Raw genomic sequence first — 72,089 nt, 5'->3', positions numbered from 1 at the left:
TTATTTCTAAAACATTTTATTTATACATTTTACATTCAGATTTTAATATTCTAATATTAACTATTGTTTAATGACATGTTATCATAGTCAATATTTAATTATTATATAGAGATGCATCATAAGTTAAATGTTTTTAAATATTAATATCATTTTTTGTTAAGTCAAAATATTCGAGTATTTTATCTATGTAAATGGTCCAAGGCTTTTGGAGAGTCCGAGCTCAGAGTTGTTATCTTTCAGATCAGTGGAAGAGGGGTCTTCGTTTAAGTCTCCTGTTTTGGATATTTATGTTCATACTAGTGAAAAGGTGTTGTCCATTAGGATGAAAAGGAAGCAGCAGAAATTTGGCACGCTATTGGATATTCAGGATAAAGTCCTGTCGAAAGCTGAGAAAAAAAAAAGATCGAGCATTGAGGAGATTCAACTTGCTGAAATCGGATTTAAATTCCTCTGAATTATATGGTAGATCTATATCAGATTCGGATTTAAAGAAAATGTGGGTGTTTTTGTTGTAAAGGAGTATCAGTGCCATTAAGTTAGAGCTTTGGAAGTAAGTTAGGGGATGTTCTCTAGATATAAGATATGCTTTGAGTTTTGGTGCGAGATAGTCGGGTTGCGCGAAGACTAAGGTTGTGTTCTATGTGATTTTAAGCTGGCTATAGGATCAATGATTCTCAAAGGATTGTTTTTGTTATATTGAATGATGGGTTGAAGATCGAGGAAGTTATGGTGTTTTGTAGTGACCAGCAGTTTTGGTGATCCTAGTTCCTGCTACTAGTTTCGGATTGTCCACTATATTATTGTGTTCGCCTGAATTTTGGCTTTGATATCCTTTCTTATACTAATTCTTTCGGCTATTTGTTTTGTATGTGTGTTTGTGTGTGTTTCCTCGTGGTTTGGGGTATGCAATGTTTGTTGCTATGTGGTTTCCTTGTATAATTTCTATTCCATCTCTTGGTGCACTCTTTTTCCTCCACTTAGGATTAGGGAGATTTTTTATTGAGGTCCTTGAGGTGGTGTACTTCGTATTTGTTAATACAAAGTATCCTCTTACAAAAAAAAATATATATTTTGGGCAATTTGGATGTTCGTTGCAGTGTTGTTGCGGCGTAATTTTTGCCTATTGTTGTGTTACATAATGGTTTTAGATCGTAAAAGTGGTGATGTGGTTCCCTTATCGCGTTGCACTGGCTTCCAAAACCGTTACGATGCGGCCGTTACGTCGCGTTGTGTCTGCAATTTAGTATTATGACGTGGTACATCTTCTGTGCATTTAACTGATATTCCTGGTCCCCTAGAACCCACCATACGCATGTATGAGACTTTATATTCCCTGATTGTGCGGTTTGGAATAAGGATGAAGTTCGTCGTTGTTTCTCTGCAGTCGATGCTCAATTGATTCTCCAATGCCCCATTTCTCCAATAACAGTAGACTCAATTATTTGGGGTGGCCATTTTTCTGGTACCTATTCTGTTCGGTCGGTGTATAACTGGCTTTTGCGGCACCGATATGAGTTGCTCCCTACTTTCTCGTTATGGCTGTTTCTTTCTCGTCTGCCTACACTACCTCAGATTCGAATTTTTTGATGGCGTGCTTCGAATGAAGCCCTGCCGGTGGGTCGCCGTTAGCTCTTGTTTCTAGCTGGGATTTCTGATGGCCTTTGCTGTCTCTATGGCAGGGCTAATGAAATTGTTCTTCATTCCTTACGTGATTGTTCCATGGTGCGCCCGATCCTGGATTCAGCTGGTTTTGTATTTACTGAAGCTTCTTTGCAATGCACATCTTGTGGCGACTGGTTTGAACAGCTTATGCACTCACTTTCTTTCCAACGGTTCACCACGTTGTTAGTCCTTCTGTGGCAGATTTGGCACAGGCGAAACTTGTTTTTTCATGAATCTCGATTATTGCCTGAGTGGCATATTATTTATGCTGGGGCTCTCTCCAATTGGCCTACACATCTGCATCTTCGTCCATCGCTGTCGTTACTTCAGCTTCTTATTCGCATCTTCATGGTTGTCGTTGGGCGAAGCCTCCTCATGGATCTATCAAGATTAATGTCGATGGTGCTTCTTCGAAACAGTTTGGAACTCCAGCTATAGGTATCGTGGCTCGGGATTGTAATGGTTGTGTCGTTGCAAGCCGAGCGTTTCCTTGTGCATGTATGCCAAATGCTAGTATGGTTGAAGCCTTGGCCATTTGTTATGCTGTCAGGTTTTTAGTGGAGTTTCCTCACGTCATAGTTGAAAGCAATGCTTTTAATGTTCTATAACAACTGGAGAATCATCACTCTGATCGCTCGGTGCTCTGGTTCTCTCTTTCGGAAGCTAGACGTTTGCTTGATGATCATCCCTCCATATCTTTCTCACGCTCGTCGAGAAGCTAACGGTGATGTACATGCTTTAGGTAGTTTTGTATCAATTACTGTCCAATCGTTATCATTTGAGCATGTTGTTTCCCCATGTGTTGCTGCCATTATAACTGCTGATATGTTCCGTCATGTTAAACATGTGAAGCATTGCAGTGGGAAAAGCTAGAAAACAGACAGAGTATTAGAGATATTTCCATTAAGCATATCGTATACATCACCTGAGCTAGCTTCTTATAGTTAGTTCTTAACAAACTAACACAATCTAGAATAATTCCCTAACAGCCTTGACACGTATACAAGGTTATATTTATTAGTTACAACCAATTCCCATGTATGTCATGCATGCGCTACTGAACCATAAGAACAACACCCTCAGCTGCTTCATATATCTCAACATTCTCCCCGCTTTTTCTTCCTCCCTTCTTTAACAAGACAACACACGCAGCTTTTCACGAAACTGCTCAAACGATGGTCTGGTCAGCGGCTTGGTAAGCCCATAAGCTACTTGAAACACAGCAGGAACATAACTGACTCGAAGAGTACCAACTGCAATCTTCTCTCGGATAAAATGCACATCCAATTCAACATGCTTGGACCGAGCATGACACACATGATTTACACTCAAAGCAACATCACTCGTGTTGTCACACCAAATCACAGGTACATCACACAAATGACAACCCAAGGTCACATAGTAGGGCAGCAAGCCAAGTAATTTCAGCAGCCGAAACAGCAACACTCTTGTATTCTGCTTCCATTGTTGACCAAGAAACTGTCTTCTGTTTCTTGGAATTCCAAGCAACCAAGCATCCTCCAAGAAAGACACAATACCCAGACAACGACCTACGATCACTGGCATCACCAGCCCAATCTACATCGGAAAAAGCTTTAAGACACAACCTAGTATCACTGTCTAAAAGCACTAGCCCATGATCCAATGATCCTGCTAAATAACGCAGGATGCGTTTAACTGCTACCAAATTTATTTCATGAGGAGACTGCATGTACTGGGTCGCTTTATTGACAGCAAATGCTATGTCCCGGTCGAGTGTGACAGACATACAAAAGAGCTCCCACAATGCTACGATATTCACTTGTATTTGCCAGTAAATGATTGTTTTGATTATCAGTTTTTGTAGTAGCAACCATCGGAGTGCACACAGGCGTTGCGTGAGTCATGTTGGTTTTCTTCAATAGATCACAAATATAAGCTCGCTGACTTAAAACAAGACTAGACGCAATTCTTTTAACTTCAATCCCTAGGAAAAAAGACAACTCACCAAGATCTTTAAGGGAAAAACGAGAGTTAAGCATACGAACGACTTGATTAATATTTCAGCTTACGTGCCCGTTATTAAAATGTCATCAACATACACTAAGGCATATGTATAGCAATCATTTTGAATCTTGACAAAGAGAGATACATCTGCCTTAGATTCAACAAACCCAAAATCCAACATGCTTGCTTTGAGTTTGTCATTCCAATTGCGTGGGACTTGGCGTAAACTATAAAGAGCCTTTTTCAGCTTACATACCAATGGTGTACCATCTGAAGCATACTACACAAACCCCGGTGGTTGCTGCATATACACGTCCTCATGCAAGTCACCGTTTAAGAAAGCATTATTAATGTCAACATGTCTTAAAACCCAGCCGTGAGCAGCAGCCATGGTCAAAAGAACATATATTGTTGAAAATTTCACAACCGGGCTGAATGTGTTATGAAAATCAAGACCATGTACTTGTGTAAATCCTTTTGCAACCAATCGAGCTTTGTAGCGAAGCACCGGCCCATCAGGATTTCGTTTGAGTTTAAAAAGCCACTTGCATCCCACCATATTTCTATCAGCAGGTAAGGGAACAAGTACCCATGTTTCATTGTCAAGTAATGATGAGTATTTAGCATATACTGCTTCAGTCCATGCAACAGATTGAAGAGCCTCGTCAATCGTAGTTGGTACAACATCATCAAAGAATGTAGTATAAACCTTTGGCTTATACACGCCACATTTACTACGAGTCAACATTGGATGACCAGTACGAACTGCAGGTTCGGTATTAATAGCAGGCATCAAACCCATGTTCGGCATTGATTGAGTATCCTCAGCAATCGTAGGATCTTCTTGAGCACTCGCAGGATCTTCTTGACTAATACTTGGAATATCAGTCATAGCAGCAGACTCATTGGATGATACGGAGTGTGTAGGAAAATGTTCAGTATTTGCAATAGGCAGTTGAGAAATATCTGGAACTGGAGCATCACCAGTATATAGCTTATTTGTATTAATTACTATATCAAGAGATCTAGTCAAAGGCACCCCGAGTGACGGCTGTGTAAAAGACTGATTAGTGGCAAATGGAAAATTTCACTCATCGAACTGCACATGACGAGATATAACAACACGCCTATCAGGTGTTAAACACATAAAAACCTTTGTGTTGAGAGCTCACACCCAAGAATGTGCATGGCTGTGATTGAAAGTCGAGGAACATTGAATGGTCTAAGATGAGGGAAACATCGACACCCAAATACTGTAAGCAATCCATAATCTGGCTCCTTGTGAAACATGCATTCAAAGGGTGAACGACCAACTAACACCCTAGAAGGAAGTCTATTGATCAAGTGTACAGCCATAACTATTGCATATGACCAGTAACTAGTTGGCATGGATGCTTGTGCAAGTAAAACTAGTGTCAACTCAATAATATGCCTATGCTTGCGTTCCACGACACCATTCAGTTCGGAGGTGTGTGGACATGTAATACGATGAGCGATTCCAGCTTCAGCAAGTATTCGAGACAAGCGACGATATTCACCTCCCCAATCACTCTGAACAGACAAAATCTACATTCCAAATTGTGTTTTTACAAGTTGTTGAAACAATTGAAACACATAAGCTGCTTGTGACTTATCCTTAAGAAGGTATAACCACGTGTGCCTAGTACAAGCATCCACAAAACTAACATAATACTTGTAGCCATTTGAAGCAATAGGTGATGGCCCCCATAAATCCGTGAACACAAGCTAGAAAGGCAAATCATACACAGTAGCTGAATCAGAAAATGGAAGTTTATGGCTCTTTCCCATATGACACGCAACACAAGTTTCATTGATACTTTGCTCAATATTTACATAAAGTAATTTGCATATCTTTCCAAGTGTGTCATGAGCAGGATGCCCAAGATGTCTATGCCACAACTCATATAGACTATGCGAAGTAGTAACACTATTAGCTAGAAAACAAAAAGAGTATTAGAGATATTTCCATTAAGCATATCGTATACATCACCTGAGCTAGCTTCTTATAGTGAGTTCTTAACAAACTAACAGATTCTAGAATAATTCTCTAACAGCCTTGACACGTATACAAGGCTATATTTATTAGTTACAACCAATTCCCATGTATGTCATGCATGCGCTACTGAACCATACGAACATCACCCTCAGCTGCTTCATATATCTCAACACGTCACCATATCTAAAATAAATGATGATGTCATGTCATATCATCCATTAAAAATTAACGATAATGTTGACGTGTTATAATAAGATAATATCATTTTATCATTGAAAAAATAAAAGAAATATTATGTCATCAGTTCAATTAATTTTAATGATGAGTGATTAAAATTAAATCAAAATATAATGTTAGATATGATTTTGAAATATAAAATAATTAAGTGATCAAGACAAAAATACGAGAATAATTGGATATCTTAAATACTTAATTACCCTATATATTAAAGGTGGATAGGAAGTGAGACTTGGAAAACTGGGATAGGTATATACCCGACCTTTTTCATCTACAGCAGCAAAAAACCCTCGCATGATTTATCAGGTTTAGTATATGTAGGTAGCTAGCTACCTTGCAATGCATCTCCTAATCGGGTAAAATTAAAACCATGTATGATTTTGCATCAAATAATTGGAGAGCTTCAGAAACTACATTTGCCATTGCCAAAGGTTTCTTCTTCTACCTACGGTTTCTCTTCCTATCATTACACTGGATGATGAGATTGCAAAAGCCAAGCCCATTGGTGCATAATTATCGAATCAAAGATGGATACAAAATTTTATATTAATAATATATTTAAAAAAAAAATTATATTAAAAAGTGAGATCATCTTTCAACACTGCTAGATTCATCTCTAACTGGAATCTCAGAATTGGTTGCCGTTGAACCATTGCGTTTGGAAATTGTACTACAAATTACTAAAAAAGGGTCTGTAAAAGTAAAAGTCCATAGGTGACCTAGGTAGGATAAAACTTGGGGTTAGAAGCTTGTTTGAAGTGTGGTACATATATTTATATATAATATATATGTATGCTAACAAAAGACAAGCAGTCTTTTTAAGACAGCCATATTGGGAGTCAAGAGTATTGATGAGTGCATGCTTATACTGCAATCGCTGTCCATTAATGTCCTCTTTCAGACCTGTCTCTATCTAATTGTCACCATATCCATGGCATGGCCATGCTGCCTACACATCCAACCAAGCTTCAGGTTGAGAGACGACAGATAATGACACCACTCACATCTACTCTGCTCTTTCTTTTCCATTACATTCTGAAAAAGTTTCGGACTTTCAGAGATTGGATGTTTCAAAATAACCGTGAAAGAAAGGAAACGAAGAAGCATGTAACCAATGCAATGGAGAGTTAAGGTCCGATTCCATAGAATTACAGGAGCTAAGCTCTACGGATCTTCCACTACCTTTTCTGAAATCCATGACAGAGAGGGTTAAAGCGTGTGTGTGTTCCACTAGGATATGCCTATCGGAATTTGGGACCCGACAGGAAAATTTGATACTGGTCTCATCGAAAAGATTTTCTAGCTCGCCAAACAAGAGCCAACAGAAGGAGTTGGGGGTTGCGAGATTTTACAACACTTAATCAAAGCTTTTGCATGTTTTATCATGTCGTACTTATAAAAGGAGCCTTAAGCGTTGAAAGGTAATGTGTTTTGACAGTAGTAATTGCCACGCGTTTCACACGATCCAGTCGACCAGAAGAGTAGATTTCGTGATGTCGATAAACTAATACTAATACAATATTATTGTGGATCCTTTTTGTTTTTCTTTTGTTGGTGTGAACGTGATGTGGTAAAACTTAAAAGGCTAGGTTTTGGGGGTAGACCTGTAGCGGCTGCCTGTTCAGTTTTGGATCTCAAAAAGGAATGTGTGATTTCAGGGAGAGAGACGCAGAGTTTGTTTTTATAGATCTTTATTAGGACTAGGGTTAGCCTTAGGGCTTTCACTTAGAATATAGGGTAAATTATACATTTAGTAACTTAACTATGCACTCAATTTCGTTTTAGTCAACCAATTATTTTTTTAAAATTATACATAATGTTATAATTTTTATTTCATTTTTTATATGTCATTAAAAATTAATAATGATATTGATGTGTCACTATAAGGTAATATCATATCTTCATTGAAAAATGTCACGTTATTAGTTCTACTATTTTTTTAACTGTGAGTGATCAAAATAAAATCATAACGTAACGTTAAATATGATTTTGAAAAAAAATAGTTAGATAATTAAAACGAAATTGTATGAATAATTGAAAGACTAAATACATAATTTACCCTGGAATTTATGATATTATGCTCTCTTTTTTATCTTAGATGTATACAAATGGAACATCTCATACATTGCCAAAATGATATTTGGAAGTTGGTGCAAATTTATATTTTGACTTTAATTATCTCGAGTATATTTCAAATATTGTAATTTAGGAAGTTTTTTTTCGATTGGTGAAGTTAATATTCCTTTTTCATAAATATATATAGCTTCAAGGTTATATTTGGTGAATGAAGTCTTTTATTAAGGGTAAATTAATATGGAGGTCAATTTTTTTTTTTTTTGGATAATTAAGTTATATTATCCAAGAAAGCAAAAGTCTGCTACAAAGACAATCCAATGAAAGGAACAAAATAAGGGGAAACCTATACAACAAAAATCAAACTATACCCCATTGATTACAAAGAAATAAATTAGTGTTATCTAATCTATTGATAGTTCTATTGCTAAGATAGAGTCCTATAGCTTGCTTAATAGAATGAACAATATCATCCTCTGTTCTGCTAATGCCTCTGAAAATCCGACGATTTCTTTCTTCCTAAATGGTGTAAATGAATGTACACCATGACAGTTTAAGGATGATAGTGATTAAAGATTTTCCCTTCCATTTCGCCGTCGCCCAGACCATAAGATTAGACCAAGAGAATGAAGATTTTCTGATGCTGACTGCAGAAGAATGGATTTCCAGATTGAAGAAGAAATTTTGCATTCAGCAAAAAGATGGTTTCTAGTTTCACTTTCTTCAGAGCAAAAGATGCACAAGTAGTTAGTGATTAAGCTAAATCTGAGCTGCCTTTCTTTGGTAGGGAGTCGATCCAGGATAGCCATCCACGAGATAAGGCTATGCTTTAGAATGTGAAGGGGAAACCAGGTGATTTTCTGCCAATGAACTCTGCTACCTTTCATACGAACCTGCTCCCATATATTTTTAGGTGTAGTATCTCCTGAAGTTAGAAGAGGATAAGCGACACTTTTATTTTGTCTTTATCTTATTTTAATCATTTAATTCAAAAAATTAATTTTGATTATTTATGTTATTGAATTATCGAATTTGATAACTGTTAGAGGAGGATTGCTTCAACACCCATCTTCAACGTATTCTTCTTCATCATCTGCTGCTGCTTCTTTCTTTCTTGGGAACATCAATTTCAATTGAACATTGATTCATTGAATAAGAAAACTTTGATAAGGTTTGGAAAGAAATCATTAATCATGGCAGAGGAAACGTCATAACATGTAACAGCCCTAAATTCTTAGAGTTTGTTCAAAACCGATCATCGAAAAACTGAAAATAATTAAATTTTATTATTTTTAATAATTTAATTTATTTGTTTGAATAATGAATTTGATATTTGAAATTGATATATAAATTTGATAATCAGTTAATAATTGTATTTTTATCGAAATGTTAAATTAAAATAAATTCTAATGTGAGGTTTTATTAAAGGACCTAAATGAATAGAATTTAAAGAAAGATCCTTGCATGTTGATTATACCATAAAGAGTGATGAGTCTTTTATTTTTTAACAATGACGACCGGTTTCATTAATAAAAACAATGAAATGAATTAGAATTACAACCCACTCAATCGTAAATAGAAAAATGAGAATAATAGTCACAAAAAAATTATTCATTAAATAAAAATATTATAACTAATGATACGGAAAACGAAATATTCCATTGAAAATGACGTCCAACAACAAAATAATCAAATAATCTTCATAAAACTTCTTGTCTTTGTTGAATAAAACGCTCTACGAAGTGATAAAAGAATAGTGAGTAAAGCAAACTATCTAGCAGCGCCACGTTGCTTTGTTACATAATTTTGATTATATCGATAAATAATTTATTTAAAATTGGAGATCTAACTATACGTGACCACCAATAAACTAATCTGAAAACAAATGTCATAAGGATCTTTATGTGAACACCAAAACAACCGTAAATGTTTGCAAAAAATGTGCCAAAGTCATAAGGATCGTGCCATTAGAGCATAAAAAACATACTACAAGAGTAAAGACAAACATATGACGTAGATTCTTATTTAAAATTAAGAAAAAAATTAAGATAAAAATACAGAATATGGAAAAATAATAAGAGAAATAATAATGAAAACAGGGTTTAGTTTAGGAGTCGGTGACCAAGATGCTGCTGGAAAAGGGGAGAAAAATAGATTAGAAAGTTTGAATTCTTCTCTTCTTCATCATAATTCGAATGGTTAGTGAGAGAGCAAAATCTTGGTGAAATTGTGTCAAAAACAAATACAAATTGAGCAAGCATCAGTAACACCAAAGATGATGAGAACTTAAGAAATTAGTGTGGCTATGGTCGTGGAAGTAAGGCAAGATTTTTGAAACCCTAAATGATTTTTAGATAGACATTGATCTTAAATAATGATGTTGATTGTGTATTTGGTCTAAAAGCACAATAAGGTCGTCTTCTCTAACCAAAACATTCTCTGGTTTCAGGTCCATGTAAACAATGCACATCATGTGCTAAGCCTAAAAGTATATTAACAGCTGAATTATCACAATAGTTTATTATTAAATCTTAAATATTCACTTGTTCTAATTAATCTCATATCGCTTTGTTTGGGGTTCAAGTTTATTGAAATGTTGTCGAGACACCATCATCTACGGCTCCAACAACGGTTTTTACTGGTACTGATGGGTTTGAGACTGGTCGGCTTTCCATGGACGACAGTGGAGCCACACCTCTAACTGCTGGTTCTTGCATCGTGTTTGATAAAACTAAAAGGAATGTGAACTTTATTGCCTATTAAGATTAAATAATGAAATATGTGTATTCACGTTTAGTCCAATTCACACACTATCACCAACAAGACCATTTCATACGTTAGTCTCAACGCATCACACAACTCATTTACAATTATATATATATATTGATGAATACAAATACATATATTAAATTATATATTTAGTCATTTAATTATTCTTACAATTATATTTTGATTATCTGATAATTTTTAAAATTATACTTAATGTTATATTTTAATTATCAAATATTAAAAAATAATAAAATATTCATTTTTTGAAAAAATATTTAATATTGTTAATCTTAAAATATTAAAAAAGTAATATAATTTATTAATCATTTATGTATTTGGTCGAAAAACAATGTTGGGAGGGAAATAAATAAAAAGGAGAGTACGTAAAAGGCGCGTAAGGAGGGTCAATTCTCATCTGCCGGTTGTAAAAAGCCGGTCGGTCTATTGATTTTGTTTCCCTGACACAATCTCTTCTTTGTCGTTAAAAATCTCATTATTTGTTTTACTTTAAACAAATAAATTATATCCTTTTCTTAGTTTTTCTGTTTGGCCCTCATCTCATTTGCTTTGTAATATCCTGTCAACTCTACCATTACTGTTCCAAACATTTTTTTCCTAATCTTATCGATTATTCGATTTTATATTAAGGGTGACTTTTTTATATTGTCAAAAGATTATAGATTTATAAAATTTTAAAAGATAAAAATGAATTATTAAATAAAAATATAAAAAAATATCTATAATATATATTAATTAAAAATTTTCAGAATAACTACTTCACCTACCGTCCTTTGATGTATCCTTGATTACAACAACAACCACGACTAGTTTAGATATCTTACAACAGGTCATTTGAAGAAGCCAAAGCCATTGGTTAAATTTCTTGTCCAAATTTCATAATAAAAAAACCTCCATTCAAAACAAGTTATATTTATTTCTTTTTTTAATTAAAAACTATAAAATAAAATTAGTTTATTATTAACTCATATACTAATATGCACTAAAACACAAATAATAAATAATATTCTTACTAAATAATAACATATGTTATATCTTCGGCGGCTTGAAAATGAATCATTATGTTTTTACATTCCCATTCAAACTACGGAGGTGTGGCATGAAAAGCTGACACATGTGAGATACCAGATAAAAATGAATTATCGTTGTACAGTTATTAAAATTAATGATCCTTATTAATAACCGCAGCTAATTCTTGGGTGAGATGCATATTTATGGTCGTCTTTAATCTTAATTAATGTCTACTTTATTTAAGTAATAAATCAATAATATTCCTATACTTCCATTTCCATCCCAAAATATCTTAACTTATTATGATCACATTTTGTGAAAATTTTAAAATCCATTTTGTTAATGCAAGGTTAAAAAGCGACAAAAAATAGGGCGTAATCGCAAAAGTGTAAAAAATATAACATTTAATATTGAACATAATCTAAAATATTACATTTGTATAACTTTTTCGATTGTAAACTGGGAGAAAGGAGCCATCAATGGCAAGGTGAATATGAATGAGAGATGAGCATCAAGCTATGTAAAGTTTTAAAAATGAATGAATATTGAATCTATTCTTACTTTCTTCAGTACACCGATTACATGGTTTTATAGCAGTTTACAATAGTTTAGTAGCAAGTCTAACAATTTAACTAACTCTAACAATATTGTTAACAACTTCAACTCCTTAATGAATCTTGTTAACTGTTTAACTATTTCAATAAAAACTCTAAACTCTTTACAATATAATTTTTCGATTGTAATTGAAAACGTATATAACATTTTAAGCTTGAAAACTATCATAAATTAGTATTAAAATTCAGGTTATACAGCAGAACTACCACATATTTTAACCTTTTTACTTTTTTCATTTCATATTTACCCAGCTATACATTTCAATTCAATTTAAGATACTGATTGAAGAAATTTTCGACGTCTTTGAAAGAAATCTTAATATAATATTAAATTTATTAAAAGATATATTAATTATTTAACATATAATATTTTAAAGAAAAAGATGGGTTGAAACCCTCACAAATAAGACCATAAGAATAATCTTAATAATATCCATGGTTGACGATTTATCTTGTTGTTTTAAACATATCTCTTAACCATGAAGCAAGTAAGGAGAAAGAATATTAATGTAAGGCGAAGAATATGTAAAGTGAAAATTGTGTTTTCGACTGTATACGTTTGGAAGAATAAGCATGAATAGAGATGGGCATGAGTTGGGTTGGGTCGGGTTTTTGGTCCACCCGACACAACCTGAGAACAATAAATTATTCACCTAAGATCCGACTTGACCAGACAAAAATAAGATTACACTTGACTCGATATATAACTTAAAAACACAATTCGACTCGACCCGAAATAATAAAAAATATTATTTTTATTCAATAAAAATAGTGACTTAATTTAAAAAATAATATATATAGGGGTATTATTGTAATTATTTCTAAATATATAAGGTAAAATTATATATTTTGTCGGGTCGGTATTTTTCACCCTAAACCTGAACCCGATCCGAACACCACATTTGAAAAAAAACGACCGACCTGACCGAAACCGATTTTTTTTATAAAAAAAAACTTAGCCTATCAAGTCGGGTCGAGTCGGAATACATCGAGTTCGAGTCTCATGCCCATCCCTAATCATAAATAATAGAATGAGATTATGTTTCCGAAAAATATACGATTTTGAATATAACAGAATAATTATTAATTAGTGTGGAACTAATAGCTTAATTTATCTATATTAAGGGCTAGTTGGGAATACTTTTAGCAATGGAAAAATGATTTTTCAACCCATAAGCGATGTTAAATGCTTAAAAATTGATTTAAAGTTATAGTTAGAAAAGTGATTTTTAACCTAATGTTATAAGTTCAAATTTCCATCTTTTGCAATGAAAAATACTTTTGAGTAAATTATATTTTTATTCTTTAAATACTATATTTTTAATTTACAACATCTTATCTAATATGAACATTTTATCTTTTAGAATTACCTTTTAATAGTAATATCAAATATACAACACTTTTAAAATTTTTTTAAAATATTAAATTGGGCTTAATACGACGAGGTGAGTATTTTATGGATAATCTAAGCATCACATACTATGATTAAACTTTTTAATTATTCGGCTTAGGTAGAGAAGTAGTAGCTAGAAATTAATTTTACACACAATTAAGTAATCTCATTCTCTATCTTTCGTTACAACGTATGTCACTCAGTCCTATAGCAACAAGTTTTAATAAATTTCTTAGTATATATATATCTTACAAATTTGACTGTTTGAACACAAAATTTCAAGAAAAATAAAACTCTTTTTGTTCTATTTATATTTAAATGTAAACTATATAATTTAACTCTATTTCAAAGCAAAATGCAAACTGTACCATTTAAAAGGAATAGATTTTAAAATTACATATAAGATTTGATGTAATGTTTAATATGATACAAATTTCTGTTTATATATATATTTCAATTATTTATAAAAATGAACTAAAATCAATGGTGGAGCCTTAGTTGATGAGGGTATGCACGTACCTACTCTAAAATCTGATTTTTTTTATGAGTTGCTTATTTTATTAATAATGTATGTTATAAAATTTTATTTGTGTTCAATCAATTCAAAAGTTTTGTATTATTTACATATGTATGTATATCCTAAAAAATATTCTTAGATTTGATACTGAATAAAATGATATAATTAGTTCATGTAACAATAGAAAGAAAGAATAAAGTAAAGGAGATAATTAGTTGAAACTCAAAGATGAGGGTTAGGGTTAGAGTTAGGGTTAGAAAATTAGGGAAAGTAGGAAAATTATATGACATAGTGTCCAGCTTTTTGTCCCATTTTTTTTATCATTTATTTCTGACTTAAAAAAGTACAAATACACAACAACTTATTAGCCAGCATCTAAACTCCAACAGGGACCTAAAAAACTCGAATTTGGCTTAATTAAGACCCTACTTAACCCCTACAAGGGACAACTCCATGTGACCCATAAATCCCCTTGCTTTTGGAACCCTAAACCCCAATTATTTGCAAGGATTTGTCAACGGAAACTCGTCTCAAAAATAGTGAAATGAAAACAACACAGGCCAAAGCTGGTGGAACAATTTCTGAGCACCATCAGTGTAATCATTCATAATGGTACAAGAACAAAGACACACGTGTCGGCAAAAATACCTCAAGAAATAAATCGCTTACATAAAGGAAAAGATTGCGTTCAAATATCTATACAGATATAAGAATTTAATTGAGTTTAATGCTAATTACACTTGACATTAATTTAGTTTAAAATAATTACATAAAACTTAATATAAATTAAACATATTTATGGCATTCATTTAAAAACAGTAATTACTCGCGAAAAAATTACTTGCCTAAACACTTGATTTAAACTTATATTTTAAAATAGATTTTGAAAAATATACTTTTTCATTAGAATAATATCAGAGGTGCTAACTCATGAATAGCTTGTGAATAGTTTGAATTTGATTTGATTAAAATTATTTTAATTTCAAATAGAGTTGACTTTATTTGAAATCGAATTCGATTCGAGACTTTAACGAGTCAAGTAGAGCAAGGCCCAATTTAATTTGATAAGTTCACAAGTAGTTCGTTAATTTTTTTAATAATTGGTTAGGATGTCGATTGTCTTATTTTTAGAATATATTATATATTGTTAAACTTATTTTTTTCAAGAATAAATATAATATGTTAGTTTTGTGTATTTATGGATTATTACTTTAGAATTTAAACTTTGAAATTGTTTCACACACTATTTTGATCATTTTTTGGTTAAATTTATTCATTTATGTTTATATTAAACTCCATATAGTATTGTTAGATTTTACTTATATATTTAAAAAATAAGGTAAAAATTATAATAATCTTAATGAGAAACGATATTTTTGTAACAGGCACGAGTCGAATAACGAATTCATTTAACAAGTATGAACCAAATAAAATTTTATTGAATTGATCGATTATCATATCAATTCGATTAAAGAACGAGTCAATTTTTTAATCAAATCGATTAATGCTCGACTTGTAATTCATTAGCTCGATAAACCCTTTCAAGTATTTCACATTCCTACATTCAAAATATAAAATATAATACCTACAAGCTCTAAAATATGGACAAATGATTTAGTGTTATTATATTGAATGTAAATAATAAAACAATCATGAACAATGAAAAATAAAAAATAAAAATCAACACAATTTTCTGAATTGTCAGTTTAAAATATAATTTACATAAAAATACTAATTCTCAAATTAAAAATTAAACCCTACTTTTTGGAATTTTGTGTGCGTACAAAAATCAAAGAAAAGTTAAAGGCATGAATAAAAAGGGTCACTTCCTCTAGATTTCTCGTTGTGTTTATTTTACTATAAATACAAGCATATCTGCTGGTGCCAAGATCCATCCACAACAATCCGAATTCCAGGTGCCAATCTCCAATTTTCTTTCTCGTCTTTGATTCCCTGTGTACTTCACTGTCGAGAAATCTCCTAGTTTTATCCAATGGAAGAAGCTTTTAAAAAACTAAATGGAATCAGTTATGTATCGGAGCCTAATCCTAAAGACTCCAACTATCCAAAGAAGTGCGCCGCCTCAACTGATACTGCCGTTTCCGCCAAGACAACTGATACCACCACCACAACGGCGACGAACAAGAGGTCTCTCAAAGAAAACGGTAGTTCCGGTGGAACTATGAGGTACCGTGGCGTTCGTCGCAGGCCGTGGGGGCGTTATGCTGCTGAGATAAGAGACCCACAGTCGAAAGAAAGGCGTTGGCTTGGAACTTTTGACACCGCCGAGGAGGCTGCATGCGCTTACGACTGTGCTGCTCGTGCTATGCGTGGGATCAAAGCTCGAACCAATTTTGTCTACCCTGCGATAGAGCCACACTCGGCGAGCGACCATTTCCTTCCACCTTTTAGCTTCTCCAAGCAGTCACAGTTATCCATAAGGGATCTTAACTGCATCCGTCATCAGTACGGCCAATCTTTTAATTGGTCACCGTTTGCTGCCTTACACGCCGGAGACTTCTCCGTCGGGTCTTCTACTCAAAGAAACGCTTCTTCTCTGAACACGGTTTCATTCCTCGACCTCTTGAATTCATCTTCGAATCCATCTTTCCACGCGCCTCCTCCTCAGTCTCTGGCTGACCATTTTCCATGCATCAAGGGAAGTACTTGTTCTTCTTCTTTACCTTTCAATTTCTCAGCTAATTCAAGCGTTTTGCCTAGCATGTCCGATTCCTTCTCAGGCTCAACCATGACTCTCCCTCTCAATGAATCCAATTCGAGTAACGCAACCGTCGATGATATGGAATTCTTCCCGCAAGAACCTTCTGATTCCGGCTTGTTGCAGGAAATAATTCAAGGGTTCTTACCAAAGAAATCAGACGACCGTACCAGTACGAACTGCACTCAACATTCCATAGCAGCACCGGTGGTGACCGATACATCATTCGGTCACTCCCTGAGCGGGTTGAAGGAGCATTCTGGTTTCTATGCTGATTACAATCAAGGGTTTCTTCAGCAGGTTGAGAGTTTCAACGGAGCCTCTCAGGCGATGCCCAACGCTAATGAAATACCAGTGAAACATCTACAGGTAGGTCAAGACTGCTTGTTAGATGATATCTTTCAGTACCCAGAGTTCATGGGTGGTTTAGCAGCTAGGGTTCAAAACGCTTGAGCGCACCATTATGCACTGTTTAGGGTTTCAAGTTTGTTAGGTACTTGGACGGGAGATTAAAATCGTCACGTTTCTTATTATATATGATGATATTATAATCGTCATATTTTATAGTTTTTATATAACATGTAATGGACGAAATCGCAATGGATTACTAATGTTTTCACGTAGAGCATGTAACTTCCTTTTCTTCTGCATTAGCATTGGAAATAATAAAAAAACAGAGAGCAACAGTGTTTCTTATTTAGTGGAAACAAGTTCTGAACGATGATGGTTTTGAATCGGGTGGGGATAGTTGACTTTGGAACTCTAAAGCCCTGCTTTTGAACAATATACCTCTTATTCTTTTAATAAAAACATAAATTTAATTAATTAACCCTTAATCAACAACTATAATATTAAACCAGTGTATTTATTGGATATAATATCACAAATCACTTTTATTAAAATTCTTGGTCATTGTAACATGAATCAAATGTCTCACCGATTCAGCTTCCAATTTAATGTGTTGAAACATTTATTCATGGAATAAATTAGCGTCTACGTTGGGCGAAGCAATCTCATGAATAATTTATTTATTCGTTGCAGCTGTTTTTAAATGTGCGCAACGGTATCATAGACGTGAGCCGTCGAAATTTCGTAGGTGGAAACCAGAAGCTTATTCCACCTCCATACTCTATATGGCCAGGCTTAGGCCATCTAATTCAACTCTTATTTATTTTCACTCTTAAATATCTCGTCTCATTAATTAATGTAATTAACATGCTTAAATATTGATAGATAGATTAAATTTATATGTAATTGACTGTTGTGGTTTTGACCTAGGCAGTAATAAATATACCAGCTTTTCTCTTTGTCATCACATTTCACTTAATTTAGGTGATGCATGAACATGTTTTTTTAACCGTAAAAACACACTTTCCCCTCTGTTTATTAGTTGGGATGAACGAGGGAAGGGACCATTGTTTAGCAATAGATGGAGGACAAACGGGCAAGCCAACGTCCAAAACGGGGCAGACCCAAGTTGAGGGAGTGGTTACAGTTGCGAGTCAATTAAATGATCTATTCTTTTATCTAAACCCGTATTATTTAATTTATTAATCTCCATATCCCGTTATAATCATAAAGCACTTAAGTTAAAGATCATTTTTACAGGGATTTTAAAATGTCAACACCGTCCTTATTGTAGTAAAAGGAAGAAAGTAAACTACAGTAACTAATTAATTACTGAGAAAATAATCTCAGTTACCGAAAATATCTTATGATATACGATTTTAATCAAATTTTTTTGAATTTACCAAAAATGACCAATAAATTCGCATCGCGAATCTGTAAATCGCAACGCGAATCTGTAAATCGCAACGTGAATTTGTAAATCACAACACAGAAGTCAAATTCGCAACGCGATAGTCAAATTCGCAAAGCGAATCTGTAAATCGCAACACGAATCTGTAAATCGCAACGCGATAGTCAAATTCGCAACGCGATAGTCAAATTCACAACGCGAAATTTCAAATTCGCAACTAGATTTTCGAATTCGCAATACGAATTTAATTTCGCAACAGGTTTTAGTTTCACAACACAAATGTTTTGGGTATATAACAACGCAACAACAACACTCATAACCTAAATCCCTAAATCGCAACTCATTACATCTCCATCTATCACTCTCTCCGACGACATCCGTTTCTATATCCAACGACATCCTTCCCCATCTCTAATTTTTTTACATAATTTTATTTCTATATAATTTTTCAATGATTTCTCTCCCAAACTATCAACTTAATAAAGGTATGTTTTTCTCTAAGTCAGTGATGATATCTAGTTTGTAGCTCGTTTGTTTAGTAAATTAATTTACAATTTGTAGAATGAAATCATCTAATGTTGATCATGTTTGGATAGATTTGTGTTTTGGAGGGTCAAGGGAGAATGTTCATGGTGTTTTACAATATGTGCCTTTACCCATGAATCTTCAACTAAAATTGTCATTAAAAAAGTTAACTTATGAAATTCTAATGTTACGTGTTGTAAAGAAATTGAATTTAGAGCCTCTAAGTGGATTTAGGCTATCTTACCAGAGAAAAGGTAAAGTTTATTTGTTAACCGACAATGAAAATGTTGAACGATTCATTGCTTACATTAGTGTTTTGCAAGAAGATGATGTTACATTGTATGTTGTTGAACCTAGAAGTAGTGAAGTTGGGTCAGTAGTGTGTAATAATCAACTAAGTTCTTCAACCCCTGTTTATGGTGCTCACAATGTACAACGTTGTTAACAACCTCAAAATTTAACACAATTTCATCACCAATAAAATTTTGTTTCACCACATTTCCAATACCAAACACAATCTCAAAACCCACAACCTTTTCCTAATCCAAATCCCAATCAACTTTCAGCACCAAATTCCGGTTTTCGTATTGACCAGTTAGACGATTATGAGCCAACAGAAAAAATTGTGAGTACTAGTCAGTATTCGAAATTTGATCTTGGTCAATACCCAGACTTTGATCTTGGTCAATACTCGGATTTTGATGATGTGATTGAAGAAGAAACATACCCTGCATGTAATGATTTTGATATTGGTCAATACCCGAATTTTGATGATGAAACAGCCGCTACCGAGGAAGATGTTGTTGATGATAATGAGGAGGAAGTTATGACTGTGAATGAACATGTTGAACATCCATTTTGTAATTCATATAACACTGAAGAAGAAAAAGAAAAAGAAGAAGTCCCCGAAGAAAAGAAAAAGAAGAAAATTCCACAGGAGTATAACTAGAATATGCCAGAATTACTTCAGATACCGGAAGAAGAGTTGGTAAAGATAGCAGTTGATTGTTACACAAAAGTTATTCATATCAAGAGAGATGATTGTTTTGATACAAAGGAAGACTTAAAGATAACTTTGTATACGAAATATGTAGAAGATGACTATCAACTAAAAGTTAACAAATCAAGCAAAGATCGTTTTGAAACAAAGTGTATGATTGACAAAAACTGTATGTGGCGTATGATTACAAAGAGGATTAAAGATTGCGAAATGTTTCAAGTTAGGACTTTTATTGATAAACATACATGTTCAAGAACCCAAGTTTTTCCTCACCATAAACAGGCAAACAAAAAGGTGTTGGGTGGTTTTCTGGCTGAGTTAATGTTTTTGAATGGAATGGTATATCGGGGACATAAAATTATGACTGACATAAATGCTCATTTCAAGATTAGTATCTCATATTCTCAAGCTTGGAGAGCCAAATGTTATGCCTTGGAATTGTTGAGGGGGTCGCCAGAAGCATCGTTTTCCCAACTGCCGGATTATTTTCACAATTTAAAGCTGAAAAATCCTGGGTCAGTAACTCATATCAAAACAGATAGAGATGGACGCTTTGAGTTGTTGTTTATCGCCATTGGTGCTGCGGTTAGTAAATAATTATAATTTTGTTGACTCATTTTTGTTATTTGCATGCATTTCACATTTAAATGATTATATTTCTTGTATATATGATTTTGTAGATTCGTTCGTTTATTACTTGCATGAGCCAGTTATTATAGTTGATGGAGCACATTTGAAAGGTCGATACCTTGGAGTAAACTTATTAGCAGTAGCCATGGATGCTAACAGTGAGATACTGCCAATAGCTTACGGGGTTGGCAAATCATAAACCTCTGATTCATGGACATGGTTTATGGGGCATCTTAGGGATTGCATAGGTCATATTAGCAATCTGACAATCATATCCGATAGGGCAAACTCAATTGATAACACTGTTAGAAGGTGTTTCTCATATGCTTTTCATGGACTTTGTGGTGTTCATTTGTACATAAATCTAAAATCAAGGTCTGCTGGTATAAAAATTCACAAATGGACATATTGGAAGGCTGTAAAAGCTTATCGGGAAGTGGATTTTAATAAGCATATAAATGGTTTAAGACGTGTTTTGCCTCAATGTGCTCAAACACTAGAAGATGTTGGGTTTGAAAGATGGTCAAGAGTATATCAACTTGGAGCAAGATATGGTTTCATGACTTCTAATAGTGCATAATCAATCAATGCTCTAAGTCGTCATTCCCGGAAATTACCTATTACTATGTTAATGGAGTTTTTTCGAGTCTCTATTCAACAGTGGTACTACAAGAAAAAAACCATGCATGTATTATTTCTTTAAATTCGTAACTTATCATATATTTTACTAAGTATTATTTCTTTAAATTTACAAGAACATTGGAACGTCGTGTTACACCATGGACTGAAAAAAGATAACGAAACGTGTTGTGAAGTCAACGTCATGGAGAGTTGAACCATGTTCAAACACTTTGTTTGAAGTATTGGATAATAACTTAAATGGGCTTGTCGATCTAAATGCAAAGACGTGTAGTTGTAAGAAATGGCAAACATCTGGTTATCCGTGTGACCATGCTATAAAAGTTGCTCTTCATCTAAACCAAGATGATTCAAACGCATACGCTATGGATTGCTACACTACAGAAGTATATCGACAGACTTATGCCGAGATTGTCTACCCATGTCCACATCCTTCTGAGTGGGACATACCAGATGACTTACAAACAGTTTTGCCACCAGTCATGGACAGCAGGCTACCTGGCCGACCAAAAAATCACGATCGTATACCGTCTAAGGGTGAAGGAAGAGGATATCGACATGTAGTCGGTGCAAGGAAAGTGGTCATACAAGGTTGACCTGTGGATCACCAGTGCCATCACAATCATCTTTTCCTCTACCAAAAAATGAATCCTCATCAAAATCCAAAGCTCATATGGTGCCAAGCAAAAGGAAATTAAAATCGCAATCAAAATCAAAATCCCAATCACAACAGGATTCACCTTTTGGGACTTATTAACTTAGGTGATTTTTAAATGCAAACGTCGTATTATGTGTATTTTATGTGTTAATGCATACATTTTCAGTTTGACATTCATTAGTAACTTGAGTTTGAACATTACTATGATCTGTTCAGTTGTTATCATATTGGGATTTTCTCTTGTGTTTGATTGCTTGGATAATTGTTCTCTTTCTTCTTCAAGTGTCCTTAGCTTGTATTTATAGCTTGGAATGTGTTTGATGTTGTATATAACTTGATGTTGTATGTTGCGATCAACATGAAAGTCAAATTCGCAACGCGAAATAACTATTGCGATAGCCAAATTCGCAACGCGAAATCACAAACCGAAAATCGCAACGCAAATTTGACTATCGCAACGCTTATTTCGTGTTGCGAATTTGACTTTCGCGTTGCGAATTTGTACCTTCAACATAATGCAGATTGAATTTAAAACAACAAATCAACTTTTACAAATCAATTAAACAAGCAAAAAAATAGTTCTTATTTACACATCAAATTAAACAAATCAACTTTTACAAATCAATTAAACAAGCAAAAAATAATTCTTATTTCCTCATCAATTAAACAAATCAACTTTCAATGTAAAATTCAATTAAAAAAGCAAAAAAAGTGTACCCCAGACTGTTGTTTATGCACAAATACATCAATTTCATGCAGCTCACGTCAGGAATAACCTGCAGAAACCAAACATTTGCTCAAACAACACTTTCTACACATCTAAAACCAACAAACAACAAATTATTGAATTCTAGGTACTTAACCAAACATTTTCAAACTAACAAAGAGTATATATGTTAACAATACTTGCTCAAACTTACCAATTGTTTATGCAAACTTTCAGCACGCGGATGCAGGTAGGCAACGTCTCGTATATATCCCTCGAGCCATAAAATGCCGAAACCATAAGCCTATTGCACCTCTATCTCTATCTGTGGGAGGTAAAAGGTGTTTACTTTCTATCGTCAAACGCTCCAAGAACATGCATACAAGAGGACCACAATCCCCTCTGGCTCTCTCCATTTGTTGTGGCGCGGTATCGTCTCTGATCATTGTAACTTTGAACTTTTATGGCTTCTTGTTTCCAGAATTAGTCCAATAATCAATCGTGTCAAAGTATTTCGCCAAATGAGCGCTCCATCCCTTACAAATAATATATCTCAAATCAGACAATGATATGTAATTCAACATGCTGTCATATACCATTATCTTCAGGGATGGGAGATGAAGCTCTACGAGAAGCCAATGACGAAGTTCCAAAATAGGGATAAACACATACAATCATAAATAATTGCGCACATCAAATAAAATTTATGAAAACCTTTAAAATATTTAAAAAATAAATACTAACCTTATTGACCTCCCACCACGCAGGATAAAGTTTAGCTTTTTCATTACCCAACGTATATGAAGCATCTCTCGGATCATTCAAGTGAGCTACGTGAAAGGACGTCGGCATAATAGTCCATCGAGTATTTCTTATTTTTCTCAATTTCCTTATTATTAGAAGACGTGATACCCATGCATCAATATGATGTTTTATAAAAAAAATACATATATTAGTGAATTTATTAATAATTTAAAAAAAATTAATCAAAATGCAATATAAGAAGAATATAAGACTTACCACCCCTTCGAGATAGCCATTATCTTCAACCCCTAATAAAATACACCACCAAGACCGATCAAGAAATAAATGCATAATATCGTCGAGTTGGCATAGATCAGAATAACACCCATTGCTCCGCTCATGTAGATAAAAATCAACTGCGGTCTTAGCCCAAAGGGTATTATCTGTAATTGTGTCTGGTAGTGTTTCCCTCTCCTGCTGAGGAATGGTACTGGCCGGTAACACATACGAAAGCCAACTCGCATCCATCATATCGGGCACGAGAGAGGGTTTATCAATATATCGACATATGACGCCATGTAAATCGGGCTCTTGAACAGCGGGCGAGACCTCTTTAACGATGATAGGGGCCTCTTGAATGTTGGGAGGGGCCTCTTCGATGATGAGAGAGGCCTATTGAATGATGATAGGTGGATCGGGCTTCTTTTTACGGAGTCTTGGCACTAGTGGGGTGAACGGAGACGTAATGGCACGTGCACGATGTCTGATGCGTGAACCCCGTCGTGCAAGAAAAACCCGACGTAAAGCATCTACCTTATCGGGCCGCTGAAAATAAATTAATACATAAATCAGTAAATAAATAAATAAATAATGCCGAAAAAAGGTTATTTGCATTTTTTTAGTATAGTATTAAACAAATTTACCTCATTGCGTAGAGTATGAACCTCATTCTGCAACGATGAAACAATCTCGCGTAGAGCGGCAACCTCATCACGTAAAGTAGATACCTCATCATGTAGCGCACCATTGTCATCGCGTAAAAATCCACCTCACCACGTAAAGACCGAACCTCATCACGCCATGCACCATTATCTTCACGTAAAGTACCGACCTCATTACATAAAGCACTGAACTCATCACGTAACTCCCCAAACTCATCCCGTGGAGGTGGAGAACAGGGAGATAAATGTCGTGGCCTCTTTGACGATCGCCTATCAAGAGGTGATGGTGGAGGTGGAGAAGAGGCTCGATCAGGTGATGGCTCCGGGTGTCGAGCTGTAGAATCGGCCCGATCAGGTGATGGCTCCGGGTGTCGAGCTGTAGAATCGGCCCGATCAGGTGATGGCTCTCGAAGTGGGGGGTGCTCATCATCCGTCCCATCAAAAACCCGCTTACTATCTTGCCACCAATTAGTGGCAAGCTCAGCCTATGTGGGTGTCAGCCTCTGTAATGGATAGTTGGCCTCCTAACAATATAAAAGCTCAAACAAAGTTAAACTTGTACTAGTAATAACTTGTTTATATATGGTATTATTTCTGTGTTAACTTACATCATTCATCGTCGTATATGGGAGTAACTCTTCCCAATCCAACATGTGGATCCTCTTCCAAGTAATATCCCTAGGAATATCATTTGATCTTTTTATCACATATGTCCGCATGCTGGGGAAAGCCTCAAATATCCAAATCTACAAATAATATAATACACAAACATTAGTAATTGTTAAATAATTAATTATAATTTTGGAAACATTATATAGAAATTCTTACCTTAAAGGCCCAAGTAAAGCCTGTCAAATTGTATTTAGAACCATCGCCCTGCAAACTTTTTCAGTCCTTAAAGGGAGACGACAACTTCTTCCAGGTAGCTTTCCATAGATATGAACCCCACGAAAACAGGTTTCATGCATTTAGGTCCTCTACCAATAATATTAAGTCCTCAGAGATAGGTTGTCTGCCCTCTTTACCTAAAAAGTCGGCATGCAAAAGTAATAAATGACATACTCGGACAACATCAAGGTCATCTATCTGAGTAAAACCATCTTTAATAAATAATCTCTTCAAGTCATCGACGTGTAAACTCGGCTTCGACTTTGCCAGCTCAGGAAAAACCCGAGATAACCATGATGGGTGGGAGATATGACTAGTGTACCGGGTTACTTCATCGTGTCTGAAGCGTAGACCAGTGATTAAGCAAAACTCCTCCCGCCCAAAACAAGTATACGTCGGTGCCGGAGGAAAATGAAACCATATCTCTTCATCACCACGTTGTATCCTCTCGGGTAGATCGTTAGTCATGGTCTGAAGAAATAAATGTGTCAACATAGCATCTCCACCCGTAAGTTGTACTTTCAACCATGACCCGAAGCAAATATCCTCAAACAATTTTCTTTGTAACCCCCTAGACCCGACCTATGCGTTTCGACTAAGTCTAGTGGATCACATTATGATTATTTAAGACATTTTCCGAAACCGTTATTCAATTTATGTAAAATCACATTATAAATGACATGATATTATACTATCAAAAACCCAACTCATAAATATAATACCAATAAGTAATAAATTAATTGAAAACATGTCTTAAAAATCAAAACCACAATAAACCGAATATAAATAGCAAAAGTGTAAACACTATAAAATCCAATACTTTAAAATAAGGTCCATGTCACCAAAATAAAGTCAACTTGCAAAATAAAACATTACAATCAGATATACTTCAAGAGATATGTTGATCCTCCAAGTGCTCGAACCGAGGTATCTAACCAACAGTATCTGAAAGGGGGAAAACATTTTCGAAAGGTGAGTTAGGCTCAGTGTGTCCCAACATTTCCATAAAATCACAATAGGTACAAATCATAGTCCAATAAATCTCACAAATTCGTAAAAGAGTTTAACTTTTGAAAATCATAGTTTAAACCCTTTTCTGGTACACCATCAGTAGTTCCCAAAATTATTTTCCATATAGCTTACTTTATGCACATAGCAAAAAGAAAGCCGACTTAAGGATATGCTATGAAGCTTGTATCCTTAAGCCCAAGTCAATAAGTCCATATAGCTTACCCTAAGCACACAGCAAAGGAAAGCCGACCTAATGAAACATCTTGGGGCCCTCAAGAGTCACATTAGGCCCATTTAGCTTGATCAGAGCTATTCCATCGAAATTCAATTCCAAAATTCAATTGCACCGTGACATAAATTCCATAAATCAAAAAACATGGTAATCATATACCATTTTAAAACAAAAATTAGATAGCAGCCATATTCCATAAATTGTCACATTAAATTGGTGCATCCATAAAACAATAACCAATGAATTCGGTGTACCACATATTAAAACCAATAAAACGTTTCAGTAATAAGTAGGGAACACACCTCGATAATAGGTTCAGATAGTAGATCTATTGATTGCTGGTTTCACCACGCTCTGCTATAGTTTTCGAACTAGTGAATACTGGCACACGTGGTTTAACTGATCTAGAAGAGTTGGGTCGAGCTGTCGAACGATCCGAAGAGTCTCTTATACCTTCAAATAATAATAATTTATCAGCCCCAAATCTTACTTAATTGTTCAAAGCTAAAATTCTTAAGTATATAAGCATTTTCAAGGTTTGACTTTCAATTTGGAGGGTTTTGAGTCTGAATTTGGCCAAAAGGACTGCGGAATCAGAATCAGGACGTCGAGAAAAATAAAGTATGACTTTTCAAAAATTCAAATTCTTGGTCAAAGTCAAAGTCAACCACTTTGACCGTCGATTTGGAGGCCTTCGGCTTCGAATTTGACAAAACAGACCACGAAAACGGATTCGGCACGTCGAAAACTATCAGGATATGTATACTCAGAAAAGATTAACGATCATTTAATAGCCGGTCAAAGCTGGTCAAAGTTATGGTCAAAGGAGGTCAACAAACTGTTGAACATTTTACACAAATAGCACCTTTTTTTAAAATAATTACCAAAATAGCACCCATTTCGAATTAATTACCAGAATAGCACCAAAACTGAATTATTTACCAGAATAACACCAAAACCAAATTATTTATCAAAATAACACCGGTCAACGGGTCGGGTCGAGTCAACGGGTCGGGTCATGATCGGTCAAACCAGTCAAACCCTTAAGAAAACCGATTAAACCGGTCACTCACTCGCCCTACGACGGCGCGTGTGGCGCGTGAGGTGTCCTCCGGGGCTCTAAAAATTACGGAAAAATTTCTAAAAATTATTTTGAGCGTTTTCGAGATACTTACAAAGCTTGGTTCAAATTTTTGAACGGCGAAGAGCTCGAATTCATCAAATCGGGAAGTTTGACCGATTCACCTCCCCACGTGCCGCCGCCGCCGGAGAAAAAGGAGAACACCGGTGGACTCGGAACGGCACAAGGAACACGATGGTGCGGGAGGTGTCGTAAACGGAGCAACGATCGGCGATGAATTTAGGATTTTCTAGGCGATTGAGCTAAAAAAAAGTCGATGCTTTGACTGGAAATTCCCGACGTTTGGCCGCGTTTCGCTTCAATTAAATTGAAGGGTTTGTTCCTCGCTCGATGATGAACACAACGGTGGTTTCAAAACGACGATCGAAATTCAGACGGCGTCTGGATCTGGGTCGGAAACGAACGTAGGGGAAAGGAAATTTGGGGTGGTGGTTTTCTGATTACGCATATAACATATATAACCAAAATTCACCTAATTTTATTAGGTAAATTCAGGGCTTAGTCCCTGAATTTTCTTTAACTCTAACACAAGCTCCAAATTTTAAAATCTTTCAATTTAATCCCCAATTTTCGCCAATTTTTACAATTAACCTCCAATTTCAATTAAATATTATTTTTGTAAAAAAATTCGGGTTGTTACATTCTTTGTAGAGGTGTAAGCGCCGACGCAATTTTAGTGGCTAGGCTTAATTTATTCCTTAAGGTCAATGCAAGCGAAAAAAATTTCTACAAAAACAATAAACATACCAAGTTAGATATACCAAAAACTACAAATTAAACACTATAAACAGACATGATATTAAATAGTGAAAACAAAGCCAAATATGTTTCAAACTAACACGGTATTTACATGTTGTGATTATTCCATTATAGTTCACAAAATGCATCAAATAACATTCCAGAAGTAAGCACTTATATAAACATTTAAAAGGACAACATATAGGTTTAGTGCAGGTTCAATAACAACATAAAGAGTAGTAGTTTATTCTTGAAACTTAAATTAGCAACACTGTGAAGTTAGTATTTGTCTTTGTTTTGTCTTTTTGTTGAAGTAATACAATTTATTCAAGTTTCAATTTGCAGAATAAGAGTAGTTTCTGAAACTTAAATTCGTAACGCAAAAATGAAAATCGCAACGAGAAAATCGCAACGCGAAACTAAAATCGCGTTGCGATTTTGGTGTTGCGATTTTTATTTTCGTGTTACGAATTTAAGTTTCAAAAACTATTCTTCTGCAAATTGAAACTTGAATGAATTGTATTTCTTCAACAAAAAGACAAAACAAAGACAAATACTAACTTCACAGGGTTAAAAACTAAACAGTTTAGCAGTATTGGCAGCAACTGAATGAATTTACTAAGCAATCTCAGTGAAATGGTTAATCTTTATATATATTGAAATTACCAGTAAATTTATCATCAATATAAGAAAAATATAATAATAATACAAAAATTTCAAAATAAAAATAAGAGATTAAAAAACTAACCTTCGGTGGTTGATTTTCCATTTCTGACCGTGAATGGTTGTGAGGGTTGCTCTGAGAGATGGAGATAGACGGATTTCACCGGAGATGGGGACGGATTTTGTCGGATATGGGGACGGATGTCGTCGTAGAGAGTGAGAGATGGAGATGGGACATCCCCCAAGAGCAGGGGATTTCGTGACATTTCTAATTGGTTGTCTTGCATTTCTAATAAGTTGTTTAATAGTTGGCATACTGAATTATATACATAATAGACTGGTTTAGATCGATCCTAACCAGATGATTCTGAATTACTTCTTTTTCTATTTAAAAGATTAATAAAATATTAGCCCCTTAGGCTTAAAGGAAAGGAGTAAGAGAAATTAAATCAATCTTAATTAAATTGTGGATTGGTGTTAAATCGTTGTTATTTGTTATTGAACTGCTACATGATCCACAATTCCATGAGTTTGTGAGTTGTGATTTAGGGTTTTAGATTATGATTTATGACAATACTGTTTACATTTGTGTTACGAAATTAATATTGTGTTTCGCGTTGCGAATTTGACTTTCGCGTTACGAATTTGACTTTTGCGTTGTGAATTTGACTTTTGTGTTGCGGATTTGACTATCGCGTTGCGAATTTGACTTCTGTGTTGCGATTTACAAATTCGCGTTGCGAAATTGTAAACTGGGTTGCGAAATTGGAGATTGCGTTGCGAATTTGTTGGTCATTTTGGCAAATCCAAAAAAAAATTGTTAAAATCGTATATTATAAGACATTTTCGATCACTGAAGTTATTTCCTCTTAATTACTTCACCATATAAGATAAAACAATGTAGAAGATTTTCCTATGCCATTATGAACACAGTTATCATCGCTGGATCCCAGCATTGCCCAGACAAAACACAACATCTAGGGTTAGGCATGGTTACTTATATACATTCAAACACCAAGCAGTTTATACTTTAGTTCAAGGTTAAGAGACGGATAAATAATTTTATATTAAGAGATTTAAAAAATTATAATAGACGAAAATATATTATTAATAAAATATCTAAATTAAAATATCTAAATTATACGAAAATTTAAAATTTTTAAAGATTACACTAGTTTCATTAATATCAAAGTAATGATGACGCTCTGCTTTGAAGTTGATAGCTGTTGTGTTTTTATCACTGCGACAAACACACATCTTTTCAATAGTCTACTACTTTATTTCGGGACTTGATGATCTTATGCTTTTTCATTTTATATATGCATATATATTTCAACCAAACCCAATATAATAATTATTTGTAGAGGCAAAATAACAAACAAAACAGCAGCCCCCAATACAAAATCCTAAGCATCAAGGTCCCAAAGAGTAACATTTACATTTTCTATCTTAGTTAAAACGAACAAACTTCTTTACACGCATCACAATATTCATAACAGATTGTTCAAGGCGTTGAAACTGCCTTCGGTTTTTCCCTCCAAATCTGAGTAATGTAACAATTCCACGCCAACACAACAGGGACTTCCTCTTCAATATGTAATTAAACCAATCTAATTCCAACAGCAATCCATAACATTCCTACTAATCAGGTAGTCTTTTAGAGTAATATCCCAAATAATTTTAGAAGATTCACATTCAAAAAAACAAGTGATCACGTGTTTCCAAACCTTTCAAGCAAAGATTATAGGAACTATATGTAGACACTTATTTTCGTCTGAATATTTTTATTTATATATATATATTATAGTTTGTAAATGATTTTTGAAATATATATATATATATATATATAATATAGTTTTGAAAACGATTTTATGAAAATGTATATATTATATAGTTTTTAAAAACATTTTGAAAATATATATAATATATAGTTTTTAAAATATTTTGAAAAAAATATATAATATATAATTTTTAAAACATTTTGAAAATATATATAATATATAGTTTTTAAAACATTTTGAAAAAAATATATTTAAAACATTTTGAAAATATATATATATATAATATAGTTTTAAAATATTTTGAAAATATATTATATTATATGGTTTTGAAAATAATTATTTTGAAAACACATATATGATATATACTTTTTTTTAAAAAATTATTTTTTATATTATTATATATTATATTAATATTATTATTTATATTATTATTTATTTATTTTTATTTATTTACTTATTTTTCTTTATAGTTTTTTGGTTTAGGGTCTAATGGTTCGGTCCAGGTAAAGGGATTGCCAATCGAGTTTGGGTATGATACAACCCAATCCTGAATTAGGGTTTTAATAGTTTGTCAAGGCGTCGCACAGGCAATAAGATCGAGCCAATCACGCGAAACGGTCGACTGATATCCCGGGACTGATCCATCCTGGGATGACCAGTCACACGAACAACATGATCCCGATATCATCGGAAACGACCACCGGTGGAGGGGTATAAATACCCCCACCAAACCACGACAAAGATCATCACACGAACGACAAAAGCAACAGAGAGCCAAGCATCATCGAAGGCAAAAACAAAGACAAATCGACCGAACACGAGAAAGCAAAAAAAAACCAACAAGCAAACATATAAACAAAGCCATTCGAAACCCAAAGGAATACAAAGCGGAAAATCATATAAAAATAGAGCATCAGTCGTTCGTCAGAACCAAGAGGTCGAGAACCGAGGAGTCGTCGGACAAGGTAAGGGAACCGAAGGGTTTGTGCCCAGATCTAGGATGTTTGGCCTATTGCATGGTGTTTTTGTGACAAGATTCGGGTTAAAGGGGTTGAGAAGAGCGTTTTGGATGGGTATCGATTTTTTCGGCCGCGGCGGCCGGTGACAGTATTATGGTCGGGGAAGATGACCAGCTTTCGACCGGTTAGGGGATTGTTTGAGAGGATTTTGAGAGAAAAGAAATATGAAGATTTGAGGAAATGATAGGAAATGGGGGGTTTTGGCCCATTTATATACGGGAGACTAAGTTGTAATTAGCCAATAGTTAAACCCTTTCCGTCGTCCCCCAACTTTTGACATTGTGTTCAATTTGTCCTCTGAATTTTTAATTTATTCAATTTGATCCCTATTTATAATTTAATTTTTTTGCAATCTAACCCCTCTAACTCTTTTTTTTCTCTTGCAGCTCATTTTTAGTACCAATTTAATCCATTTGTTTCAAATCAATCCTCTAAATTTTTATTTTATTATTTTTTAAATTTATTATTATTATTTACTTCATATTGTTTTTATTTTATGCTTTTAAAATTTAACCTTTTTTATTTTTATTTTTTTCCTTTTGATTTATTTAATATTTAATATTTTTATTTTATTTTATTTTTTTCTTTGATTTATTTTATTTTATTTTCTTTTCTTTGATTTATTTAGTATTTATTTATTTTTTCTAACATTTTTGATTTTTTAGAGGAATTCCAATTGATCAAAGGTAAGCAATTTGAATCGGGTTTTTAAATTTTAATTTTCGCAATTAAGACAACCAACAAATTAATTGGTACCGAAAGGATAATACAATGGTGCTAATCCTTCATTGACTGTAATCGACTCCCGAACCCGACACATTTCTGGTAAAACACAGATCAGGTAAGATGGTGTCTGATCCACCTAAATGCTTTTAAAATGATCGGTGACGACTATAACTTATTATTTCAAGTCGAAACTCAATTCTTAGCCCCAAACCGAAAGACAGAAGTGACACCATCCACAATAAGCCTATTTTTTGGTTGGTAATCTATCAAGGGCAATCATCCATGCAATGACTGAATTTTTAGGATTATGCCTTGAATGCCTATCAACTTATCCCAATAGACTTTGTCAAGTTTCAAGCGGATTTCACGTCAAATAAGGTTGATCGAAGATAAGAAATCCCCCAACAGATCCTAAATCACAGTTTTTTCTGGATAATTACTTAAACATATAATAAATAAAATTAAAATTTAGATATTGATAGTTTGTGAGAACTAAGTAAAAATAAAAGTCTCATATACGCAACAAATTAAAGTTAAGAACTGATTACTTGATTTGTATCATCATTACTGTAACATATAAAAGGATGTAGGTAGGATTGTAAACGAGTTGAGTTCGAGTTCGAATCTATTCATTTCAAGTGTTGACCGAATCAAAATCGAGTAGCTTGTGATCTGTCTCATCTCAATTATAACTCTAAATGTGAGATCAAATATGTTTAAACTATCAATATTATTCAATTCAAAAATTTAAAGAATATGGATAGTCTAGATATTGTATAAAAAATACAAATCATATTAAATAAACGTGCTGTTTTAATTTTTTAACATTTATTGATTTATTCGATTCAAATATTCAATTAATTTTGAATTTTGATTGGAATTAGTTTGGTTATTTAATTTTGTAAATGAGCTTGAATTAAAATTGGTTGGATTTATTGGGTTGTTTCATTTCAATGTGAACGAGTTGGGCTTTTTTTTAGATTTTATATAATTATAAGTTAATATTTATGTCTGGTTTTAAATATAAATAAATATAAAATTATATTAATTCGAATTATTTAGAGAGGTTGAACCGAGTTTAATTTTGAGCTTCAATCAAATTAAATATGAGAATATATTAAGTTTAAAGTTTTTAGCTTTGGGCTTTGGTTGCTAATGAGGTTGTTGATTGTGCTTTGGTTGCTAATGAGGTTGTTGATTGTATAAAAAGGAGGGGTTTGAAGTGTGCTATCTTTAAAGTTGATTTCCAAAAAGCATACGATTGTGTGGATTGGATTTTTCTGGATCTTTTAATGGGTAGAATGGGTTTCGGTCATCGTTGGAGAGGTTGGATTCGATCTTGCATTTCATCTGCATCAATTTAGTTTCCTGCTCAATGGATCCCCGACAGATAGATTCAGAGTCAAAAGGGGCCTTAGACAAGGTTGCCTGTCTCCTTTCCTGTTTAACATTGTTGCTGAAGGTTTGAGCTCAATTATCTCAAAAGCCGCTTCCCTTGGTTTCTTTGACGGAATTTCTATTGGTCAGGAAAATTTGACGATCACCCTCCTTCAATTTGCGGATGATTTAATCATCTTCTGTGGAGATGGCATCACTCAGGTTCAAAATACTAAGCGTCTCCTTCGATGCTTCAAACTCGCGTTTGGATTAAAGCTAAATTTAAAGAAATCAACTCTGCTTGGTGTTAATGTGGATGAGGCGGTGATTCTTTCTTGGTCAAGACTACTTAATTGCTTAATGAGTTCTCTTCCAACCTCCCCTTGGGACAACCGAGGAATTCAACGGCTTTGTGGAGACCGATCTTAGACAAAATCAAAAAGAAATTGGCCCTTTGGAAATCCAAATTATTGTCCTTTGGTGGCAGAGTTACATTAGCAAAGGCCGTTCTTTCAAGTATGCCTATTTACTTTAGATATTTAAAATGCCTGCCAGAATTTCCTCTGAACCAAATAAAACTGTTGCAAAGTTTATTTGGAAATCTCTGGATGGAAGGAAGATCCATTGGGTGCGTTGAGAACAACTCTGCCTTCCTCGTCAGTTTGGAGGGTTGGGTTTGTTTGATCCCAAAATTTAAAATAAAGCTCTTTTATATAAATGGCTTTGGCGATATGGATCGGAAAAGGATAGGCTTTGGAGATGAGTCATTAAAGCTAAATATGAAGGGGAAGTAAATAGTATTCTACCTTCAAATGTAAATGCTCGGAATAAGTCCTGGATTTGGCGAGATATTGAGAGGCCTCTTAATCCTTCTCATGTAGAAACAGATCCTTTTGTCACAAATATCCGACTTAGTGTGGGCGATGGTTGTTTGATAGATTTCTAGTCTGATAAATGGGTGAATTCGTCGAATTTAAAGGACATATTTCCGCGGATCTAAGCCTTGGCAGTAAAGAAGGTAGGCAAGATAGTGAAATTCGGTCATTGGGAAGGTGGGGTTTGGCAATGTGATGTTCATCTTAGAAGAGTAGTTTTCGACTGGGAAGTGGAAGTTTGAGAGAATTTCTTGAATAACCTTGATGGCTGTCGTTTGGGGTCATTTCCCTCGTATTGTTTATGGTCACTTTGAGACTAAGGACATTATTAACTTAGCCGCGGACAATCAAAATCAAAGTGCAAATTGGAAAACCATCTGGACAGGTTTGGTTCCAAGTAATATTGAACATTTTACATGGAAATTGTTCCTACAAAATGTGAATTGTTTCTCTTCCGGATAATTTGTGTTCTTTGTGTGAAAAAGGAGGAAGAGTCGATTGAACATTTACTTTTTTCTTGTGAGGTTTCTTGGAAGATTTGGAATCGATGGGGTGGTTTTTGGGGTGTACTTTGTGTTTACTAGAAAAACGGGTGGAAATTTCTTGAATCTTGGTTGGGTTGTTATCCAATGTTGAAAATTGAAATTCTATGGAAAATGGGGTTCTTTGTAATTGTGTGGACTATTTGGTCTTTCATGAATCAAATTGTGTTTAATAAGTCGAGGTGGGATGAAATTCTATGGAGATGAATTATTGTTTCATCTTTAGAGTAGATATAGAAATGATGTAGAGTAGAGATGAGGGCTGGAGATGCCTAAGATTATTGTTTTCAAGTGTAGTGGCTCTCATAGTCTTGCGCTTGTAAGCTTCAAGGATTTAGTTGAAGCTTGTAAGGTGGTTGTTTCCAGTGTAGTGGTTCTCTTAGTCTTGAACTTGTAAGTCTTTGTAGGTATCCGTTTTTGTTCGGATCTACAAAAATATTATATTATATTATTTATTTTTATTATTATTATTGTTTTTATTAATATTTTTTATTTTTATTTTTTATAGGTCTCAGTTCAACCCCACCATTCCACTCCCTCATTTCCATTCACGTCCTCTCACAAACACTACCCAACAACCTCCACTCAACCCACCACCTCATGCATATAAATCATGGAGCAATTTGGGGGCCAGGCAGATAGGAGCTCTTCTTCTCTCTTTGATTATAAAAACCGCTGTGCTTATAATATTTAGGGGACCACGAATCATTGAGGAAAATAGACCCATCTTTGCTTGCCGTTTCATGTTTTAGTTATGCTTTAACTGGAAAGCAAAACCAGAATTCCAAAATAGAAGCAGCATTACAATTGCTCAATATCCTTGTTCAAGCTCACACCGTTTTGCTCATCCACACACATCCCATGCTATATTTAACAATGGAACTGACTCCCATGAGCCTTTCTTATCAAGAACAGAAGCATTAAGAGTGCTTCACGCAGAAACTATCAGAATATAAACGTGTATTCTGTTGAACTCGAAAACATCCAGAACCCTACAACAATCAAACTAATATCCAAGGAGGAAAGAGCGGTAAGCCAGTTTGAGGAGAAGTTCAAGATCGATTTGATGGCTCCTCCTATGGCGTCATCTCCAGTAAAGGATTGCTATGTGGATATCATATTGGATCCGAATTACAAAGCTTGGGTAGTAGAATCGGAGGCAGAAACAAAGGCAGCGGGGCGACTCTACGACTCACACCACCACTCCTTTAAATTTCCATTTTAACTTCAAAATCAATTTGATTTTGGTTTTGAGTTTTTGAGTTTCTTTTCCATTAGGTGTATAGAGATGATCGTTGGTGGTGGGCCAGCAGCAGTAACTAAACAAAATCGAAAAACCTAGTCCCCGAATAAGGTAATTGGGCGAGAAAGAAATCCAGTGGAAAGAAGCAATGATGGTGTGCATACGCAAGGCAACCATGGACGATCTGTTGGCGATGCAAGCTTGCAACCCGCTTTGCCTCCCCGAAAATTACCAGATGAAGCACTATTTTTACCACATCCTCTCCCGGCCTCAGATCCTCTACGTCGTCGAAGACTACAACGGCCGGATCGTCGGTTACGTCCTCGCCAAGATGGACAAGGAGAGCAACGAGTGTCACGGCCAAATCACATCCCTCGCCGTCCTCCGCACCCACCGCAAGCTCGGCCTTGCCACTAAGCTCATGAACGCCGCTCAAGCTGCCATGGAACAGGTTCCCGGACAGAGTATGTTTCTTTACATATGAGGAAGAGGAAGAGGAAGAGTAACAGGGCATCGTTTAATCTGTATACCCAGACTTTGGGATATAAGATTCATGACGTGGAGGCCAAATACTACGCTGATGGGGAGGATGCATATGACAAACGGAGTTGCCGACGAAGCCACATCATCAACCGTAGGAGCTGAAATTGCTGTTGAGTTTATAGCCGCAAACGGTGCAGTCGCAGCTGCTGCCACAACTAAAACCTCAGTCACCTTCAACGCCACGAGTTCAGACACGACGGCCGTCTCCTCTGCCTTCGCAGCCGGTTACCGTCATGCAACGGGTGCCTCATCTAGTTCAGAAGCTCCCGATGCAAACATTTCAGTGAGACAAGCGGTAAGCCCTTCATTTGATAGTTTTCTGTAGTATTTTTTCTTCCAGCTAAAGGTTAATTTGACTTTACTATAGGGAATAAGAATGTTAGTGAAGGCAATGGTAAAAGAACTTGTAGGAAAATACATGCATTTGGTAACTATGTTGATCCTTTTGCATAACTATTGCTGAGGCTTTTGCTAAAAGCATGTGTAAAATCCAGTCATTATTTTTGGTTCTGATAGCTTCTTGGTAATCTACTCATGTGAGACCTGTCAATTTGTGTATCCACGTATGTTCTTAAAGGTGTTTTTTTTGATAGACTTTATATAAAATTTGTATATGTTTTTCTTACATGGATTTTGACCTTTTTGTGTGTTTCTGTCATTCTTGTGCTTGTTGCATCGTGCTTTAGTTATTCTTTTCATATTGTATAATGTATTACATCCAGTATTTCAAAGTTACACTCGTGCAACTAGATTTCAATTTCTGCCAATGTTCTCAATGATGAATAAATTTGCCACTGATGACCTATGGTAAGTTGGATGGCGCATGTTGTTCTTTGGTATACACTCCATAGCATTTTATCACAATACAACTAAAGGAAAATATGCCGACTTCATATGGTGAAAGTTGCAATATCGGGTTTTTAAATTTTAATTTTCGCGATTAAGACAACCGAAAAATTAATTGGTATCGAAAGGATAGTTCTATGGTGTTAATCTTTCTTTGACTGTAACTGACTCCCGAACTCGACACATTTCTGGTAAAACGCATATTAGTAAGATGGTGTTCGTTCCACCTAAATGTTTTTAAAATGATCGGTGGCGACTTTAATGATTTTTATTCAAGTCGAAGTTTAATTTCGGACTCACCTGAAAGACGGTCGCGACAGCTCTCTTAATCTGATTAGTAGAAGGGGAAATTATGCTGCATACAGGACAGTCTAGCAAAGAATTGAATTAATAGGCGTTTTGATTTAGTTCAGGTTTCGACCTTAAATACCCAGGGTGAGTTGTGCTAATTGGGTTTTTGCGTGATAGTTGCTGGTGGGATGCTGAATTATGTTTTGTTCATCCTATTGGTGTCCTTTTGTTCATTTTGGCCAGCTTTGGTAGGTGCTTTGGTTGGTATTTTAAAGTGATAACTTTTGTATGGTTATTTATGTATTTTACAATGATATGATATATTCTTTTTCCTTCGTTTAGAATTAGAGAGGTTTTTCTAATAAGGTTTATATTTTTATTGGGTCTGTATAAATATCTTTAATAAAATTGTACGGCCTTTTACTTTTAAAAAAATATTTAAAGAGGATAACATTTTTTTTAAATATGAATTAATTAAATCAATTTTTAAAAATGATTTAATTCGATCTGTTTAGGCGGAGTTGGTCTCGTATTTCCCGCTTGATGATGATATTTTACTTTTTAAGTGGTTGAAGCATTAAGACAAGTGATAAAATTTTAGGTGGGGGGTTAATGGACTAGATTATACATCCCGTGACAGCCCAATTGTGTCTCTTTCCTTATTTTTAGTCATTACCAATTGTGAATCATTTGTTCAAGTTCCAGGCCATTCAAGACCCTTGTTAGAGGAACAATATCTATACATTTTCCATCTTCACTTATTAAATTGGTTTCATGTTGATCAAGTATTATGCTATGTGTTGAACCCTTGCGGGAGAAAGTAAGCAAATGTCAAAGAAGGATCTGAAGTTGGAGATTCCGCCCGAGACTGAAACGATAACCGGAGACACCGTAGAGTCTCATGTGGCAACTCCTACATCAGGGCAAGGTCAAGGTGCGTTGGGACTTAGCCGACAGCCAAGTGTGATTGCCTATGCTCTCTGACTATGCATCCCGGTTCGTTCCGTTGCAGGGTTCATCGAGTTCCGACTCTCCAACAGACCAAAAGCATCGAGGCTCAATTCGCAACCCTTGATGATAATACATCTAAGCCCGATTCTGCCACTGATGAATAATGTAGCAATAGTGCCAAATGTATGGGGCGCATCAATAATTTCTGTGTATTATTGACTCTTGTTGATCCTACCAAGACTCTGCTAAAATAATTTCATTGCTTGGCATTAACTATTTCATTTGTTGTCTTCTTGGAGCTTTTACTCCATCTCTATTGTTGATTAAATATTTTCCAGTTAAAACTTATTTTTGCTATATGTGGGATATATTTATACTTGTATCGTTTTGACAGATTTATCACATTAATTATAAGGAACAGAGAAAAACACGAATACGAGTAGGAGCTGAAATATGGCATGGAGGCCATGATAACAAATCCTAACAGTGCCTGGATTGTAGATGGCACCAAAATTAATTGGAGATGTGAACTGAACAGCAAGAAAGGACAAATGGGCAGTCATTGCAGTGGAACAGGTGCTTTGATATTGGATAGGGTTTGCAGATGCTGATTTGTTTGACTTCCAGAAGATGTACGAATCGCCATCTTTAAGCCTCTTCCACCTTTGAATCCCCACAAGTTTTAGCCAAAGTGGATGAGAACTGTAATTTCACAGATTACAGGGTTGATAAAAATTAGAAAATGTACAAAAGTAATCAACCTTTTTTTAAAAAAAAAGGTAAATTACATAAATCATCACTCTTCTCATTCCTATTTTGATCCTTAAAGTTTAATATTTTCAAATTTAATCATTGAACATTCGGATTATTTTTGTTTTAGTCACTCTACCATTGTTATTGCACTGACCATTGTTATCGGGATGACTTATCATTTTTTGTTAACTTTTTGGATTGGCCATTGCACTGACCATTGTTATCGACGATCGTTTGATCCAATATTTTCAAATGGTCATATTTTACTCGATTGAGTCTGAACTCAATTTTGTTTCACTCGAATCCATAAATTTAAACTAAACCATAAACCTCAAACCCCAATCAAACCTTAAACCATAAATTACAATTAAACCCTAAACCTCATTACTCATCTTTAGCCATAATCATATTTTCACTCTCAATGGCCTAGTGATCGAATGGAGAATTCCAACAATGAAAAGGTAGAAGTCAGTGAGGAGAATAATATATCTCAAAATCACGGTGATATGACAGTCGAACGCTGAGATCGATAACGAAAAAGGTTGAAAGTTTGGGAGAAATTTTGAGGCTTTGCGAAGTTTCTATAAAAAACTAAACCGAAATACGTGTTGAAGGAAAAAGATGAGTCAAACGATATTATAGTTTGTCGAAAGTTATGTCAAATGTTGATGATTCAATAGATTGAAGTTGTTGGACAACAAATTTGTGGATCTTAGGGTGTATTCCAATTAAACAAACATCAAATTTGTGTTCATGAAGGATAGAGAGTTTGGTGAAAAATTATGAGACTAATTGGCCTTCAACTACGATGCTTGGTGGTGGTTAATTGGCAATCTATATGCTGGCCCAAATATGTGTTTAGTTTAGGCTGAGGAGAGAAATAGAGAGAAAAAGAGAGGAGAAAGAAGAGGAAGAAAAAGAAAATGAGGGAAATAAGGAGAAAAGAAAAAAAATAACGTTTTATAGGGATCCAAAACGATGTTTTTTGGGTGTAATTTGTAATGTCATAATGTCGTTAATTATTTAATAGTAGAATTATCAAAACAAACGTAAATCGAAAGTTGAGTTATTAAATTTTGGAAAAGATTGAACTTTAGTGATCAAAATTAAAATGAGAAGAAAGTTAAGTGATGAAAAAAGTAATTTACCATTAAAAAGAGTTATGTTTGTTTTTTAAGGGTAAAGTACATAAATGGTCCCCTGACTATATGATATTGTTTTGTTGAGTCATTTGACTATTAAAAGTTACAAAATGGTTCTCTGATTATAGGGAGTTGTTTTGTTGAGTCCCTTGACTATTAAAAGTTACAAAATGATCTCTCGACTATTCATTATGTTCCAAACTAGTTATTTTCCGTTAAAAAAATTAACGATAGTTTGAGTTGGACGTTAACCTGCTAACTGAGATATGATAGAATTTGATCTCATAATCTCAAACAACTATCATATCTCAGTCAACATATTAATGTCCAACTCAGACCGTCGTCAGTTTTTTAACGAAAAATGATAAGTTTTGAACATGTGAATAGTCATGTGAGCATTTTCTAACTTTTAATAGTCGAGTTACTCAACAAAGTAACACCTTATAATTAGGGGACCATTTCGTAAACTTTAATAGTCAAAGACCTAACAAAGTAGTATTAGTGAGATATAATTTTTGTACTTTAAATATATTTTTTTATTGGAGTGGGATAGAATTCCAATTTTGAACACTTAATCACTGGTAGGACAGTAGATTTATGTTCAGCATATATATTTTTTTTATATAACTAGGGTGAAATAGTATGGTAGGTCGATGAGTAAAGTAGAAGGGACAGGGGTACTCGTCAATAATTGCATGCAGACCGTTGAATTATGGGTTTTAGTATTTCGTTTTTACATCTCATTACTACTTCCAAGGGAATCATATATATCTCAGATTCTGCTATTTTCCTCTTCATTGTATGCCCCAACAATATTTGCACCAAACTTAATTATAAATGCTAGATTTACGGTACCATTACATAATATCAATAACATAATATTTCCATGTATATCATAATGGAACGAAATAATTGAATGACGATATGAAAAGCAAAGCATCTCATATCCCTGTGAACTGCCAAGCCATGCAGATTTTGTTTCTTATATCATTTTCATCATCTTCGCTGTTGATTCCCCTGCAAAGAATAACATGACAACCCACATTTCTATATATATATTCTACCTTTGGAGTAAATATTGGCTCAAAACAAAGATATAAGACAAACAAATTCTAATAACAGCACTGCATCCTGATTCCCGGTGATCCAAAGATTTGCAAAAGTTGCAGATTCACCGACAAAAACAGCAATATAGGCCCCACGATTAGTCATTTGCAAGTAGGGACTTTGGTTCCAGTTTTAGTAATGAGATTCATGTTCACCAAAGAGAAATTTCCAGTATCTCCTGGAAATCTTCATTCTTATTATATTAGGTTACAACAACAATGCACATTGAGATTCTTTGTTTCTCAGCTAAACTTACATGACATTTGCTCAAAGAACGAAAAAAAGGACAAGAAAAAGAGTGTGTTTTACCCTTACAATTACCATCCCTAGCGTGGACATGAACACAATTTCACCCTCAACTCTTTTCATTGCCATTTCTATTGATGGACATTAACTTACTGAACATTTTTTTCGGTCCCGTAGGTAGTGCGCAGAAGCCTTTAAACTTCGAAGGTCTTCCCGTTGTATCTGTGTTCATGTCATTTTCGTTCAAATTGTCATCTTCGGCCAGCTTCATCCTTAACGTTGACATTCTGGACTTCGGTGATTTAAGGCCTGAGATACTCCATTGGTCATCTGCTGGAATGCTAGTAGTAGTGCTTAAAGGTCCCGGAGGCTTTGATGGATCAATGTTATGAGCGGCTAAAAGTGCCTTAATGTTGCCAGAGAGCTCGGTCAGTTTGCCCCCAGTTGTCGCAGCTCGAGCCTGGTCGAAGAAGAGAACTTGTACCACTACTCTAAGCGGAAGTTTCTCGTTTTGTGCAGCGTGCATGCAGGCCTCGACAGAGAGCTTTTTGCAATCTAGAACGCGGCACAGTTTTTTCCTTTCGCCCTTGTTTAGGTCAGGGTGTGCCTGGATATTCGAAAACAAGAACTACAATTACTTGCATCTTCATGTAACAACGAATAACAACATTATTTAATGTCAATGTTCCTCAAAAGTATGAATGAAAGTCAATGGAAGGCTATTCATAATTCATATTTGAATTGCAGATCACAATTTAGTCAGCAAAATGTAAAATCATAGGTCCAACCGTATATCCCAACTGCTAATAAATCAAGAACATGAAACAGACAATTAAGTCAACAGAGTTGGTTCAGTTTAGTTATGATGCGCCAAAAAAAATTCAACGCAGGTGTGAAATTTGGTAAAACAATGACAGTATGAAACCTGTTTTTAATTACCTTGAGATAAATGTCGATAGCTCGGTAAACATCATCGTGGACGAGCCGTGAGAAACTCGGGATTGTCTCGGCTACTGCAATGAATTTCGACAGAGGTAAATTTTTGTCCCTGGCAATCTCTTGAAGATACCCATCTACAAGTTTGGCCACTTTCAATTTGGAACTGTGTGATGCTGAAGAAGACCTCCTACTTTCCTGAAGCTTAAAATCGATGTTCTCGGCTGAACGAGACCGCCTCCTTCTTCTTTCAGACACCAGCTTCGATCTCGGAGGACTAGTAGGTGGACTCTGTCTTTGTGACATGAATTGCTCCAGAATGGTGAGGACTATGTCTACATCATAGAGGGTAGTGCTTGAGTTTGACAAAGAAGGTATTAACAAATCACTGACTCTTGCCTCCTCTAACTGAAGTGCCACTCTTCGAGCCAATTCCATCTTCAAAGAAGACGATACATCAAGAATGATGGCTGCTTTCAAGAGCTTAAGTAGAAAACTGCATGAAGCTGAGCCTTTCTCCGATGGAAGTAAACTCACTATTGATTCCAACAGCAGCCTTGACTTTGAAGTAACCTCAGTAGCCGAGTCCGAATCCGAGTCAGATGCTGCTGCTTCTTTGTTAGCTTTTACTTTTCTTGATATGTAAGGCAGCCATCTAGATGCATAGATTTGCAATGCTTCACCAACGAGATTAGAGGGCATTTTCCCATCAGATTTGACTGCAATCATGGTTCTCCAGTAAAGATCAATATCCAATTCGGTAATGTCCTCACCCCACCAACCTTTCTTCATAGGCTTCTGCCGATCGCTGTCTTTTCCATTACACGATATATCGTCTCGAACCCTCCTCGACTGACTATGCGATACGCTCACCTTCGAAGGGTGTGTCGAAACTTTTGAAGCAATGGCCTCAATGCATCTGCTCGTAATCCGAAGGTCTTCCGACCATAAAGGGAACGCTTTGGTGCTTTGAAGAGTCACAATAGAGTCTCTCCAACCATGTAAGATGCAGGAATTGAAGAAAACTTCGAGCTTGCAAACTAAGTTCCCCTTTTCGACATCTTCAGTCATCTGCAAATATTCGGCCGCGCATCTCGCGGCGACGATGTTGTAAGCGCTGAGAGTTACGGTGATACCGTAACAGAACTTAGCACAAAGCTCAAACGCATCAATTCCACCAGGGAAATCAGGTAATTGAACAATTTGGTGCTGCAATGTTTCAGGGGATTCGGAACATATCCTCTGCAACCGCAAACATTTCGGCAACAGAGGAAACTGCAAAAGTAAAACAAAGAACATAATTGAAATGAAATAAATACTCCTGGTTCGAAAATTTCAGAAACCAGAGGAAACTTTACCTTGTGAAGCATATATCTACTTCCTTTCACTTGAATTATAAGGTCACTGGAGACTTCGGAAGAGACAGACCTGCAACAACAACAACAAAAAGACATTAACGGCAGCTTCCTAAAAAAAAACACCATGTGTCTTTAATGGCTGAAAAAACATACCTTACACCATCGGCAGTGTAGAAAGTGTCAGGCCGGGATCCGAGTTTCATAAACTTCATGACTGAACTTTCTGTTTGGTTTTTTCTTCGCTTTAAGCTTTTGTATTCACCAAATACACCCAGAAGACCACAAACTCCAGAAAGAAACAATCTTTTTATGTATAACACAAAATAGTAATGTGTGAAAGAAAAACCCAGAAGATCAAATGATACACAGCTGATTAGGATGAATCAAATCCATTGCAATCCCATCATCAGTTCTAAAACTCATACCGAGTCAATGAACAAAAAGAACAGCTCTTTCACCGCCTTACTCAAAAGTAGAAAGACTCTGACTAACACTCACACTGTCAAATAAATAAATGTTTTTTTAGACAACTACCTGAAATTTAACGCTTTTGATACTCTTCACAAACAACTACCAATCATGAAAAATATGTATGTATAAATATATAAACCCTTTTGTAAATCGAAAGAATATATATATATATATATGGTGTTTCAAGTTTCAACTTTCAACTTTGAAGGGTAATTTTTGATGTGTTCCGAGTAAGTTTAAGACTTTTAAGACATAAGACACAAGACGAAGCCATTAGCCATGGCAGCGTGCAATGAGAAAGACAGCACCCACGTGCTTAACCTGCTCCCACTTGTGGCCCTCACGCTCATCATTGCTAAATGTTACACCTTTTTTTCCATCTGTACGCCCCTTGATTATTTTAGTTAGTCTCAAACCAATTTGATAATTAACTAATTTAATTCCTTTTTTTAATTAAAAAAGTTCATGTAATTTATATCAGAGCCTCCTAGCAATAGCTTTACGAAATATTAAAAAGAAAATACAGAAAAAGAAGGTAAAGGAGAAGCCTAAAATAAAGAAGTCTATATCATGGTTGCCTCTAAGCTTTAAGCCTTTAACCATCCCTATCCACGGATCTTGCACTTTTCAGATCATCTTTATCTGTTATTTTTGCTGGATTGAAGAGACTTGAATTTCCTTGTTGTCTTGTGGTGGATTGTTTTGTGGTTATTTTATAGTTTTTTTAAGAAAATTATAAAATAAATAAAAATGTACCATGAAAAGAAAAACGGTGAAAGTATCTGTCAAGTTCCTCTATTATAGAAGTCGTATCAATTTAGTCACTCCACTATTAAATGAATTAATTTAGTCCTTTTTTATTTCTTATTTTCTCTTTCTATTTATGTGCAAATACTTTGTAATAAATATATCATCATGGTATGACTTACTAATACACCAAATATAATTTTTTAAGAAGAAAATCAAATGGAATTTGATTGAAGGAGTGAAGTAGAGAATGATGAGCATTCCTCGAGCTGAACCAAAATATTATACAAAAGCCCCATACTCAATAAAGCTTTAGCTAGACTTTTCATACCTCCAATGAGTGTCATCAAATCTTTACAAATAAGTAATTTTCCCCTCGCTTATATAATTATATATATGAATGTTTTAGTTTCCTTAAACAAAAAAAAAAAGTAGAACCAGCGAGGAAAATTCAGAAAGCTGTGTTAATGAAAAATGAGTGGCGTTGGATAAGTTGATGTAAAAGAAAAAGGTTGATGAACAACTGCTGTATTAATGGTCCTTGTCTATGCTACCCAACGGGGTGGCCGATCGACAACTCCTTTTACTGGGACCCTTCTACCCCCACTATTTCTTTCCCACTTGGACCCTCAAGGATTGAATTTTGGAGCCAAACCTATGCTGACGGCTACTTGTTATACTTCCGGATTCATTGAATTATTGTATTATAAAGACCCATATATGTTGATAGGAATAAATTCGTTTTCTTGACCGTTGACGATTTATCCTTTTTTTGAATTTGGACGTAAAATTGTGATTAATGGAGGGTTAACAGTTGACCAATGGCTTTCTGTTAAAGGATAATTACGAAGAAAATGTTTTGTCAAGAGCAGAGCTTGGAGAGGAGATGAAGTATTATAGAGACGGTGAAAAATTTGGTTTTCTCATTCGTTAACGATTTATTCTTTTTAATTTGGACGAAGAGTTGTAATTGATGGAGGACTGACAATTGACCAGTGATTTTCTGTTAGAGAATAATTAGGAAGAAAATGGCTTGTCAACAACAGAACTTGGAGAGAAGATGAAGTCCCTCTCTCAATAGAGGCCGAGAGATATTTATAAAGACCCTAACTGGTTTTGTCATGTATACAGTTATGGTGGCTATTCATAAGCTGATGAGCTAGACATATATGATAGTTAGATTTTAGATTTTTCCCAGTTAAGTCATGTGGATCTGTCAAAGGCCTTATACATTTACTGTGACTGATTCGAAAACTTATGACCGAAACAGATAGATTCTTTCAAACTCTAGTGAGAGTTATCTACTCGGGAAGTCTCTGGAGTGGCGGGAAGTTGATCATTTCCGAAGACATGATATAACAGTACTGTTGATCATCAACAGGTTTTTGTGGGATCCTCCTTACTGCATCACTGTTCCGTTTGTTATTTCAGGGACTTAGGGAACCTCAAGAGTCCCTCTATAAGCAATAATGGAAAAAAAATTCTGTTAAAAGGTAATTTTACAGAAAAAGTGCTTTTATTCTCTTATTTATTGTACTAATGATTTACAAAACTAAGGCCTATATATTCACATCCATCATCAGTTATCTAACAAACTAACAAATTAATAACTGCCTAACAAACTAAATAACTGAAATCTAACACTCCCCCTCAAGTTGGTGGTTAAAGATGTTAATTAACCCCAACTTGGAAATTAAGTATTCATGTTGTTGAACTCCCAAGGCCTTTGTAAGAATGTCTGCTTGTTGATCTGTTGTCTTCACATACTCTGTTTCAATTATTCCTTCTTGAATCTTTTCTCGTACAAAATGGCAATCAATTTCAATGTGCTTTGTTCTCTCATGGAAAACTGGATTTGCTGCTATTTGAAGAGCTGCCTTGTTATCACACATCAATCTAGCTGGTCCTATGTTCTTGAACCCAAGCTCACTTAACAAACCTGTTAACCAAACTATTTCTGCAGCAGTCATTGCCATGCTACGATATTCTGCCTCGGCAGATGACCTTGCTATTGTATTTTGTTTCTTGGACTTCCAAGACAACAATGAGTCTCCTAGTTTCACACAGAAACCTGTTACTGATCTCCTAGTAGTAGGGCAAGTCGCCCAATCTGAGTCACAAAAAGCCTGAAGTTGGCACTGACTTTCTGCACTCAACAACACTCCTTGACCTGGTCTGCCTTTGATATACCTGACCACCCTCAAAGCTGCTTCCAAGTGTAATTTCCTTGGTTGCTGCATGAACTGGCTCAGAAGTTGTACTGAATAAGCAATATCAGGTCTTGTGTTAGTGAGGTAGATTAACTTCCCAATCAACCTTTGATAACTCGTTTTGTCTTCTAACAACTCATCTTCAGAAACCAGTCTTTTATTCTGTTCCAAGGGAGTTGCAATAGGCCTTGCACCCCCTAATCCAGTTTCTTCAATTAACTCTAATGCATATTTTATTTGGCTTATAACTATTCCCTTTTCTGATCTCAATATTTCCAAACCAAGAAAATACCTCAGTTCACCCAGGTCTTTCATCTTAAAATTTCTATTCAGAATATCTTTGAGTTCTTGAATCAGTCTATTGTCATTTCCAGTTATCAAAAGATCATCCACATATATAAGCATCATGACAATTTTGTTTTCTTGTGACTTAGTAAACAATGAGTAATCAAATTTACTTTGAGAATAACCTGCCATTAGAAGGGCCTCTGTCAGCTTCATGTTCCATTGCCTCGAAGCCTGCTTTAGTCCATATAAGGATTTTTGCAGTCTACACACCCTAGTCTCCCCCTGACTGCAAAAACCATCAGGCAAGGACATATATACCTCCTCAACCAAATCACCTTGGAGGAAAGCATTGTAAACATCCATCTGAAAAAGAGGCCATTGATGAATAGATGCAAGAGCCAGGACTGTTCTTACAGTGACCAGCTTTGCCACAGGAGAGAAGGTCTCAACATAATCAACCCCTTCTCTTTGAGTGTATCCTTTAGCAACAAGACGAGCTTTAAACCGCTCCACATCTCCATTCGAATTATATTTGATGCGATACACCCATTTACTTCCAATAGGAGACTTATTAGAGGGCAGGGGAACCAATGACCAAGTATTATTCGATTCCAAAGCTAAAATCTCCTCATTCATAGCCTTAACCCATACAGGATTTTGAATGGCTTCATTATAGGTCTTAGGTTCAACCAAATGAGAGACAGAAGAAAGGTAAAGTTGAGTTTTAACAGGAAGATGAGAATAATAAAGAAAATTAGAAATTGGGTAAGTACCTGGAAGAGAAGAAGACTGGTAAGACTGAACATAATCATGTAACCAAGCAGGCTGTTTTTTGACCCTAGTAGATTGTCTAGGAGGGATGGAAATACTACTTAAGGAAGAGTCTTCCGAAACAGAAAGGTGAGGGGAAGGTTGAGGTAAAAAGGAATCATTTGTTGAAGCTTGAGGTGATACAAACTGATTTGAAGTCCCAGAAGGTATAGGAGAATTAGACTGAGTAGTATGAAAGGGCATGACCAAAAAATCTGAATCAAAAACATCTTGAATAGGAAAAAATAAGGAAGAAGAGGAAATGGGAAATTTAAAAGGAAAAACGTCCTCATGAAACTTGACATCTCTGTTAACAAAGAATGATTGTTTCTCAAGATTAAACAGAATGTAACCTTTTGAGTAGCAGAGTAACCCATGAATATGGAAGGTATAGCTTTTGGAGAAAATTTGTCCTTATAATTTGGTTGAGTGGCATAACACAAACAACCAAAAACTCTCATATGAGAGAGATTTGGAGGTTTACCATGAAGGATTTCAAAAGGACTTTTCCCATCTAAAGTAGAAGAAGGTAACCTGTTAATGATATAACAAGCGGTAGTAACACACTCTCCCCAAAATTTAACAGGAACTTGAGAATGAAATTTAAGAGCTCTAGCTACCTCTAACAAATGTTTGTGTTTTCTTTCAGCAATACCATTTTGCTGAGGAGTATGAACACACGAGCTTTGATGAACAATACCCAAGGAAGAAAAAAAGGAAGAACATTCATTAGCAAAGAACTCAGAACCATTATCACTTCTAACGAACTTAATTGTGACTGAAAAATGATTTTTGACATAGGCAAAGAACTGTTTTAAAGAGAGGATTGCATCACTCTTAAGCCTCAACAAAAAAATCCAAGACATTCTTGTGTGGTCATCAACAATGGTGAGAAAGGACCTATAACCACTATGAGTAGAAACCCTATAAGGTCCCCATAGGTCAATATGTATTAGATCAAAAGGTTTAGCTGCTCTAGAAATACTCTGAGGAAAGGGTAACCTAGATTGCTTAGCAAGAGGACAAATAGAACATTTATGAACACTGTCAGCATGAAATCTATAAGAATGCAAATATGGTATTTTATGCAAAGTAGAGAAAGATGAATGCCCTAAACGAGCATGCCAAAGCTTAGTATTATTGATGGTTGAGAGACTCATACAATTTGAAGAATTACAGTGTGAAACAGGAAAAATACCAGAACCAAAAGTGGAAGAATCAAAAAAATACAACCCGTGAGACTCTCTACCAATCCCCTTCATCTTTCCAGTGGAGAGATCCTGTAAAATGCAAAAGTTAGGGTAAAAAGAAACACTACACTGGAGCTCTTTGGTTAGTCTGGAAACAGAAAGGAGGTTATGAGCAAATTGTGGAACAAATAGGACATTGGTAAGTGAACAATTTTGGTTAAGGGAAAAAGAACCTGTATGTGTAATGGGAGCTGATTGGCCATTAGGTAAATGAACAAACCGAGAATCTGATGTACATGGGACAGGAGATATTAATTTTTTAAAATCGGATAACATATGGTCAGTGGCACCTGTATCTAATATCCAATTGAAAGAAAGACTATTATTTGCAGAATCAATACCTGCAGTATTAGCTGCTGGATCCACAGAAGGTTCCTTGTTCAAGAGGTAAAGTATCTGATCATACTGAGCTTGTGTGAACATAGGAACAGTAGAGGCAGCAACTTGTTGTAACTCAGGGCTCGATGTATTGTGAGAACCAAGCACAGATCGAGTGGAAGTCAAAGCTACTTGACTGCCTCTCTTCTTGGAGAACTTGAAATCAGCAGGGAATCCAATTAATCGGTAGCAGTTCTCACGTTTGTGCCCTCGAACCTTACAGTAATCACACACACCAGAGAATCTCGTTCTTTCAGTGTTGCCAGCAGAGTTAGAATACATAGCCGAGACTTCAGAGAGTGGAGAAAGAGCAGAAGAATGAATTCTCTGTGCCTCCTCCTGGACTAGCATCGAATACGCAAGGTTCACAGAAGGTAATGGCTGCAGAAGCAAGATTTGACTCCGTACGGCAGCGTAAGTCTCATTGAGGCCCATAAGAAACTGGAACAATTTCTGCTATTTGTAATGCGTAATCGTGCGTTGAGAAAGAACACAATCGCAAGGGGAGATTGGGGCCAAGGCTTCATACTCATCCCAAAGTAACTTCAATCGAGTGAAATAAGCTGAAATTGAAGAGTCACCTTGAGTTAGAAGCGCAATTTCACGGTGAAGGAAGAAAGATCTGGAACCATCAACCTTAGCAAATCTTTCCTTCAGATCTTGCCAAACCGAAGCGGCACTGGATGCGAAAACGATCCCAGCCGAAAGCTCCTTGCTGACTGTATTGAGGATCCAGGATAATACGAGAGCATTGCATCTCTCCCATTGTGGATGAAACGACTCATCAAAATCATCTCTTCTACAATCACCGGTGACAAAACCGAGCTTGTTTTTTGCAAGCAGGGCGATCTTCATGGACCGACTCCATATTCCATAGTTTTCGATACCGAGAAGCTGATGCGAAACAAGAAGGAAGCCAGGCGCATCGGAGGCATGCAAGAAAAGCGGGTGATTGAAATCAATGATGGAGGTTTCCATCGCTGCAACAGAGGAAGAAAGGGAGAAAAGAAAAACCTAAATCAATTTTGACTAAAAGGAAGAGAGTCACGGGAAGTAATCTGACTCTGATACCATGTTAAAAGGTAATTTTACAGAAAAAGTGCTTTTATTCTCTTATTTATTGTACTAATGATTTACAAAACTAAGGCCTATATATACACATCCATCATCAGTTATCTAACAAACTAACAAATTAATAACTGCCTAACATACTAAATAACTGAAATCTAACAAATTCATTCACAGGGCAGAATGTACAATGTGATCCCACCTTTTCTCTGTTCATTCTCATGCTGGGAATTCCCAAAGGACAAAATTTGTACGGTAAACAGCTACAAATGAAGCACAGAGGGATCAAAGATGGGTTTGAAACAGTGAAATGCTTGGTCCGGGTTGCATCCGACACACCAAATTAGAGTTCAAGTCATGAGTGAAATGCTTACAACTTGGTGATAAAAATAGTTAAAGCTATTTGTCTGGTTTTAGTTGGTGATAAAATCTTCAGAGTGAGTAAAAACTGTAACAAAAGCTTGTGTTATCGCTGTCTGTCATATCCCTATTTAGGGTTTGGATTTTTGTATGCACAGGAAACTCACAACATAACCACCATCTCTGCCGGATCGATATCTTGTTGTATAGCATCGGGACTTACGAATTGTAACCTTGGGATCAGTAATCTGCCCTTGCTTTGGAAAACAAGATGTCACTTTCAGCCTTTTCCCAATGTGGGGTTTATGTGTGAAAACCCGAAATTTACACAAGGGGAAATAGGTCCCAACTCCCACACAAGTTGCTCCAACACCATTAGTTTGGTGTTCCAATGCTCATCCTGCAACATCACATGTTTGTTACAAAATTATTCACTTGAAATGGTCTGTAAAACTTTAACAATTGTGCATACGGAAGGAAATTGGGAATTTTTCTTTCCATCACTCAAATTTCTTCTTTTTCTCGTTCAATTCAATCTCTATTTTTTAAATTTAATTTCACATTCCAATTCAATTCCATTATTATTGGACTTCTCTTCTTCTCTCAATTTCTTTATCCAATCCCGATTCAATCTCATGAGTTCTCTCCTAAATAATCTTCTCAATCTTCAATTTTCAATGGGTGACAATTGTATCGAATCATTTTAACTATGTCAATGATAATTGAATTTGTTGAAAAAAACTTTTTGGAGTTAAAATAATTAAATTTTTTTTGACGTGGTCAACGTGAAAGATTGAATGATCTATCTATTTTATATATTCTCTCATTTTCGAGGATCATTGCATGCACATTGACTTCAGCAGCAATGAGTTAATTATGAACAAATTTGGGTATTGAAGCTGTAGACACCTGTTTTTGTCCGGGTCTTTTTTATTTTGTTTTATTTATTATTATCATTATTTTATTATTATTATTATTGTTGTTGTTGTTGTTGTTATTTTTATTAATTAGATTTAATTACAATTTTTGTAGGCTCCACAAGCAAGTCTAGTATAAAACAGAACCGGATTACAACTCGGTACACAAGCCCATTCGAGGCCCAAAACAACAAAGACCCAAAAGCTCCAGCAGCCAACCCAACAGCACCCGACCCAATTGTTTACCCAAATTGGCCCGGAGACTAACCCGACAGAACTAAGGTTTCCTCTTTAACGTCCCAGCGTCGCACCAACAAAGACCCTTCGATCTGGACTCATCCAACGGTCCAGATCGATGGCAAATAGGGATTTACAACCCTAAATCAATCTAGCCGCCGCACCTCTTCAACGTTCCAGTAGTCGTTCAAGCCAAATATCGTCGAGCCTCAAGCCACCGCCGACAATCCTGCACCAACAGTGACAATCAACAGTGACAGTCAACAATGATTGATAGAGAAATAAGAGAAAAAATTAAGAAATCCCGAGAAAAATCGGGTCTACGAAACTAGAGCAATCAAGCCCTATTTCCTCGGGCGGCAAAACTCATCAATCACAGATCAAACATAAAATAAAGGAGGAAAGGGGGTTTCCAAAAAAAAGGAGAGAGCTTTGGGTAGGGGGCCAGGAACCAGAAAAAAAAGAGAAAACACATAGGCATTCGAGTTAAAGGAGAGAAAAAGGAGAGACACATACCCGTTCGAAGCCATAGAAGCTGAGGGGTCATCGGATTTCAAAATTCTTCGAAGGTAACTACCTAGATCTAGGGGTTTAGAGTTGCTTTTAGGCCAATAGGAGTAGGGATTTGAACTGAGGGGGTTGAGAGGATTCTGTGGAAGGTTTCGGGGTCGCTCCGACCACCGATGTGCGCTGCCACTGACGGCTAAGGATTTCCCCTCTCCGATGAGAGGAATTAAGAGAGGAATTGAGAGAGCTTAAGGCTCTCTTCCCCCTGTTTTTGTGAGGCGATGAGAAATGAGAAAGAGTGAAGAAATTAAGCCTTATTTTAGGCTTTTATCTCCCTAAGAAACGAAGTCGTTTCACTAGGGACCTTCTGCGTGTTTTCATCTCGTGGGCTAACTACACTTTTAGTCCCTAGGATCTTGTAATCTAATTATTACACCATTAAATGAAGTTATACTTTCTTTGATTTCAAGCATTTACATTTCAGATTTTATATTTAAGTCCCTAGTTTGTTTATTTTACCATGTTTGTTTATGTTTTACATTGGTCACCAGATTTGTATTTGTTTCATTTTAGACATTGATTTCGTATGTTATGTATTTTGGCTGAGATTCGAATTTGTCTCGGACATTTGTAAATATTATATTTTAGTAACTGATATTAGGTGTTGTGTACTTTCTTTGATATTCAAATTTGGCTATGATAGTTATAAATCTATTATTTTAGTCATTGTTTTACTTTTGGTTTAATTATGATTCGGCCTTCATGTTTTTGGTTATTGCAGTTTAGTCCTAGATGTTGTTTATGATTTATTTTCATTTCTAGTGCTTGTAAATGTTTAATATTTTGATTTTGTCTCTATTTTTTCTTTATTTACCGATTAATCCCTTCATATTTCTATTTATTTCATTTTAGTCCTTTGAAATTCATGTTTGTACTATTTTGGTCCTTTGAGTTTATGTGTTGTTATTTTGGTCCTTGTAATTTAAAGTACCTTTTTTTTGTCATTATAGTATGGTTTGTAATATTATCTTTCTTTTATTTTAATCCCCTGTATGTATATTTTTTATGTTATGTATTTATTTGTACCATATGTAATTAAATATGCTTAATTTTATTTGTTGTAAATATTTATTTCACATATTTATATTTTTATTTATTTCCATTGTATTTCTTTATTTAAATATTGTCCAAATGTTTTCAAGAACAAGTATTTGTAGAACAGGCATAGAAAGTACCACTTGATCGAAGTGATACAATCCGATACGACGTTCGAACGAAATAGGACTTGAAATAAATATAGTTTATTTTACCAATTAAATATTGTTTATCCAAATGATTCAATGTGTTTTATGTGGTATTTTATTTTACGTAAATATCGTTTTTCAATTTATATATAATTCGTGTTTTATCGAAGAGAGAATATTCTTTACGGATAAGAAATAATCGAGTTAGCTTTCCCGACGGAGGATTGCTAATTTTAAGATTTATTTTCAAGTTAAAGATTTTTTTTCTTCTAATTAATCAATTCGAAGCAAATTAATTAAATTTCAATAAATGGATCATAATTTAAATTTATATTCGATTCATGATTTCCATTATTATGACAACGTGTAAGCGACACATTACTAATTTTGAGCGCTGTGGGGGGTGTTAATTCTTCCTCACGCGTAATCAATTCCCGAATCCGTTTTAATCAAATCTTTGATAAACGCATACCATTTTTGTCTTAAAAAACAATTTAAAAAAAACAATTTTCCTTAAAATTGTTTCTAAAAGACATTTTTAGGTTATTCAACCTACCTAACCTAAAGGTTGATGGTGACTCCTTTCAATTTAATTCCAATTAATCCAAAATCACTCAATTTTTCTAAATAAATATTATAATCATTTTTTAAAATAATATTTTTATTGTTTAAAAAAATGATTATGACAGAAGCATTGATGACAAAATCCAATTGGGGCCTCATACTTTTCCTAATCACGGTTTGCGTCCTAAATATTAGACTTAAACATCATATAATTTCTATATTTGTTTTATTTTCCCACCAAATTATTCTATTTTTTTCCATTGCTGAGTTGGTCCCACCTCATCATTAATCAATTCCCTGGGAAATCTCTGTCATGGGATCATTAACCATATGCCAAAACAAAATCATAGTTACATAATCTAATGTTTTAGTCAATAATAAAAGCGTTTTAAAGCTTGAAAATCACAGTTGCAGTCGTTGATCAATGATGGGTTCTGGGCTACTCTTTTCTTGCGTCTCAAGTAATCCACCATGAACTTCCTGTGTTCGTCAGAGATTGGCGTGCAACGCATGGCAAAAGGCAGGATCGAGTGTTCATACGACAAATAGATTTCCAGCTTTACCTGAAAGATTAGTAGTAATCCACTCATCAATGGGACCCCATCTTGACTAATGTTTGGGTATATATATAATAACACCCAACTATTACCTTTTTCACTATTTGGTCAAGATTTTCCTTTTCCTGTTTGGGTAGCAAGAAAGACGATTTCATTTTCATACAGCTAACAATTGTCGATTGGAAAAGCCTTGAACCTGACAACTGCCGAGACAGCAAAACAAGTCGCTGTTGCCTGCTCTATCAATAATTTGAACATCCAATTACTATCCCATCATCTTCAACAACAAAAAAAAAGTCTAAAGTTTTACCCCAGACTTCAAAAGTTGACAGCATCAAAGAAAAGAAGAAAATAAATATTTTTTTTATAAAAAGCAAGGAGGCTGCCAGCTAAATCCAAGAAGCATTCTTTTTAGAGAAAATAATCTCAATGATAAAAAATATCTTATAATATACGATTTTAATTAATTTTTTTTGGATTTACTAAAATGACCAACTAAATCGTAATGCGATCGATAATTCGCAATGCGATCTTCGGTATCGCAAATCAGTTTCCAGATTCATAACGCGATTCTGACTATCGCAGTGCGATTTCCCAAATTCGCATTGCGATTTTCCTAATTCGCAATGCGAATACGTAAATCGCAATGCGAATACGTAAATCGCAACGTGAATTTGGAAAATCGCAATACGATTACGTAAATCGCAATGCGAATACGTAAATCGCAATGCGATTTACATAGCGCCATTCATATTAACGCGTATTTTTTTTCAAATTCCAAACACGAATATATTAATATATCTGAACACTGAACAATCCACAGTATATCCCGTAATCGCAACTCATAACCTAAAACCCTAAATCACAACTCAGTCTCATCTCCATCTCTCACTCTCTAAGGTGACATCCGTCCCCATCTCCGACGAAATCAGTCCCCACGACGATAACAGTCTCCATCTCTGGCGAAATCATTCACGGACAGAAATAGAAAATCAAACAAATTAACCACCGATGGTTAGTTTTTTTAATTATTTTTATTTTGAAATTTTTGCATTATTATTAGGTTTTTCATATTGAAATTGATGATAAGTTTACTGGTGTTTTTAATAATAGATTAACCATTTCACTTAGATTGCTTATTATATTCATTCGATTGCTGCCAATACTGCTAAACTGTTTAGTCTTTAACCCTGTGAAGTTAGTATTTGTCTTTGTTTTGTCTTTTTGTTGAAGTAATGCAATCCATTCAAGTTTCTTTCAATTTTAGTACTTGAAACCGAGAATGACTATCGCAATGAGTGAATCGCAACGCGAAAATGACTATCGCAATGCGAATTTGACTATCGCAACGAGAGAATCGCAATGCGATTTTCATTTCGCGTTGCGATTCTTGCGTTGCGATAGTCAAATTCGCGTTGCGATAGTCATTTTCGTGTTGCGATTTTCATTTTCGTCTTGCGATTTAAAGTTTCAGAAACTATTCTTCTTCTGCAAATTGAAACTTGAATGAATTGCATTACTTCAACCAAAAATCAAATACTAAATTCACAGTGTTGCAAATTTAAGTTTGAAGAATAAACTACTACTCTTTATGTTTATTGTTCATATCTTCACAGTGTAATTTTTGGTATATCTAAATTGGTATGTTTATTGTTTTTGCAGAACTTTTATTCGGCTCAATTGACCTTAAGAAATAAAGTAAGCCTGGCCAAAAAAATTGCGTCGAAGCTTTCACCTGCACAAAGAAAAATATTTGAGGATACTTGCTTCGGGCCATGGCTGAAAGTACAACATCCGGGTGGAGATGCTATGTTGACCCATCTGTTTCTTCAAACCATGACTAGCGATCTACCAGAGACTATACAACGTCGTGATGAAGAGATATGGTTTGATTTTCCACCGGCGTATACGTGTTTTGGGCAAGAGGAGTTTTGCTTAATCACCGGTCTACGCTTCGGACACGATGATGTAGATCGGTACACTAGACATATTACCCGCCTATCATGGTTTTCCCGGGTTTTTCCTGAGCAGTCAACGGAGAAGTCGAATTTACACGTGGAAGACTTGACGAGATTATGGAATAAGAAAGATGGTTTTACTCGGATGGATGACGTCGATGTTGTCCGAGTATGCCTTCTAATACTTTTGCAAGCCGTCTTTTTAGGCAAAGAGGCCCGACAACCTATTCCTAATGATCTAATTAAATTGGTAGAGGACCTAAATGCATGGAACCTATTTCCGTGGGATTCGTATCTATGGAGAGCTACATGGAATAAGTTGTCGTCTGCCTTTAATGATCGGAAAAGTTTGCGTGGCGATGGTTCCAAATACACTTTGTCAGGCTTTATTTGGGCCTTTAAGGTAATAATTTTTATATAATGTTTCCAAAATTATAATTAATTCTTTAACAATTACTAATGTTTGTTATTATATTGTTTGTAGATTTGGATATTTGAGGCCTTTCCCGCCATGCAGATATATGCATTAAAAACTTCTAATGATATTCCTATGGCTATTTCTTGGAAGAGGAAACGGTCCTTGCAGCAATGGGAAGATTTACTACCGTATACTACAATAAATAATGTAAGTTAACACAAATACTACCATATGTTTATAAACAAGTTATTACTAGTACACGTTTAACTTTGTTTGAGCTTTTATATTGTTAGGAGGCCAACACTCCATTACAGAGGCTGACACCCACGTAAGCTGAGCTTGCCACTGATTGGTGGCAAGCTAGTAAGCTTTTTTTTGATGGCACGGATGATGAGCAACCACCACTTCGAGAGCCATCACCTCACCCAGAGCCATCACCTGATCGACCCGAATATACACCTCCACAACGAGAGTCATCACCTATTCTGTCACATCATCGAGCCTCTTCTCCACCATCACCTCATGATAGGCGACCGACAAAGATGCCACGACGTTTATCTCCCTGTTCTCCACCTCTACGAGATGAGTTAGGGGAGTTACGTAATGAGGTCAATGCCATGCGTGAGGAGGTCGGTACTTTACGCGATGACAATGGTGCATGGCGTGTTGAGGTGTCTACTTTACGTGGTGAGGTAACAGACGTGAGATTGTAGCATCGTTGCAGAACGAGGTTCATACTCTACGCAACGAGGTAAGTTTAATATTTTTCATATTTAACTTGATGATAAATTTACTCGTAATTTCACTTAGATTGCTTAGTAAATTCATTCGGTTGCTGCCAATACTGTTTAACTGTTTATTCTTTAACCCTGTGAAGTTAGTATTTGTTTTTGGTCATCTTTTGGTTGAAGTAATGCAATCCATTCAAGTTTCAATTTGCAGAAGAATAATAGTTTACTATCGCAATGCGAAAATGACTATCGCAACGCGAAAATGACTATCGCAACGAGAGAATCGCAATGCAAAAATGACTATCGCAATGCCAAAATGACTATCGCAATGCGAAAATGACTATCGCAATGTGAATTTGACTATCGCAACGAAAGAATTGCAATGCGAAATGAAAATCGCATTACGATTCTCTCGTTGCGATAGTCAAATTTGCATTGCGATAGTCATTTTCGCGTTGCGATTTTGTTGTTGCGATTTTTATTTCGCATTACGATTCTCTCGTTGCGATAGTCATTTTCGCGTTGCGATAGTCATTTGCAGATTCTATTCTTCTTCTGCAAATTGAAACTTGAATGAATTGCATTACTTCAACCAAAAGACAAATACTAACTTCACAGTGTTGAAAATTTAAGTTTCAAGAAAAAACTACTACTCTTTATGTTGTCATTGAACCTGCACTAAACCTATATGTTGTCCTTTTAAATGTTTATATAAGTGCTTACTTCTGGAATGTTATCTGATGCATTTTCTGAACAATTATATAATAATGACTTGGGTGAATACCGTGCAAGTTTGAAATATATTTGTCTTTATTCTCACTGTTTAATATCATGTCTGTTTATTTACTGATTTATGTATTAATTTATTTTTAGCGGTCCGCTAAGGTGGATGCTCTACGTCGGGTTTTTCTTGCAAGACAGAGTTCGCGCATCAGACGGCGTTCACGTGCCATTACGTCTCCGTTCACCCCAATAGTGCGAAGAATCCGTAAGAAAAAGCCCGACTCACCTGTCATCATTCAAGAGGTCTCCCCTATCATTCAAGAGGCCCCTATCATCCCTCAAGAGTCCCCTCCCACCGTTCAAGAGGTCACTGTCATCGTTGAAGAGGTCCCTCCCAACATTCTAGAGCCCGATTCACACGGCGTAATATATCGAATTATTGAGAAACCCCCTCACGTGTCGGACATGATGGATGATTGTTGGCTTTCGTATAAGTTACCAGCCAGTACCATTCTGGCAAATGAAGTGGAGAGGAAACAACTACCGGAAATAATTCTGGATAATACCCTTTGGGCTAAGATCGCAACTGATTTTTATCTACATGAGCGGAGCCAAGGGTGTTACGCTGACATATACAAATTCAACGATGATATGCATTTGTTGATTGAACGGTCTTAGTGGGGTGTATTATTAGGGGTTGAAGACAACGGCTATTTCGATGAGGGGGTAAGTCTTATATTTCTTATATTTCAGTTTGATTAATTTTTTTTAAAATTTATGTAATTCACTAATATATGTCTTTTTTTGTAAAACAGCATATTGATGCATGGGTGACACGTCTTCTAATTGTAAGGAAATTGAAGAAAAATATTAAAAAAACGCGATATACAATTATGCCGACGTCTTTTCACATAGTTCACTTGAAGAATCAACGACAGGAATCATATGTGTTGACTAATGGACAAGCTAAACTTTATCCTGCATGGTGGGAGGTCGATAAGGTTAGTATATTTGTTTAAATAAATAAGTGCGCAATTTGAATTATTACATTTCGATGTAGGTGTTTATCCCTGTTTTGGACCGTACTCATTGGCTTCTCGTCGAGCTTCAGCTCCCATCCCTAAAGACAATAGTATATAACAACATGATAAATTACATATCATTGTCTGATTTGAGAGATATGATTAAGGGATGGAGCTCTCATTTGGCTAAATTCTTGGATGCAATTGATTATTGGACTAAGTCTGGAAACAAGAAGCCAAAGAAGTTCAATGTTACAGTTATCAGAGACGAGACCGTGCCACAACAAACGAAGGAAGCCAAAGGGGATTGTGGTCCTCTCGTATGCATGTGCTTGGAGCATTTTACGACAAGAAGTACATATTTTCTACCTCTCACTGATAGAGATAGAGGTGCAGTAGGCTTGTGGTTTCGGTATTTTATGGCTAGAGCGATATATGCGAGACGCTGCCTACCTACATCCGCGTTATGAAAGTGTCCATAAACAATTTGTTGATTTCAATCTGTATTATGTTGAATGCAAAACAGACTATCGCAACGTGGAAATGACTATCGCAACGAGAGAATCGCAATGCGAAATGAAAATCGCAACGAGTGAATCGCAATGCGAAAATGAAAATCGCAACGCGAAACTAATTTCTCGTTGCGATTTTCATTTTCGCATTGCGATTCACTCGTTGCGATTTTCATTTCGCATTGCAATTTTCATTTCGTATTGCGATTCTCTCGTTGCGATAGTCATTTCCGCGTTGTGATGGTCAATTCCGCATTGCGATAGTCATTTCCGTATTGCGATAGTCATTTTCGCGTTGCGATAGTCAAATGAATGTCTAATAAGTGATAACAACTGAACATATCATAGCAATGTTCAAACTCAAGTTACTAATACATGCCTAACTGAAAATGTTAAAAGTTCACACATAATATACACATAATACAACGTTTCCATTTAAAAATCACCTAAGTTAACAGTCCCAAAAGGTGAAGCCGGTTGTGATTGGGATTTTGATGAGTCAACCTTGTATGACCACTTTCCTTGAGTCATCTGGTATGTCCCACTCATAAGGATGTGGAATAGGATAGACAATCTCGCCATAAGTCTGTCGATATATTTCTAGTGTAGCAATCCATAGCGTATGCGCTTGAATCATCTTGGTTTTAGATGAAGAGAAACTTTATAAACATGGCCACACGGATAACCAGATGTTGCCATTTCATACAACTACACGTATTTGCATTTAGATTAACAAGCCCATTTAAGTTATTATCCAGTACTTCAAACAAAGTGTTTGAACATGGTTCAACTCTCCATGACATTGACTTCACAACACGTTTCGTTATCTTTTTTTCTGTCCATGGTGTAACACGATGTTCCATGTTCCTGTAAATTTAAATAATAATACTTAGTAAAATATATGATAAGTTACGAATTTAAAGAAATAATACCTGCATGGTTGCTTTTCTGTAGTACCACTGTTGAATAGAGGCTCGAAAAAACTCCATTAATAGTAGTAATGGGGGTAATTCCGGGAATGACGACTTAGAGCGTTGATTGATTCTGCACTATTAGACGTCATGAAACCATATCTTGCTCCAAGTTGATGTACTCTGACCATCTTTCAAACCCGACTCTTCTAGTGTTTGAGCACACTGAGGCAAAACACGTATTAAACAGTTTATATGCTTATTAAAATCCACTTCCCGATAAGCTTTTACAGCCTTCCAATATGTCCATTTGTTATTTTTATACCAACATACCTTGATTTTAGATTTCTATACAAATGAACACCACAAAGTCCATGAAAAGCATCTGGGAAACACCTTCTAACAGCGTTGTCAATTGAGTTTGCCCTATCGTATATGATTGTCAGATTGCTAATAGGACCTATGCAATCCCTAAGATGCCCCATAAACCATGTCCATGAATCAGAGGTTTCAGATTTGCCAACCTCATAAGCTATTGGCAGTATCCCATTGTTAGCATCCATGGCTACTGCTAATAAGTTTACTCCAAGGTATCGACCTTTTAAATGTGCTCCGTCAACTATAATAACTGGGCGCATGCAATTAATAAACGAACGAATCTACAAAATCATATACACAAGAAATATAATCATTTAAATGTGAAATGCATGTAACTAACAAAAATGAGTCAATAAAATTATATTGATTTACTAACCGCAGCACCAATGGCGATAAACAGCAACTCAAAGCGTCCATCTCTATCTGTTTTGATATGAGTTACCGACCCAGGATTTTTCAGCTTTAAATTGTGACAATAAGCCGGCAGTTGGGCAAACGATGCTTCTGGCGACCCCTTCAACAATTCCAAGGCATAACATTTGGCTCTCCAAGCATGAGAATATGAGATACTAATCTTGAACCGAGCATTCATGTCAGTCATAATTTCATGTCCCAGATATACCCTACCATTCAAAAACATTAACTCAGCCAGAAAACCACCCAACACCTTTTTGTTTGCTTGTCTATGGTGAGAAAACACTTGGGTTCTTGAACATGTATGTTTATCAATAAAAGTCCTAACTTGAAACATTTCGCAATCTTTTATCCTCTTTGCAATCATACGCCACATACAGTTTTTTGTCAATCATACACCTTGTTTCGAAACGATCTTTGCTTGATTTGTTAACTTTTAGTTGATAGCCATCTTCCACACATTTCGTATACAAAGTTATCTTCAAGTCTTCCTTTGTATCAAAACAATCATCTTTCTTGATACGAATAATTTTTGGGTAACAATCAACTACTATCTTTACCAACTCTTCTTCCGGTATCTGAAGTAATTCTGACATATTCCAGTTATACTCCCGTGGCATTTTCTTCGGGGACTTTTCTTTGGGGATTTATTCTTCTTCTTCTTCTTCTTCAGTGTTATATGAATTACAGAATGGATGTTCAACATGTTCATTTACAGTCGTAACTTCCTCCTCATTATCATCAACAACAACTTCCTCGGCAACGGCTGTTTCATCATCAAAATTTGGGTATTGACCAATATCAAAATCATTACACGCAGGGTCTGTTTCTTCTTCTGAAAAATCATCAAAACCTGAGTATTGACCAAGATCAAAGTCCGGGTATTGACCAAGATCAAATTTCGAATACTGACTAGTACTCACAATTTTTTTCTGTTGGCTCATCATCGTCTAACTGGTCAATACGAAAACCAGAATTTTGTGCTGAAAGTTGATTGGGATTTGGATTAGGGAAAGGTTGTGGGTTTTGAGATTGTGTTTGGTATTGAAAATGTGGTGAAACAATATTTGCTTGGTGATGAAATTGTGGTTGAACCATTAAATTTTGAGCACCATAAATTGGGGTTGAAAAACTTAGTTGATTACTACCCGCTACTGACCCAACTTCACTACTTCTAGGTTCAACAACATACAATGTAACATCATCACTTGAAACACTAATGTAAGCAATGAATCGTTCAACATCTTCATTGTCGGTTAACAAATACCATTTCTATGATAAGATAGCCTAAATCCACTTAGGGGCTCTAAATTCAATTTATTTGCAACACGTAACATTATACTTTCATAAGTTAACTTTTTTAATGACAATTTTAGTTGAAGATTCATGGGTAAAGGCATATATTGTAAAATACCATGAATATTCTCCCATGACCCTCCAAAACACAAATCTATCCAAACATGATCAACATTAGATGATTTCATTATTGTAAATTAATTTACTAAACAAACGAGCTGCGAAACTAAAACCTGTTGCCGGATGGGGAAGGATGTCGTTGGATATAGGAACGGATGTCGCCGGAGAGAGTGATAGATGGAGATGGAATGAGTTACGATTTAGGGATTTAGGTTATGAGTTACTGCTGCTGCGTAGTTATATACCCAAAACATTTATGTTGCGAAATTAAAACCTGTTGCGAATTCAGAAATCGAGTTGCGAATTTGAAATTCAGTATTGCGATAGTCAGAATCTCGTTGCGATTTACAGATTCGCATTGCGATTTACGTATTCGCATTGCGATAGTCAGAATCGCATTGCAATTTACGTATTCGCATTGCGATTTACGTAATCGCATTACGATTTTCCAAATTCGCATTGCGATTTACGTATTCGCATTGCGAATTAGGAAAATCGCAACGCGAATTTGGGAAATCGCAATGCGATAGTCAGAATCGCGTTGCGAATCTGGAAACTGATTTGCAATACCGGAGATCGCGTTGCGAATTATCAATCGCATTGCGATTTAGTTGGTCATTTTGGCAAATCCAAAAAAAGTTGGTTAAAATCGTATATTATAAGGCATTTTTAGTCACTGAGGTTATTTTCTCTTCTTTTTAATATATACAAACACAATGTCCCATGTGTTTCATGCCGTTTGTTGAAAACGTGAAGTATAAGGAATATTATCAGTTTATTTTCATTGTTTAATCTTTCAATTACATTGCAACCAGCTTATATAGAAGTTGTGCCTTCAAGTTTACTTAATCTCTATAATTAGAGTTGGGTATACGGGTTACCCGCCCGTTAAACCCGCAGGTTTTGATGGTGCAGGCTTAAACGGAACGGTTTAAAAAGTCCGCATTCATAAACGGTTTTGAATTATAAGGCCCACAGCCCATTTAAAAAATGCATGGCATGAAAGTTACCTTGAATAGATGGATCCGAAGACCCAGTCTCGAATGTTCTCAAAACACCCCTTTTGTAAAATAGGCAGAACCGTATAAACAAGCCAACTATCACCACCAATGCCACGGCTCCCTCAGCACCTCCTAATATTGCTGCAAGATTCCTTGACATTTGGTATTGGAACTACTTCAGATATGGTTGAAATTATTGTACATTGAACCTAATATAAAGAAGATGAGACGACCGGATAAATCTTTATCCAGAATCAACTTAACAAATGCATTCAAAATTCAAACAAAAAAAGCAATGTGCATAAAATGAAATGGCAAGCATACCATCCATTAAAATAGAATCTATATATGAGGTTAAAGCAAGCAAGCAACTTGGTAACTAGCAGGCGGATGACAAATTGACAATCTTAAAAGTGAAAGATGTTTTGCAATCATAAAGGAAGGTAGCACCGTCAAAATAATAAATAATATTTAAATTTTATTTTAAATTGTCGGAAATGATTATAAAATAATATTTTTTAATTTTTTAATCATTAATATATATATACATATAACGATATAATTAATTAAACTCAAATTAAAAAAACAATATTTACTTATATCACCAAATTGAAAAACAAATGAAACAATAATCATATTATATTTTTATAAAACACAATTATTCAATGCTATAATATGAAGACACAGAAGTGTATGCAAGCATAAATTCAAACATAAAAATTCAACAAAGTCAAACATTATAAAAATCTAACAAGAAAGTTGTCAAGTGGTCCTAATAATTGTATTTTATAGATACTTGAGAAAAATACTAAAATATAATATGAAAATATAAAATAAATTAATTACATTATAAGAGTAAATTTTATAAGACTAAAATACTATATAAATCTTTTAATTTTTATTTTTTAAAATGAAGAATAATTTGATACATTGTAAATGAAAAAAAATATCAAACAGCGATAGAATTATGACAAACGCCCTAATAAATTTAAGAACTACAATGATTATAAGTAACATCATATTTATAGGTAATTTATTTTTTTATAAAATTTTTTAAGTTTATTTTCTCTAAAATTTTATAAATTTTAAATTAAGCGGGCTATTGCGGGCTTCGCGGGCTACCCGCACTTATACCTATTAAACCCGTGGGTTTAACGGCCCGGGCTAAAAAACTCGTAATTTAAATGAGCTTTAGTTTTTGATGCCCGAAGCCCGCACGGGCCTCAGGTTAAACGGGTAGCCCACGGGCCTTAGCCTATATACCCAGCTCTATCTATAACAACTTCATAACAGAATCTAGCATCCCTCAACAACCATAACAGCTCACTCACTCTTACAATAGGAACACATGCACACTATCCTGTATATTCTAGAACGATGTGTATTCTGGAATACATATTCCAATATTCTCCTCGCTTCATCATCTTTTGCTTTTAATAAGATATCACACACATATTCTCTCGAAATAGTTCAAATGCTCCTTTTGTTAGTGGCTTTTTAAGGCCATCTGTTACTTGGTGAGATGCAGGCACATAATTGACTTGAAGTTGATTTGCTGCAACCTTTTCACGCACAAAATGTACATCCATATCAATATGTTTGGATTGTGAATGATAGACAGGATTGGTGCTTAAGGCCATAGTACTAGTGTTATCACACCACACAACGAGCATGTTTCGATGTTTAATACCAAGCTCACATAACAATGAACTCATCCACGTTACTTTTGCAGTAGCATCAGCTACACTTCGGTACTCAGCTTCCATGGTAGATCTCGAAACGATTTTATGCTTCTTAGAACACCAAGTCACAGGACAGTGACAAAAAAATACTGCATGACTAGAGACTGACCTCCTGTCATCCAAGCTATCACCCCAGTCAACATCAGCAAATGCCACAACATCTTGTGAAACACCATTGCTCGAAAAAGTTAGGCTATAGTTTAGATTACCAGCCAAATATTTGAGTATTCTTTTAACAGCAGTTAGATGTAATTCTCGTGGAGCATGCATGAATTGTGCTGCTTTATTGACACTGAATGCTATATCAGGTCTTGTATGGCATACATACAAAAGAGCTCCAACAATGCTTCTATATTCACGAGCATCGTTTAACAATGCACCAGCTTCCTGAGTCATTTTTGAGGCTCCAATCATTGGAGTAACTGTAGGTGTGGCATTCAACAAGCCTGTCTTTTCCAGCAATTCAAGAATGTATTTGCGTTGAGATAGTAACAACGCCTCTTCTGTACATTTAACCTCAATTCCCAAGAAGTAGGCCAGGCTCCCTAAATCCTTCAAAGAAAAATTACGACTCAAAGCATGAACAACACTATCAATACTAGGAGAGGATTCACCTGTAATTATGATGTCATCGACATACACAAGTATGTATATACGATAGCCTGCATCAATTTTAACAAATAAAGAAACATCAACCTTGGATTCAGTAAACCCCAATCGAATTAAGCTTGCTTTGAGCTTATCATGACAGTTCCTCGGTGCTTGTCTAAGACCATATAATGCCTTATTTAACACTTCCATCAACAACATATTATTCAAATCCAGGTGGTTGTTGCATAAAAACATCCTCTGCTAACTCACCATTTAAGAAAGCATTGTTTACATCAACATGTCTAATGCACCACTTACTTGTCACAACAATTGACAACACAATATTCAACGTATAGAACTTGATAACAGGGCTGTAAGTATCCTTGAAGTCATAACCTGGAACTTGCGAATAACCCTTTGCCACTAATTTGGCTTTATACCTTTGAACAGACCCATCAGGGTTCTTTTTTATTCGAAATAACCACTTACAACCAACAACAGTGTGATCTTCAGGTAACTTGACAAGAGTCTAAGTGTTGTTTGTCAGAAGAGCATTGAATTCTGCTTGAACTGCTTAATTCCACCTTGGAGATGTTAAAGCTTCATACACATCACGTGGTACTTCATCAACAATCGAACTAACATACACCTTTGGCTTAAACACACCACATTTACTTCTGGATATCATGTGGTGTGTATTTGTGGGCATATCAGAGTTGTCATCTTCACTTGGAGTGCACTCATTAACAGACTGTGGAACAACAGTTTCTTCATGTGTAGCATTATCTTGTGTAGCACTCGAACTATCAACCACATCTTCTTGTGCTTCATTCTGACTATTACTCGTTGCTGCCACATTAGAACTGGAATCATTACTTGACACTATTGTTGGACTGTTGTTGATCATAGAATTATTATCATAACCCTCAGCAAGCACGTGCTGAAATTTATGAACATCTGCCACAATCTGCAAAGAACTAGATGAAGCATGAGTACTATACTCATTAGATACTTTCTCATGCAGTTTTGCAAAAGAAAACTGTAGCTCATCAAAGACTACATGTCTCGACCAGTGGAATTAATGCATTGAAAACCTTTATGTTGTGGGTTGTACCATAAAAACGTACAGGGTTTAGACCAAAATTCAAGCTTGTGCTTCATATAAGGTCTCAAATTAGGGAATCACAAACACCCAAACACCTTTAGCTATCCATAGTCAAGTTTCTTTTGAAATAACTTTTCAAAGGGAGATATCCCTTCTAAAACCCGTGTAGGAAGCCTGTTGATTAAATGTACAGCTGTAACAACAGCATATGCCCAGAATTTGAATGGCAAGGAGGCTTGTGCAAGCAGAACCAGGGCAAGTTCAATCACATGACGGTGTTTACGTTCAACTACTCCATTTTGTTCTGATGTATGTGGACATGTTAAACGATGATCAATGCCACAATGAAGTAAATGCATTCATAAGCTTTGATATTCACCTCCCCAGTTACTTTAGACTGCTTTTATAGGTAGGTCGAATTGAGTCTTGATCATCTGCTGAAACATTTTAAATGCAACAAATGCTTGAGATTTATCATGCAACATATACAACTAAGAGTGCATTGTACATACATCCACAAAAGTTACATAATATTTGTAGCCATTAGAGACTACGTGAGAGGCCCCCCACAAATCTGTAAAAACCAGCTGAAACGGAGTGTCATACACAGAATTAGAGTCAAGAAAGGGTAATTTATGGCTCTTTCCCATATGGCATGCAACACAAGTTGAACCATTATTTCTTGAAGTAAGTTTTACATTCATCTCTTGACACACTTTAACTAGGCTATCATGCGAGGGATGTCTCAACCGTTGATGCCACAGATCATACTTATTTTTTGACAATTGTGTCAAATTAATTTCTACCCTAGCACCATTAGCAACTGCAGACTGCATAAGAAAGACATATAGACCACCATATTCTCGGCCTCGAAGTAAAACTGCTCCAGACTTCTCATCACGAACAAAGCATTCATGTGCATGAAACTCAAGAAATACATTATTATCCCTAGCAAGTTTTGACAATGAGAGCAAATTTTTGGTTATTTGTGGTACATGTAATAAATAAGTTAGCAATAACAGTCGAGAGGATGAATTCAAGGATGTATAGCCAACAGATTGAACTTCTAAAGCAACGCCATTACCAACAAGGAGTTTACCTGGGTTATCAAGATCGACTGATTGATTGATGTTCACACCATCAGAGGTAACATGGTGTGTAGCACCTGAATCCAAAACCCATTGATCACGAGAGGAAGATGATTTGGAAGCAACTGATGTCTTGGATCAATTTCTTTTAGCAAAATAACACTCACAACCAGTACTCTTAGTGTTATTAACAGAATAATAGGCTGCACTAGAATCATCCCTTGAATACGAGTTGTCATTGGCAGTAACACCAGGAAAATTCTCGTCAAAACGATGCACACACCGATCGACCAGATGCCCGTTTTTTCCACACAGTTGACACTGAAGTCGAGCTCGACCCCTTCCTCGACCAGCTGATCTGCCACGAGAGTAAGTCTGTCGAGGAGATGACCTCGAGTCAGCCTGTTCTTCAAACCCTCTTGATATTTTCCCTTGAGCCATATTAGCACTCATAGGAAAAGGCTCAAGTGACTCACCAAAGCCTGTCAACTACGTTTTAGCATCCATCAACATGTTGTATAACGCATCAATAGTCACAAATTATCGCATAGTTGTTAAAACAACCATAAATGGCTGATAATCACGAGGTAGACCTTTAAGAATGCTTGTCATATGCACAGCTTGAGAAACTTCACTCCCACAAGAGGCCAATGCATCACAGACTTCCTTTACTTTTATAAGGTAAGCTCTCATTGAGTCATTACTGTAACATCCCAAAATACTTGCTAGTGACTAAATTGTAAAACTTCAGATTTTGGTGATTTAAATTGGATATTTGAATAGTTCAATGATTGGTTCAGAAATATTTCCTAAAAGTTTATAGTAATTATCCAAAGAATTAAAGGGCAAAATGGTCATTTAGCATGAAAGATATTTTCCCCCCAATTATATGAATGAATCACGTTGGATGGGGGAAAGAGTTATCTGAAAACTCTTTCTTCTTCATTTTTTCTTCTCCCAACCGTGGAAGCTAGGCAAAGGTAAGGGTTTTATGATTTGTTGGTTATTTGTTAAATTAAAGGTTATGTTTCCTAAAAGTTTATAGTAATTAATCCAAAGAATTAAAGGGCAAAATGGTCATTTAGCATGAAAGATATTTTCCCCCCAATTATATGAATGAATCACGTTGGATGGGGGAAAGAGTTATCTGAAAACTCTTTCTTCTTCATTTTTTCTTCTCCCAACCGTGGAAGCTAGGCCAAAGGTAAGGGTTTTATGATTTGTTGGTTTGTTAAATTAAAGGTTATGTTTTGATCATTAGATGATAACTAAGCTTAAGTTGTCTTATATCAAAGATGAAGAAGTTATAAGAGATTTAGAAAACGAGATTTATATGAAATCATGGAAAATAGTTGATAAGTTGAATTTGAAGTTAAATTGGACTTGTCATCATGATAATTAAGGAATATGAAGTGTTAGAATTGTATTTAGAACATATTGAAAT

At 35.5% G+C, this 72,089-nt stretch overlaps 3 protein-coding genes and 1 pseudogene across 3 annotated transcripts; 3 read left to right on the top strand and 1 right to left on the bottom strand.

The window, feature by feature from the left end:
- The first annotated feature begins 16,290 nt into the window (after window positions 1-16,290).
- LOC120173777 (ethylene-responsive transcription factor ESR1-like) lies at window positions 16,291-17,478 on the top strand. The gene has a single exon (XM_039180855.1). The coding sequence runs from the start codon at window positions 16,291-16,293 to the stop codon at window positions 17,467-17,469; it is 1,179 nt and encodes a 392-aa protein (XP_039036786.1). The 3' UTR covers window positions 17,470-17,478.
- Window positions 17,479-32,184: 14,706 nt separating this feature from the next.
- On the top strand, window positions 32,185-34,623 carry LOC120173768. Its single transcript, XM_039180843.1, has 2 exons — window positions 32,185-32,215; window positions 34,118-34,623. The coding sequence occupies exons 1-2, from the start codon at window positions 32,185-32,187 to the stop codon at window positions 34,621-34,623; spliced, it is 537 nt and encodes a 178-aa protein (XP_039036774.1).
- Window positions 34,624-36,273: 1,650 nt separating this feature from the next.
- LOC120167082 lies at window positions 36,274-37,969 on the top strand (annotated as a pseudogene).
- A 4,668-nt stretch (window positions 37,970-42,637) lies between these two features.
- LOC120171013 (BTB/POZ domain-containing protein At1g67900-like) lies at window positions 42,638-45,335 on the bottom strand. Its single transcript, XM_039178835.1, has 4 exons — window positions 45,181-45,335; window positions 45,028-45,097; window positions 43,673-44,944; window positions 42,638-43,340 (listed from the first exon to the last, which is right to left on the bottom strand). The coding sequence occupies exons 1-4, from the start codon at window positions 45,237-45,239 to the stop codon at window positions 42,843-42,845; spliced, it is 1,899 nt and encodes a 632-aa protein (XP_039034766.1). The 5' UTR covers window positions 45,240-45,335; the 3' UTR covers window positions 42,638-42,842.
- Window positions 45,336-72,089: the final 26,754 nt, after the last annotated feature.

Source organism: Hibiscus syriacus, unplaced genomic scaffold (assembly GCF_006381635.1).
Source record: "Hibiscus syriacus cultivar Baekdansim isolate YM2019G1 unplaced genomic scaffold, ASM638163v2 tig00003041_pilon, whole genome shotgun sequence".
Taxonomy (NCBI): Eukaryota; Viridiplantae; Streptophyta; class Magnoliopsida; order Malvales; family Malvaceae; genus Hibiscus; species Hibiscus syriacus.
Note: the sequence above shows the minus strand (reverse complement) of the source record. Positions and strands in the feature narration are given on the sequence as shown.

Excerpts from the sequence above, each read along its gene's own strand:
- LOC120173777 (XM_039180855.1), top strand. The coding sequence starts at position 16,291 with ATGGAAGAAGCTTTTAAAAAACTAAATGGAATCAGTTATGTATCGGAG.
- LOC120173768 (XM_039180843.1), top strand. The coding sequence starts at position 32,185 with ATGGTCGGGGAAGATGACCAGCTTTCGACCG. Across the intron at positions 32,216-34,117 it reads AGATGACCAGCTTTCGACCG|AATGGGTTTCGGTCATCGTT; the intron begins GTTAGGGGATTG and ends TTTAATGGGTAG.
- LOC120171013 (XM_039178835.1), bottom strand. The coding sequence starts at position 45,239 with ATGAAGTTTATGAAACTCGGATCCCGGCCTGACACTTTCTACACTGCC. Across the intron at positions 45,098-45,180 it reads TACACTGCCGATGGTGTAAG|GTCTGTCTCTTCCGAAGTCT; the intron begins GTATGTTTTTTC and ends TTGTTGTTGCAG. Across the intron at positions 43,341-43,672 it reads CTATCGACATTTATCTCAAG|GCACACCCTGACCTAAACAA; the intron begins GTAATTAAAAAC and ends TCGAATATCCAG.